This window comes from Poecilia latipinna, unplaced genomic scaffold, assembly GCF_001443285.1.
Source record: "Poecilia latipinna isolate Pla-1442-1.1 unplaced genomic scaffold, P_latipinna-1.0 Scaffold1318, whole genome shotgun sequence".
In the NCBI taxonomy this organism is placed as follows: Eukaryota; Metazoa; Chordata; class Actinopteri; order Cyprinodontiformes; family Poeciliidae; genus Poecilia; species Poecilia latipinna.
In genome coordinates this window covers 1-67,907 of record NW_015113934.1, presented here as the reverse complement: position 1 = coordinate 67,907, position 67,907 = coordinate 1, and the positions used below count along the sequence as shown (strand labels likewise).

Here is a 67,907-nt window from a genome sequence, read left to right as displayed (position 1 = left end):
CCCGCTGGGGGGGGTTTAAAAATCTTAATTTTTCACCTGGATTTGGGGAACAAAAAAACTTTTTTTTTTTTTTTTTTTTTTTTTAGCAAGTTCTCTTTTTAATTCTGGTGCTAAAAAAAGTTTGAAAACTTCTGCATTAAATTAGTAATTTAGTAAAACTTTTCGAGGTGTAGCAAAAACGGAAATTTAAGAAGATTTTGAAAAATTGCACTCAGGCGAAACTCGCAAATTACAGGTGATCAGACTTTTTCACTTTTAATACAATACCAAAATTGCAGCTCTCACTATTGGCCGATACCAATCTTGACTCAATACGATACCAGTATGGATCATATGTAATTGTGTTACTTATTTTGTAGTGTAGAGTTTTAGAAACGCCTTGATCATGTGACAGTACTCAAGCAGAAAACAATAGTCAACAACAATAGGTAATAGTACAACTAACCCATTTATTATTATCCAATGGATCTGCATGCAAGACATAAGCACTGCAGAAGAGAAATGCTGGGGCAGACTAAATGCTGGAGCGGAGAGCTTTCGTGCTTATATCGGAGATTTTGGATGCATGATCCAATACTCCTTTTTTTGGTTGACATCGGACTAATTTCCAATATCAATATCGAATTGGGACACCCCCAATGCGAACTATGTCCTGAGGGCTCTGTAATGAAATAAAACTGTTTTTCATTGTAAATTCTCAGACAGCTCACTAGCTGTTCAGTTGTCAGTTGAACCAAGAGTATACGTGTAACACTATTTTGTTTCAGTATCCAAGGATTACCTTCACGGCGTAGGAGTTCCTGGGGTCCAAGGCGCAGGCAGCAGAGTAGTACACAGCATCTCCTGCGTTGCAGCTCGGCTTGTTGGAAGTAAGCCTGAATAGCGACCAGTTGCTCTCGTCAAACCTAAGCGGATTCTTCTGGGAGCGAGTAAAGTGATCTTCACATTTCAGGGCCAAGCGTCGTAGGGACTCCGCATATAGGCCGCCCAGTTTGGAGTACACCCCTTCCCTGCTGTCAATGTTGCTCAGAAGAGTCTGGAGCTGCATGCTCGAGCTGAGGTTTGGCGCCGAGCCGGCTTCCGAGGCCGAAAAGGGCGCGCTAAGCTGTGGCGAGGACAAGCAGGTGATGCTGGTTCGGCAGTGCACGCCTAACCGCCCCTGGGTCTTTTGCTGCTCATCCAGAGTGCGGGACCTCGAGGGCCTAGCCAGAGGGAGGTGGCATCGCTCCAGGGACTCGTTGGAGGAGAAAACAGGCCGGGGGTCAACGGGGCTCGACGGCAGGCTGGTGCGGGAACCGGCATCAGCGGAGCGACACACGTTGCTCTCCGAGCCGGCGAACGGAAGGCGCGGGTAGGCTCGGATGAAGGATTTCCCATTGGCGGTGTCTGGAGCCGACACGGTGCGGTTGACCATTTTTTTCTCTGGCAGAGGAGGCGGCTGGGCGCTTAAGCTGCTGAAGGAGGACAAGTGAGGAGAACCAGGAGCTGATGCCACAGGAGTTCTGGGAAACGGCGAAGAACAAGACATCCGAGTAGCATCTCGAGACCCTAAGAAAGAGAAAAATTTACATTAGTGGCTTCTGGTATGATCTCAGTCTGATTGAGTATTTTGTTTTTTATATTGCCAAAAATTTTTTGGGAGTGTCTTTGCAATAAATAACGAAAAAAGAATTATTTGTTCTCTCATACCATCCAGGAATAGCTTGTCAACCTAGAAAACAAGCTAAATTCTAAGTGTTATTCCTATTTCTTAGAAATAGAAATACTATTTCTAGTATTTCTTAGAAATACTAGAGCCTAATCTGACTGATTCATATATTTCTTACTGTAAACATCGTTAGACCATCCAACCCCCTTATCTAACTGCTTAGCTATAAACACATACCTCGTTTCCTCAGAAGAGCTGGAAATTTCCACAACCTCTGATTCAAGTCAACACTCAAAACATCTTCCACCCGATTATGATCCATTCAATTCAATTAAAGGCTTCAGATTACACTTGAGCAGGCAGACGACAAGGTAATTGTGTTGTGCCGTCTTCAATAACTGCTTTCACAGTGAGGGGAGACGCATAAAGGAAGGAAAAAAAAAAAGACATACTCTGTAGGATGTAGCCAAACCCTTTTTTTCCCCCCTCGTTATCAGAGTCCATAATTATCTCTTCAAACAGCATTGCACGGGAAGTTGCAGCAATTACAAGCGTCTGAGAGCCACAGAGGTTTAAAGCCGATACGCCAAGGACAAATGTCACTCACTGTGCGAGCCACGTCACATGTTTGAAGACTTTAGAAAACTCAAACACACCCAGTCATAACAAAATAAGGAAGGCTAGAGAAAAGTGGGCAAACATAACCTTAAACCAAACCATCTCCTCTTTAGGTGGGCTGAATGTGAGGGAGCAGCGGTGCAACTAACCCCTACAAACACGAGACAAGGCTCTGGATTCTCTGTGCACGTCCCTGTTGGAGTAAATCTTCTTGACTGGACGTGATTTGTTGTGACCGACTTACCGGTGTCAGCTGTCAGGTTGTCAGTGGACGCAGCTGGTAGGCTAATGCTGCCCAGGCTCCGTACAGTCGACTCGGGGCTCTCTGCTGACCCTCGCTGGCTGCTGCAGTTCAACTCCACGGTGCTGCCGCTCATCTTACCACTCACCCTGTAAGAGACAACGTAGCAAATTAAAGTAACAAGAGGGGGGGAGAAAAAAAAATTGCGTGAACTAATTTCAAAATGATTGGTGAGGGGAAACAGTCAGCAAGGACAACCACTGTATTTGCACTTTTGCTGCAGAAATAGTAATGTTTTGATGTGACCGTTTGTAAATGTGGAACTGATTCGCTTCCTCTTGGCTGTTTTTTTTTCCTCAATCTGTTTTGGTGCTAATAAATCTAGGCGAAAGAGTACATTTGTTTTTACTTTAAATGGTCAGGAGTAGTTCCACTTCCTCACAGTGAGATACACTTCTTTGTTCGGAGCTGATTTATTGCTGAAACTGAAAGATCCTCATGAATATGTTGTTTACAAACTTATTAAAGCTGCAGCGTGCGACTAGTCGAAGCTCTGGAACTTCTGCTGAACTCTAACCACTGTGGCCACAAGTAGATTTAAAAACAAAAAGTGATGCTTACAATGTCCTGACATTCTAAACATGAAGCACCTCATTGCATAAGAAAAAGGAAAGGCAATTTCACAATGAATTAAAAGAAACACAAGCAAAAAGGCATTGATATACCAGAGTAAAAGTGGCTCAATGCTATTGCAAATATTTTATAGATTTTTGTTAGTGAAAAAACAAACAAACAAACAAAAAAAAAAAACAGAAAGCCAGTCACATTTTTCCATCTTCACAAAGAAGATAGCAGCTGTGGCTACTCTGTAGCTTGCCACCATCAGCGTGTGGATGTGTGTGTGTGCGTGCGTGCGTGAATGAAGCACTAAGTACAAGCCATTTACCATTTACTTTGCACATAAAATACCCATAAAAAATCCCACTGGTTTGTAACTGTTCTGTGACAAAATGTGGGAAAACATTCAACCTTGTAGGTACAGAGATTTCGCTTCATAATCCCAAGTGTGACATGAAACACGACCCAACATTAAGACTTATTCCTTTTCATATTTGAGGGAAAAGCATTTCCTTCCTCCTTTTTACTTCCTGACTGACATGATGGCCTCTCACAATGCCAACGAAAAGGCTCCATGAGCAGAGTTTTAATCCAGAAGCTGACCAATTAGGTCGACTGACAGCCATTCACTTGTCTCATTATACACCTAAATGGCTCTGAGGGGTGGAGGGCTAGAACCCGTTCCTCTCCCTTATCATAATCGTTCCTCTCTGTCATTTCAAAATGACTCCTCCACGACTTCAGTTCCTACATAAATCAGCAGAACAAACAGAAGAGGAGGACAGGAGGAGCTGAGTGCAGTGGGGGAGACAAATGGTGAGGGTATTCGCTCAGTGGTCAGTGCGCTAGCTAGGGCATCCGCTGTCGTTTTGCAGACAAAAGAGGTGTGATGAAAGGCAGGGGAAGTGCTGAGGCACGGGGACAAATGGTAATGAATGTACGGATTGCAAGTCCATGAGTGTGTGTCTGCATTTATCTCTCAAGTTGAGCAAATTTGCATTCAAAACATGCATACAAAAAAAAAAAATTGTCATTCTTTGCACATGTTTCAACAACATGGCAAAGATTGAGAAGTATTCTCAAAACGTTGCGGTTTGCCAGTGGATTTCACGTTCATTCCCACGAGTGGAATGCTCACTTTTAGCCTAAACATCCTGGCTGCCCATTTCCTCTCCGTAGATTTAATCATCCTTCCTGCCGGGCATGAAGCACTGTGATAAACTTGTCAAGCGAGGTGTCTCTGCTTATCAACCTAGAAGCCACACAGACTCCAAATATCAACAAATAGCCTTAAGGTGCATGGCAGCCTCCGACTGTTTACACACACACCGAGTCCTGACGTTGTCTTTAAAAAAAGCAGGGCAACAGGAGGCCGCCTGACTTTAAAAACAGACCGGAGTGGAGTTACATGCAGCTGGCTGCAGATAGCCCTCTGGGTTAAAGGAGACACAGACGAAAAGCTGCAGCCATGGTGTTGTTGTGACTCACTCAACTGGTTTCACTTCCTGTATTGAAATCAGAGGCCCCTGTTTGTGGTAAAACAAATGACGTGACACCATCAAAGAAGCACGTTTCTCACATTTGGTAAAGTGCGCAAAAGTTCAGCAACTCACCAGTTATTAATACACAAATTGCCTGCATGATATGTTGAATTGACTTTGCATGGCAATGACATATCCAGTCTGATGGATGGACCATGATACTAAAGACCATTGAGAGTTGGAAGCACATTTGCACCAAATATGGATTTGTCACATCATCGTTGAATCGTTTTTCTAATATCCCGCCATCCCCTAACAAACGGTAATTAACCAAAGATTTTATATTGGAATAATAATCTCAAATAAATTTATATACAGAAGAGATTTGTATGATCTATCCAAGGGCTGGCTTGAGATTCTCAAAGTAAAAATATAATGATTTCAGGGAACAACAATAGTAACACAAAAACTTAAGGTTAAAAATGTAGAGTGTGATCTGATTGCTTTCAATTAAAAATACAAACACAAATATTATTTCCACAGCTGCAAAAGAAGAGCTGTTATAATAATGTATCATCGCCCAAGATGGAATCAAAAGTACAAATGAAGGACAATGAAAAATAAAAGGTTTGGTGAATTCTAACATTGCTTTCCCTGCACCGCTGTGGTTGAGGTTTCGGCTCGACAGTTTGAAGTAAAGGTAGGCAGAAACAAAAATTACCATACGAGGCAAAGTGTTGCTTCTGCAATGATACTTAAGCACCAAGATTGTTCTGTTCAAATGCTTAATCAGTATTAAAGCTTTGTTTTGCTCTGCTATCAATTTTAATCCTGAATTACACAGTTTATCATCTTCCATGTTGGATTACGTTTTACCCTTGTTGTGGAATTCCAGTAGATTACAAAATGGTCCACAGAAGAAAGAAACCGATTGTTCCTTTGCTTTGACTGTAGTAGAGTCACCGTGGCTATCTAGTCATATAAACCAAAGACCCATTAATGTTTGACACAAATCCATGTTATCTTTTGTTTCTGGCTTGTTATCGCCCCCTCAGTCAGACGTCTACTTCTTAACTGCACTCTAAGACTTTTCTGTACATTTTCCTTTTGTCACTTCTCATCCATAAGAGCAAAAGTACATATTTTACCTTTCAGGTTTTCTCCAAACTTACAGCTACCTTAACACCCGTGCAGGTTGTGAAAACAAAAGTCAAGTTCTGCTTTGGTAACCAAGCTGTTTGATAAAGGTGTGAAAATGCAGACGCTTCTGAAAAAAAAGTGGTTTAGTGTAAAGTTTTTTTTTTTTTTTTTTTTTTTTTTTTAAAGCCAATAACTGAACCACAGGAACATCACCATTTCCCATCATGAGACTGCTCATAAAAAAAAGTCCTGTAAATTTCCATCTCCAACTGTAAAACAAAAAATCAGCTATCAGGTGCTTACCTCATGCTGCCGAAGCAGAGGTCCTTGCCGGGTCGGCAGGCACACAAATTTGGCCCCTGGATCAGACTGGTGGCTCTCTAAAGCCCTGTCATGTGTAGTAACACAACCCTGGTTCCACGCGAGTCATGAGGATATTTAAAGTGTCTCAGCAGGAAAAAGCAACTGCGTCCGTTAGATGTGTGGAATATAAGCACTTGTTTCTTATATTTAGCATTCCCTTGTTCAGCTCCACCAGTGTGGAGTAAACTCTAAGTGTGTCCGGAATCAACAAGATGCTATCTGTTGTGCTGCAGATAAAAAATAAAACATGTCAGGGTGGCTCTGTGAAGGGAGGGGCAGAGCATCTTGGAACATGTGTTTACCGAGTAGGAAGCAGCTCAAACCCGAGTTCAACTCAAGTGGACTTGAATCAGGGAGGGTGGTCTATAAATTCTACTTCTACTGGTTGTAAGCGATAGCCAAGCAGGAACAGTTTGGGAGCTGCCAGGGGCAACAATCTGCTCGCTTAAGCCCCGCCTCTTGGCAGCAATCAATGGCCAGCTGACACACCTTCTTAGTTGTGAAGACTACTTAGGACAGAGGGCACAGGTACAAACACAGTCGTCTCAGTCTGACGCACTACGCAGCACGGTGCCGGATATAATAGATAAAAAAAGACGACGATGTGCCATTTGCAACCATGATAAAACACCCTGGGAGGCAGATTCTTCAAGCCATCTGTGGCTTTTAAATGATTCAGGGAATCAAAATGTTCTCTCACAAGAGAGAATGTACATGTGACTTTGGGTGGTGGTCAAGATTTTCCATTCATTAAACAAATATTAATGCAACTTCTGCCGATACAAATCTGCAAAAAAAAATTTTAAAAGTCAAAAATTATATCCTATGACGTACTGTTCTGATAAACACCAAACTAAAGGCTGAATATCATTTCGATGTCCTAAGGCTTTTCTAACTCCTCTCTGTTTGCCTTGGCATTTAATTCAGGTAGGGGGTTAGATATCCCACTGAGAAATGGGACACTCCTTCAAGTAGCTGGTGCATCATCTGTTCTCAGTTTGCTATGTAAATGTGGTCAACTATTTATGAATCCTGCAGACTTACAAATCAAAATGTTTCATGCTTCTCAAAAATGTAACACAAGATGTATCCAAGTGAAAAATCTATGCAATTTATTTGATTTAAAAAAGCATTTAGATCTTATATAATATGCTCACCAAATTTATAAAATTACAAAATGGTAGAGAACAAGAAGAAAACTTCAAATATACTTAAACGATGTTAATAATTAGAGAGACTTCATGAATGTCAATATCTCAAAATTGAATGTACTTAGTATAATAACATTTTATGTTAGGGTAATGTATCTATTATCAGACACATTAAATAAATTGCAGTGCCTTTGTGCATTTTGGATCTTGTGACAGTTTATTTATAGTTTTTGTTTACTTGGGGGGAAAAAATGAAGAAAATATCAATTATATTGGTGTGCATCAAGCTACATAATGTAAAAGTTGTGACTATTAAATATTTCAAATTGAAATATTTAAATAGTTTTTTTTTTCTGCTGACCAATAATAATCAAGAATGATATCAAATGTATACTGGAAATCATAATGGATATTGAAACACTGAGATATAAAATAACCCAAAATACACTCCACAATCACTTTATTTGACAAAGCTGCTCAATTGCTTGTGGCAGCAACTCATGCATTTTGATACTTAGTGGTAAAGATGGGCTGCTGAAGTTAAAATCAAGCACCGGATTGAGGAAGGTGGCACATTTAAATCACTTTGAATATAGCATTAGGCAGGTCTGTACATTTCAGAAACTGCTGACCAGGTGGGATTCAGTCATTTCTCGGGGTAAATAGAAAATGATCAAAAACCGAGAGAAAATACTCAGCGAGAGGCAGTCGAGTGTGCAAAAATACCTTTGATTTCAAAGGTTGTTACACTCAAGGTTGGCAGAAAAGCACTTCTGAAAGCACATGTTGAACCCTAACGCAGATTGGTGGGAAGTTTTATGCCCTCTGTCATAAAGCTCAAATGATCTCAAACTGGGTTCTTGAACATCTTGAGGAGTTCCCTATACTTCAGCTTCACCAATCACCAGACCTCAATCGAAAAGAGCCCCACTGAGGTGTGTTGGAGCAAGAGATTTGTATCATGGATGATCCCACAAACCTGCAGCAACCATGTATTCCCATGATGTCGAGATGGGACCAAACGCTCTAAAAAAAGGTTTCCAACACCTTGTTGAGTCTATGATAAAGCAGTTCATGAAATTCAGAGAGGCTAGTAGTGTAATGGCAACAGTTCCTATTAATTTGGATCAACTTGAGGCCTTTTGTAATTGCTGCTTTAAAGGTCAAAATGATATTCCCCTCAGCCCTCCCTCTACTCCACAGAACATGATCAGTCATTTTTGACAATGGCAGACTTTTGGTGTGTCTGATTCAAGTGGACAAAATGTATCATTAAAAGAAAGTTGGTCGGAGGTGAGTTACACCTCATCTTCACCAGCCCAGACAAAGAAAAGTCTATTTTAGGGGAATCATCTGATCCTCTTTTAAACACCAAACCGAGGGCCCCTTCTCTTTTTCTGCCGTGGATTGCTGACTCAGACTGCAGAATGTATTCTTATCCACATGGTAACTGGGCAAAATTACAAACGTTAAGTGGAAAAAAAAAAAAAAAATGCAGATGTTTACTTCACGAACATGAAGTATGGCTACAGTGCAAATATGTTGGTTAATATTGAAAGGCTGCAAACAAATGTTTAAAAAATAAAATAAAAGCTTTGTCTGTGTGTGATGAACAACAACAACAACAAAAAAGAAAGAATAAAAAGCCAGTTTATTTGACAATGAGACTTATTGTTCGGAAGCCAAAACAGTTTATAGCAACATGACACAGCAGTGGACTATCCACCAGGCCCATTTTGTGCATTAATTAGAACTGAAGAAGTCACAATACCAGTAGGAACAGAACAAGGCATGCATTGAGGATTATGCCCCAATGGTTTGAATGATCACACAGCGTCAGAATGGAGGCCAATTCAAGGCTGAATAATGATGCTATGAAAGGAGAAGGCACTGGAGGTTTCACATGGAGATGACTGCAGTAAGGTGCATTTAAACGCAAGAAGTGAGCGTGTGCACTGCAGCAGCAATGCAGCTATATATATGCCAGACACGGGAGCAAATCCCATATCTGAATTTAGACCTACTGCATGGGGAAAGTGCTAAATTATCTGCCGAGACCATTTTCTAGACTTGTGCATGCCATAGTGGAATAAAAATAGGCTCAAATAGGCAATGACATCCAAATTGTGTTTAAACAGCTAGTGGATTTTCGATAACGCCGCTGTCTGAATGTAAATAATAATTTAGACTCACTGCTGCTTAAGATGTCTGAGTTTTTAATGCAATTTGCCCTCCATGTGGATAAAGATTGTTTATACTGCAACAAAAGTTTGAGGAATGGAAAACCCAAATTTTCCTAAAAGTACAGATTATTTTCGGAGAATAAACATCTAAAATTGTACATTAAACAGTGACGCCTCATTATCTTTATGGTTTTGACTCCATTCTGCCTCTGCTAACTTTGACTTGCCAATCAACATACTTTTTTTTTCCAAAGTAAATCAGTTAATTATATTGCTTTTGGATTTACGAAATTTAATTAAAAGAAAAAATAAGATGCCATGTTTGTGGGCATTCTAGTTTGAATGTTATCGACCCAGAGGATAAATCCAAACAAGAACTTTGTTATTCTTACCTGTGCAGCTTTTTAGGTGGGGGAGGTGGTGGGTTGAGGTCAAGGTTGGAAACTCCTTTGCCCCCTGCCAGCAGCTCTGTCGAGCCTCCATGCAACGGTTGCCTGGCCGGCATGCTCTCGCTATGCTTGCCCTCCTCCTCTGTGCTGGTGCCCTCGGTTTCCCGCTGACAGGCATCATTGTTGGAGGCAGCCGGGGGGGCCGTGCCTGGCTCTGTCGTCGGAGGGGGACTGCTGTGGGTCTTACAGTCATTGGCCTCCTTCCAGACAGCAGCACCATTGATGAGTCCCGTCCCCTGGGAGGTTGTTCCCAAACTAGTGGCAACTTGCTTCTTCTTCTCCATCCCTTTCCGGTCTTCCTCCTCTTCTTCTTCATCAATGCGGCAGTTCCAGCTGGGGCTGTGGTGGCTGGACTTGTGTGAGCGTTCGGATGTTGTGCACTGGTTGTCTGCGGGGCCCTTGAAGTGTCCTTCTCTTGCAGAGATGAGGAAGAGCATGGGGAGTTCTGGGAGCGGGATGGGGGAGGACAAGGATGCCGAGAGGCTAGATGTGCCGAGTTTAGGGAATTCGGGAAGGAGGATCGGAGAAGACATGGATGGTGAGAGGCTAGAGGTACCTAGTTTTGGGGAGCGAGAGCTTCTCTTGGGAGGAATGGGTGGGCTAGACTGGGGCTTTGGGTGCAGGTTAGGGGACAAAGAGGGTTCTCTGCCAAGAGAAGGTGCACTGTAGCTGGGACTGGGCCAACGAAAGGCAGGGCTACTGGGGTCTTTGCATGCTGTAGGGCTAAAGTGGCACTGGGTGCCGACACCTGAATCTGGGCTGCTTAGGAAAAAAGTTCTGTTGTTTTCCTCTGTGTGAGCAGCCATTACGGTGATGGTAGCACGTTGACTCTCTCCAGAACGTTCAGACTCCGAGGACTTGGATTGCTTAACCTGGTTTTGGGACTCAGGAGAGGAAAGCAGTCCATTTGCTAGTGGCTTAGGCTTCCTCTTGGTGCTTTCAGCGTATATGGGTTCAGAGTCTTCCTGAACATTTGGAGAGCTTGAAGTTGACTCTGGACTACCTGTGGCTGATGGACTTTGGTGCATCCCTAGCCCGTTCTGTTGTTCTACTGATCCATCAGGCCCAGGAAGGGAATCAGTACTGCTGTGATAGGAAGAAGGAGAGTCTGAGAAGCTGTTCTGTTTAGACAGAGCAGAAATGGGACTGAGGGATGTTGGACTAATGTGATTTGTAGACTCCACGCCTGAAACTGAGGTGTGGGCAGTGGAAGTGCTGGGTATTTTTGTGCTGATGCCACTACTGCATAAAGGGTTGCGATGAACTGTGGTGTGTTCAGAAGGAACACCGTCCACTGACAAAGAGATCTCCACTGTTGATTCATTGGACTCCCTAAAATTACTCCTTTCATTGTAAGTGCTCTTTGGCCCAATAGCTGGTGCATTATTCTGCTGCCAGCATGAGTCTCCATTGGCATTTTTCTTGAAACTCTTCGAACCTCTTCCTTCCTCCTGGCTGACATAAACATTACTAATGAAGAGAGAGTCTTTGGGCAGGATACTGGGGGACAAGGAGAGGCAGCTGTTGTAGTCAATCTTGGCATGAGGGCTTTGAAGACCCGCCTCTTTATGGGCCTTGTTGCAACCATTATTATCATCAATGTAGAGTGGTGACATGTTTTGGAGCTTCTTCAGACCCATTCGCTCACCTGGACTCTTTGGGTTGTCCTGCTACAAAAAAAAAAAAGAGAGACCTCATTAAAAGCCAGGAAAAAAAAAACATCAGAAAGTTAAGTACAGGCAATCATTTAAGAAGCTCACCTGTTCTATGTTCATGTTCACATCTTTCGTCTCACTTGTGTCAAAGTTCATCATGGTGGGTTTGACAGCAATGGTCGGCTTGCTGTAGGGCAAAGGTGCAGTCACTGCATCCTCCTCATCACCTCCCAAGCTGCTCTTCAAACAAGCTGGCGGGACGTTGTCATCGGAGACGCGGCCAGTCTTGTGTGCACTGAGCGGGTGGAAGCAGTTCTTGCAAGAGCCGGGTTTCCACACGTGTTCTGCAAAGTCGCCACAGGCTGACATCTTCGGTTTGCTGAGAGTCGGATTTGGTCAGAGGAGGTGGCGAAGGAATCTTCCAGACAGAGGATCAGCTCTCATGGCTGGCTAGGAGGAACATCAGAAGATGGTAGAAGAAGGAAACATAATTAACCAATTTTTATTTTGAGTGCCAGAACAAACTATTTATCAGCTCATCCTTTACATTTTGCTGCTAATAATTTTACAAAAAAGTCTAAATGTCAGGTTTAGAACAAAGAAAGAAATTCAGTGAAACCAAGCCAAGCGATAAGAACTTAAGGGTCATCCCAAGACGTAACTCAAGATGACCAAATATGTGCTCTGCTATATGTTCCCATGGCCTCCTAAATTAGAGGGCATGTGGTCTCCGTTCAAGCAAAAGGCTCGCCGAAGTGAGCCCAGCAACATGAAAGCCCTACAAAGAGTCCTCAGCAGCCCCCCGACAAGCAAGAAGAAGACAGAGGAGCCTCAAACATCCCAGAGGTCGGAATGTCAGGAATGTCTAAAGGCACAAGTCTCACCAGGGTGAATCTTACACCCAGAACAAGCTCCCTTCCCCCGCCAATGTGCAACAACACACACACCCACATCTCCAACTCCACATGCATCCTCCCTTGCTAACAAACAAAACTGAGACACACACACACACACACACGCTCCCTCCCTCTGACTGGTCATGTCCTGTTTGACTGGACTGACAGGGAGGCGAAGAACAACATTTCAGAGGGCTTGTCTCCTTGTACCTGGGGGTCTTTTAATAATCTTAACACAGTACAAGTGCTTCCCAACAAGGTGCTACTGCAACTCATGCCAACATCAGCTCATTATTCAGATGCTGAATATTTGAGAAGCAGAAGCCTTTCCGAAAGAAAGCTGTACAAATTTATTTAGTGCACATTTATGTAAAAAGCAATGCATATTAAAATAATACAGTTAAGTGTTTTGTGATTTTAAAAAAAAAAATGATATAATCTACTACACCAGCAGAACAATCTTGGGATCTACTAATCCTACCGTAGTCATAAGGAGTTTCTATGTTGGTAAAGATAATACCCGTTTACATTTTCTTTGTTCTTTCTGACTTAGTCTGAGCAGGAAAGCACCCACGAGCTCACTGTTTGTTTAACCGTTCCTGCGACAACAGAGGAAGCAGAGCGTTGCCCAACATCTCGTGGCGTTGTCCACGAGTCATGCGATGAGATATAGAGACTCGCACCTTTTCAGAGCACCATCACAAAGAGCTGATAGACCTAGAGGGGATCCTGGACTTTACAATCTATTACGAGTTGTCTGAAATGCAGCCACACAAGACTAAGACTTTATCAAATGGTGTTCCTGCTGCTTGTTGACCGTGGTCAGCGGTTCTTCTTTGAACAAAGATAGACCCCTTATTCTACATTCCCCACACCTTCTCAAGCTCAAGGTCCAGCATTTCTCACTTCCTTGTATAAAGCACACACACACACACACACACACACACACACAGGCAGAGAAAAGCAAAAATATCAGCCTTGCAGCAAGCCCTGACGGATAAAATAAATAAATAAATGTCTCGCTAGTATGTCAGGAGTCACTGGCTTGAGGGTGGATGTGGAATTTAAAGCTTTTGGTGCCACCTGAGGCAGACATCATGAACCTTGAAGTGATCGTCCTCATTCCTCATGAGGTTTTCAAGCCCTGCATTGTATGCATTGCTCTACGCTAAATGTATGCACTTTAAAAACAAGATGTGGCAAGTGAGGTGTCTTACAGCAACACTCTGAAACCAGGTAAAGTTACACCTTATCTAAATAATAAATCTGTCTGCACCAGAAGGCATGCATGCACTAGACCCTGGGGGTCATTTTTTGAGACTTGCAGTCTATGTGCTGCAGTGTCCAAGAAGCTTAATTGGACATCACCCTCTCTGGAAAAAAAAAAAAAACAAACAAAAAAAAGAAACCCGGAGTCTAGTCATTCATTCATGATCACAATAATTGGACGTCCATTTGTCTATGTTCCAGTCTGATAACCAGGTCACGGCAGTGTGTGTGCACACACTCACTTTGAACGGGCGCTGCATTCGTCACGCCTGCTCACCCACACAGCAGCCCCTTCATTCACCAAGAAAGGGGAGGGAGGGGGCGCGCAACCTGTTCTTCTGCTTATGGTCAGAGAGAGAGAGAGAGACGGGGGAGGGGGTGGGGGGTGTCCGCCAAAACTTCTCAAAAACTCCCAACTCTGAGCTATTTTTAATCTTTTCGGTATTTGACTAAACTTCTCTTAGGTATGCGACGAACACACTCCACGTGTTAAGTGGGTTGAGGCTCTGAAAAATTAGGTTTTAGATCAAATTGCTTCGTTCCAGTGAGTAAATTGGTAAAAGAGAAAAATTGTTGATACGTTCCGCCCCCCTTTTATCTTTATGACATCAAATCAAAACACAGAACAAAGAGTGTGCTTCAGTAAGCCAGGTATGTTGGAGGAAATACACGAGCAGAAACAAATAAATAAATGAATACATTTTTATAAAAATGCAGCTGCAACATAACCGAGAGCTCAAGGTTATATTGTCTGCTGCCTGCTGCTTACCTGCTCGGACTTTCTCCTCCCTGGCAACACAAAAAGCTTTTTTCCGTGAGAAAATAATAATAATAATAATAATAAAAATAAAAAGAGAAAACGTGTCCAATGATAAATGGTCCTTTGATTTTCCAGTGTCCTTACGGGTTTCCCTCCGGCTACAGAGCCGGGGTAGAGTGCATTGCTACGGGCTGGCTTGCTCTCCTGCCCTGCATGCCTCTGCTGCTGCTGCTGCTGCCGCCGCCGCCGCTAATCTGTGCAGAGGTGAAATGCTGCTGGAGAACAGCTGAAGTCCTCTGCTGCAGCGTCAGGGGGAGAGCAGAAGAAGGTGGGAGGAGCTCCTTCAACCAGCCATGCAGTCTGGCAAGCGGCCACACTCACCGATCCTCGTTTAAACCTCCTGCGTTGCTTCGCAGTCATTAATGTTCGGCACGCAAACAGGTTTCTTAAAAATATTTACTGACGGAAAATTATTTAGCCTGTTGAAGAAATCGAATACAACCATAATTCATCCGTTTAAGTTTTGTTTTTATTTCTAATGCAAAGCAAATCAATCTTGATCAGAGGGCTCTTTGAAGTGGGCAGAATTTGAAGTGGCCCTCTCTCCCCCGGGACTGCTCCTGTTTCTGGGTGACAGTGAGGGAGGGGGGTAGGAGGAGGGGGGAACCTGCCACCGCTTCAGAGCCAGTCTGGACCCCCTGCTGGTGTCCATTACGGTCAGCAAAAGGGAGAGGCAGAACTCGGGGAGGGACAGACACAGGAGAACCAGTCATCTGCAAAGATCAGCCATTTGACTTTGATTGTGTTTTCACATTCTACTATATACAAAGGACTGAGTGCCATGCAAAAGTATTTAATGCACCTTTTTTTTTGTCACTGAATTAAAATGCAATCACAGCTTCAAGTCTTTTTGAGGGTTTGTGTCTTCGCCAACTTTGCACATCCAGAGTGAGATTTCTTTCCAGAGTAGCTCTGGCTCACACAGACAGGATGGAGAGCATCATTTTCCATTTTCTGGCTACAGATCCTCAGGCTGAATTAGGCCTAGACTTTGACAAGGCTGTTCAAGCAAACAAATGAGGTTTTGTATAAACCATTCTCTTGTTGCTCTGGATGTATGTTCAGGTGTTCGGGACTGCTGTGCTGCTGTAAGGCATCTAGCAGTTTTTCCTCCAGAATTGCCCTGTGTTTTGCCCCATCCATGTTGTCATCAGCTCTGCCTAACTCCCCTGGGTTCAGGATGACGTGCATTGCATGTTTTATGTCACACAGAGAGGCCACAAAGTTTAGCTTTATATGACCATAGCACATTCTTCTACATGTTTGCTGGCTTTTTCATGATCTTCCTGATTAACTGGATGCCAGACTCTTTCTATATTCAGATGACAGACTGAGCAATTCTCCAGGAGATGTTCAAAGCTCAGATACTGTTTTGTAACCCAAATCTGCTTTAAAACTCTATATACGTTTGTCTTCCTTGGTGATCATAATACTATTTTCTGAATAAGCTTTGGAAACCCTTAGGGTTTGTTGGTGATAAAACCTGAAAAAAATAAAAATAAAAAAAAAAACTCTACCCATATGAATACTTTTACAAATCACTGTATAAAGATCCATTTTCATGATTTCGGATGGGTTAAAAGGATTAGGAAAAGAAAACAAATACCATTCAGATAAACAAATACCATTCAGATCTCCTAAACCCTACAAAATCAAAGATCCCACGCAGTCTGCTTCCTTCCGTATGGTCCGATTCAACGCGGATGAATTGATTGGACACAGTAACGCCGTTTTCCTGGACCTCGCCTAAAGATTTATAGCAGAGCTGAGACAATCAGCATAAGTAGCACAACAGAGACTGGATCAGGAAAAGTGCTAACCTTTACAAGACCACCTGTTGAATCTGGAGATGGCTGTAGTCCTCTCAAGAGGATTAGAGGCTTGTTGCGCTTCATCTATTTTTTGGCAAAGGAAAAGCTTGTCATAATTCTGCTAATGGGATGAATCAAGCAGCTCTTGCTTTGCAGATAAAAGGCAGGATGACACCTGGAAAGCTTTTAGATGCATTTTGAAGGAAGACATAACTCCAAATGCTAAATTTCTTGCCTTTTCTTTTTTTTGGGGGGAGGGGGGAGAAGGGTGTGTGCAGGGGGATGGGGGGGTCATTTTCTAATTTTATTGTTGGATATATAAGTTTCTGATTTAGGTGGTGGATGGTGTATGTGCTGAGAGAACCCCTGATCATCTATGTGTGTTTTCATTCTGTCAGGGTGGGTCTGTCAAATAAAACTGAAATGGTGTGTGCATGTTATGAATAAACTAGGTTAAGGAGACTTTTACTCTAACTCTCACATAGAGGTTTTTTTTTTTCATCAAGCAAATATGCATGAGAAAATCTAATTTGGAAACTGCTGCAGTGTACGCATAGTCCCTGCATGTTTTACATAGTTTTCCTAAATCGTCAGGAAACAAAAAAAAAAAAAAAAAAAAAAAAATGAGCCATGCAGCCTTTTGAGCTGCTCCTGCTCCTTGCTCCTAGCTCTTACCAAGCGAGCTAACACAAATGTCGCTGGCAACAAAAGCCTCTGCCAGGATGAGCACATTGATGATTTAGCAGTTTGTTTGCTGTGCTGCTGTGGGGTTGGACGTGAGGCCGAGAGGCAGACGGGGACAGGGTTAACCTCCCTGCAACATGAGGATGCTGTCTCAGAGGAGCCAATCACAAGCCGCGCTGGGCTCAGATACAGCATCGGGATGGTGAATTATGTGTCACATGTCTTTGTACTCCTCAAACATTACAGGTACTCAATGCAATTTTAATTTCATAACAAAAATAAAAAATAAAATTGTGTTGGCCAGATAGTACTGATTCATACATTCAGGTTTTCTAGACAATCATTCTGCTCCTACATGGGAACGCTGCTTTGCCAGCAGTCACCCTTCTCCTACCTGCTCCTTCTTCTTGTGAATTATTAAAAGGGGCAATCGTCTGAGATTAAATTCAGTCGGGAGATAAATGGGCTTAGATATAAACCTTGCAACGAAATGATGGGGCTTCACTTCATGACTGACGGCTCGACTGGTATCAGATAAAACCAGCAGTCATATTTATTATTTATGGAAGGGAGATTAAATGTGCAGGACACGACTAGCCCGGTGCTGTTCCCCTGTTTTTAGTGGGACTTCTCGTGCACCTGTTTTACTGTGATATCTGAAACTATTCTGTCAGGAGAATTGCTGGGATTTTCCACTAAACTGTTCTGGTGAGCTCCTTGGGATAATAAATGTAGGATCTTCCCCTGAGCCACATGGGTTTTCTTTCTGTTTTCATTTGCACCATCAATAGCAAAACCACAGTAACAGAATATATGCCTGTGGGTTTTTTTTTCACCACACAGTTGTGTCACACCATTTTACCTCATTCTGGGTAGAGCTGGGTACTTTCAGCCCTACGTGGCTTTTGACATTCACAGGAATTGCTGTCCCTTGCAATACGCAGCACTTTGTTTATGTGGCTTGCTTCTACGTAGGAAATATCTGAGTGCAAAAAACCATTTTATTTGTGTCCATTGCACTGATATATGCAGATTATAAGTTTGGCCAAAAACCTTTTTATTTATTTTTTTTTTTTTAACCAAACTGAGCCATTTCAGTTCTGTCCTCAAAAACAGAAAGAGAGCGGAAAGCCTATGAACCTCTGTAAAAATTTTTTTAAATAAACAAAGGTCTCTAATAGAAACACATTGCTTGGATATTTTGCTGCTTACTGGGGATACACAAAAAGACGTAGTGAAAAAACTCATCTCTGCTATGTGGATGAGCTCTATGGAAGCAAATGGGCAATCCAACAAAAATTGTCTTTTTGAAACAAAAAAAAAAAACAAAACTATTTTTGTACAAGATTAAGAAAGTGTTCCTAAAACTCGACTCAACGCAGAAGGTCTCCACAGCAAATGTATCAGTTTCCTTCATACCAAAAATGTCAGAAGGGAAAACAAACCATGACTCAGTTTATTTGAGCGTTTGTGTTTACAAGCCAAATCTTCGCATGACTTATCCCTTACCTTAAATTCACAGACTAATCATCCATACGAGTCCAACAAGAATTTCAAGTTCTTAAATACTTTCAGGCTTTGTTTCATGAATTTTCCTGACATAGAAACAATCATACAAAAATGAAGGGAACGCCTTGTTAGATCAGTTTGTGATGTGGGTCACACAAATCTCTGCCCAGGGCCGTGTTAATGTGAAACATCCAAAGATCCCAGGACTGTAAAGTTATGACATGGCAAAGAAACTAAATGACCAGCACCCACTTCAATTTTGTAGGTGGACAGTTCCGTTTACAAAGTCAAAAGGCATGGAAACCTTAATTTTGAATGGTCATTACTGTTTTTAACCATAGGACCTTTTTAAACTTACCAAACTCTTAGCCAAAGGGAAACTTTTGCCCTCTTTCTCTGTTTGTTTGGGCTAATTGACAAACCAGGTACTGTGTTGCTCAGGTTTCGGCCTGAGTGTAACTTCCCCCTACTACAGGAGACCATAAAGGATTTCCTGCCACAACACCAAAAGGTCTTTGTTTGAGTTTGGCCCGCATGTTAAGAATACTCTTTAGTCATCGGAGACATTAGACTTTTAATTTGAAACCGTGTGCTTATCTCAGGTTCTCCTACGCTCTGTAAGCGCACGCACACATACGCACATAAAAGAAGGGAAAAAAGTGAAACCTGAACATTTTCAACAGGTGTTTGAAATGAAAGATGAAAGAGCAGAGGAAGTGCTGTTTGCAGACAGTCTGTTTACTGCTGGTCGGAAACACTACAAAGAACGACAAGCACCGAACATTCAGCAGATCCCTCAGGACTCACTTTGGTCTCCCCAGGTTGTCCCTCTTAAAACCTGAGCATTCAAAGATAACCACCTCGTGAAACCATATGCCTCTGAGAGCCTGGCACCATGTACGCAGTTGTGTGTGTGTGTGTGCGTGTGTGTGGGTTAGAGGGAGAGTGCTAGTCTGATGTAGAGGAGTTGGTGTGGTTAGGAATGGAAAGACAAAGCAGAACAGAGCCACACCTCACATAGAAAACACAGACCCACTCTATGATTTCCAGTCCCCTTTGTTGCCTCGGATGATGCAGTTTGTCAGCTGAGTCTCCATTTTTGCATTCCTGTACCTGTCCCTGCAGGTTCGACCTGTGATTATGAAACTCAGCGTACGCTGACACATTTATGTTCTCCTTAGCATTCCTAGGGTACATCTTATGTAATGTTTACCTCGGTTAATAATAATAATAATAATAATACAAGAAGCTTTTGATCATCACTTAATGGAAAACTTCAGTATCTTTGAAGGGAGGTTCTTGTGAAAGTTTAAAAGCAGTTAATATGTTAGCTGGCGTACGAAACTCTCTCTGTATTGCCACATGGTGTAAGTTAGTTGGTTCTTTAGGCTAGTCCAATCTCAAAAAAGTTTATACAAATGCAATCTTGTGAACCTTTAAGTAACGTAAATAACTTTGTAAATAAGTGAATAACTAAGTACTTTTTGCACTGAAAATAAAGGCAGTGTGCTACCAATGGTCTTCTTGTGTGAAACGTACTGAGAATTGAATATCAGAGAGTCAGATATAAAAATAAAGGAGTGCAAACAAAAAAAATAAATAGAAGTTTAAGTGTGCTTTTATTTTAACACTGACTTGCTTTTTTTTCTTTTTTTTTTAGGTTATTCTAACCTAACCTATTTGCACATTTGTACTCGTGGATTTAAACAACACATTTTTGCTTCAAATCCAAAGTGTACTAAAAAAAAAATCTCTACAGCAAACACTACATGCTCATTTGTAGTGGCAGCTCTTCTGTGACCACAGTGCTAAATAAAAATCTCTGAAGTGGATGAGAAACAGAGTTTAATTTGTCTTTATATAAAAAAGACAATAATTCTCAAGCAATAACAAAACAACCTCATGACTCGTACACATAAAAAAAAAGGTCTTGATTTTGTGGAGCTGAAGTGTGTCATCGCAAAGCTCGTGTAGTAAAGGTGGTGCGTTTGTGGTCCAGAGATCCTACATTTGCAGCTCATTTGCTCTCACGCTTGTCTTGGTTAAACTAAGTCTACATTTAGACTTTAATGGAATGTCTTAAAGCAAGTTTTCTAGAGCTTCATTTTCAGACCAAATACACACCAACTTCTGCTTAGACATCTGAAGATGATTAAGACATTGCTTAGATGCTTTTTTTTTTTAATCACTGGCTTTCATTGACTACATAAATGGGCTTTTCTGTAAATGTATTTCTAATGCAAACATGTGAAGCATGAAAAAAAACAAAAAACAAACAAACAGTTGAATTGTTTTAAGATTTGAGTTGTTTTAAGACGTCTTTTTATCGTACCAGAAATTATCTTTAGCTTCTGGGACCGACTAATCTGGATTTAACTTATAGAAGACATCAAGGGAGTTGCCTAATGCTGGCAATACATTAAGTGCTCATCCGCTTTCAACAAAACCATCAACTGTCCCTTTGAATTTAAACCCCATCCTTACAGGATGTTGCGTATACCTTCCTCGTGGATTAAAAACCAGGTCAGTTTCCAAAACACATTTTATCTTCATTGTGTGAGCAGAAGAAGAGCTCTCCTTGTCTCTTGTTTGTCTTTCCACTTCCGACCCACGTTGGAGGTGGACGTACATCCTGCTGTGAAAACATCTTTTTAATGTGTGTTTGTGAACCCGTTGTTAGAACCACGACCCAACTCTTTAAAGGAACTTGAATTATGTTTGACGTGATGCATCAGAGCACAAATCCCCCCCACACCCCAACAAAAAAAAGACTAAATGTAAAACAAATAATTTAATGAAAGTTTTATGGGTTCTGAATTCCTGAATACAAAGAGAATAGAAGTGTTTTCCGACAAAAGCGCTGCAGTTACGATATGTTAAAATATCTCACTGGAAAGTTCACCGCGTTGGAATATGAATTGGCTTGTTTTATCATAAATGAATAAAAAAAAAGGATGTTACTCTGCTAAGTGAGAAGTTGGATTGTTACGAACAGCTGTGAAGTGCAGTAAATTCCTCTCTCAAAAGAAATTCAGGAAGTCACAACAGGCAACTCACAATAAAAGCACGCTTTCCTCTTTCTCTTCTCTTTTTATTTTACATTTCTCTCTGTGACAGAATCACATTTTTGGACCTAATAATAACATTTTCTTTTAAATCACTAATTATGTTCAAAATGTAAGAAATATTTAGCAGAAAAAAATTTATAATTTCACTATGTGGTGGTGGCATTTACTTGGATTTGGACTCCACTTCCTTCTCCTGGCATTTGCTGTATGTTGGCAGGTCTCCAACACGCCCAGCTGACCTAAAAACTATAAATAGACAAAAAGAAGACCAAATGAATGTATTTATTTAAAAAGTCACCACATGTTTTCTGGTAAATGAAACAATTGGCTAAAATATGCTGAAGATTCCTGTTGTAAAAAGCTTTATATCCCCAATTTGGTGTTCCATTTTAACTTTGACATTTAGAACTTCCCAGCTTCAGTTCAGAAACCCAACTGGAAAGTCACAAACTTTGAGTTGGACTTCTGGGATCTTTGGAAACTCAGAGGCCCAATACGGCTGCCTGGCAGTAATTAAATGTTTTCTTACATTTCCACTGCAAATCGTCAAATCACGCTCTCTCAGAATAATGTCAAAGGTGAACCAGTAAATATGTTGCTACAGTGATTAGCGGTCGAGATGCAGCGTAATGGTTACTAACGATAACCTGTCTGTTTCTTAGCGCACAAACTGAGGAAATCCGACAGGTTTTCCAACATGACTCTAGAATGCTGTCAACTTACCAGGAACAAAAAAAAAAAAAGTTTCCCATGAAAAAAAAAAAAAAAGAAATTCCCCCAAAATAACTAAACAGTAAATCACATGACAATTGGTTCAACTTGCTTGTCACTTGGTTGCTGGTACATCTATCTTTCCACCTTTTATTTAGTTTTGACTCACGTAAAAAATGAAAAAATATCACTTGTTAATTTGAAAACAAGAACAAAAAAAAATCTTCTTTTGCAGGTTGTGCAATGATTTTTAAATAACTTAAAATCATTCAGGCAGGATGTTTTATACTTGTCACAGATAAAACTTGCCTGGTAGTCCTTAAGTTTTATCCACACTCATTTAATGCGCATCAACGTATTCGCTCGCCCTCAACACATAAACTGTCCTTTTTCCATAACACTGATACTATCAGCACTCAGAGAACTACAAAGAAAACTGTGGTTAAAGCTAGCGTGAGGCTAAAATAGATCCAAAGGATACATCTGCACAAGTTTTTTGCAGCCATTTCAGTTGCCCATGGTGTTTAAACTGTTTACCCATCAAACACACCTAAATCCAACACCTGAACCACACCACTGACCTGTTTGCTCTGGGAGTGGGCTGTTGTTGCTGTTAAAGCTGATCTGTTGTCAGGGGTGGCTGTTACACACATTTGCATGCACAAATAATTGTAGGACCAGCAGACGTTTGGGCAGATTTGTCTGTTTGGGCTAAAGCAGGGCACCTGTGTTTTACTGGATTTGATACTGGCAACAGAAAAGACTTTCTTTTCAGTCAAAGAACCTACACTTAATCTCTATAGTACAGGTAAGTAGGGAAGACACACACACTGTCTATTGTCAATGAAGATTGTTAAAGTTGATGGTATTGTAGTATAGTTGAGTTTGTTAGTCTAAAAAAAAGTGGGTTTCAATTAATGTTTAGTTTATTTTTATAAAAAAAACAAACATTAATTCCACATTTTAAAAGGACATCTTTGAGACATTTTTGTGTCCCAAGGGGACGATGTGTAACTTTCCTAATGTAAAGTACGAAAGCGAGCCTGCAAACACCGTTTTTAGCCAACAAAGAGTGTTTTGAAAAGTGTTGCAAATCATTTGAATGGATGTTGTTGCTCAGACTACGCTGGTCTCTGTCATGTTCCGTGTTTCTGTGTGTTTATTTTTGAGTTTCTGTGTAGTCCTGTGAGTCTGTCTCTGTGTCTTCCCTGTTGATTGCTCCCAGCTGTATCCCGTTCCCTGATTATCTTCCCTGTGTATTTAACCCCACCTGTTGTCTTTGTCTGTGTCGGATCCTTGTCGTGTGTATCGTCGTTTGTGTCCGTCACTCGCCAGTAGAACTGTTTAAGTCCTGGAAGTGTCAGCTCTCGTGTTTAGTCCTGTGAATCAGTTGCTACCGGTACTTAGCTGTGAGCTAGTCTCTGCCGTGCTGCCTGTATGGACTGTTGAGCTTATTTTCATCATTAAATTCATTATCTTCACCATAACCTGGGTTCTCTGCGTCTCTTCTCACCATCAACAACCCTCCACTTCATGACAGTCTCAGGTGGAAGGTGTTTTATTTTTTCTCAAAAATCTACAACCACTGAAGCTGAATCCATGAATGTAACCAGAATCTTATCTAGATTTATTTATTTAAGAATGTTCAATGTAAAAATACAAACTTAAATAAAAGAACTGGCAAAAAAAAAAAAAAAGTTATCAGGTTTTGAACGGAAATGATTTTGCCAGAAAAACTCTTCGTTCGTGAATGGGATGTTTACCACTGAAACTATTTAGCTTTGTGAGGTCTGTTTTCCTAGTCAGATCCTCAACGAGATATCGAAAACCAGGGCTCTAATTGAATCTTTTGTCTGCAGCAATAACCCTTTTCAGGCTGTTACGCTTGCCAACTTTGTGTCAACTCGGGGAATAAATCAAAAAAAGTGAAACCAAACAAACTGCAAAGCAAAACCTGGAATCAAGCATCTCTAACTCCCCTCGCTAAGATCTTGAGCTGAACAAAGATCGAGTGACTAGACATTGAAGTATTTATTGGTTAGAAGGAATAAAACGTGCATTTGTTTTAAAGTTTTGGGTTTTTTTTTTTTAACTCTCACTTGCAAACACTCAGAGGAGACCAAACAAAGGCCTCCTCTCAGTGAAGTGCCCGAGGCTGAGTATAAGAACTGAGCTGGATGGGATGAACAGTGTGTGAATCACGCTTGGTTCCCAGACGCACGTTAGCTGGAGATCTCACCTCCCCCTCCTGTTTGCCTCGTTGCTTCAGTCTCTGATGACCTCAAAGAGGTCAATCTGCCTTTGTGTCACGTGAAACGCTAAAAATTCAAAAGCTGCCAGTGAAAAGGAGTCATCTGTTTGTTTTTTTGCTGGAAAATGTTTGTTTGCTCTGTCGATTTTTGGTGAATTTGGGCAGAATTAGAGGACCGTGGGTGAGAACCAGACAGCATTAGAGTGTTTTAATCCTGACTGAATCACTTTTGTCGGGAAATGACACCTCAGTCGAGAACGTCATAATAAAAGACATATAAAGTTGCTCACATGGGATACGGTTGTTGCCTATTACTTCAGCAAAAATCTGAGAACCCTGTATGTTTAAGGGTGTCACATCGCCACTTTTATGACTTTTCCTTTTCAAATGTGATTAGGCTTGTAACTTGCAGCTGTTATTTAAATTTATATTTTCAAAGTCAAGTAATTTACGCAAATAGATGAAGGGAAAAGGCGACAGCAGGGCAGTTGTGGACACACAAACGGAACGGTAAGCCGATTGACTGCTTGTGACATTATTTTATTAGAGAAACTAACATTCTGCCAGCGTTCAGGAAAATAACTTTTTTGCTTACCTGGGAAGCTTTATATTCAGAGACAAAGCTGCCAGTCGCCTGGAGAGCCTAGCAGCTTATTCACTGCTCATGCCATATGAACTGTGCCATGTTGTTGACACTCAGCCTCAGCTTGTAGCTGCCCAAGACTGAAATTATTTCATAACCCCAAGGCAAAAAGTGTCTCTCTGTTTTCTCACACAAATTTTCCAACACTTTCCCTCCAATAAGTGGTGAAATATCTGACATGTTGCAGTTATTCTCTGTTTGCGACAAACATTGAAAACATTATCATCCATATGTGATCATTCATTTTGGGCTACATTTTGTGTTAAAATTAAAATGATTTCTTTGAAAAACAATGGAAAAGCTAAATAGGATTTTTCTGTGTCATAATTTCATTACTTTTTTTTAAGGCTGTATGATAATGATCTTTTGCCCTGTAGCGTTTTACAATTTGAAAACTTAATTTATGAAGTTTAATGGGGTTTTTTGTGAGTAGAAACGACCTGTTGCATAGAATTTACTTAATGTTAATGTTGTTTTAATGTCAGTGTAAAACTTTTGCCTTATTCAGAAACCAGTTGCTGCAGAAAGCTGCAGAAGAGAAGATCTACTTGAACTAAAGAGTTATTTCAGAAAGCACTGATCCAGACACATATTTTCTGATACAACAATAACAATTGAGGCATTACTTGTCCAATGCGTTGCCTGTGTGCAACAAAAAACTAAGAGATACATGCAAGTGTAGCAGAAAGGAGGCTAGCGTGTATCAAGAAGACAGGCAATCTGAAGGTCATAAGACACAAAGAGGACGGTTTAATAGGAGCAGAAACTGTTGTAATTACAGGATCTGAAGTGGAAAAAAAACACTTCTTATTGAGCCACACTTTGGGTGGCTTTCTAATCTGTTTTGATCCTTTCTCTTTTTTTTTGTAAATCTTTGGTGTGGCAGAAAGACGAGGTGTATAAGAGATTAGAGCGTGCAGCACGGTGGGACAGAGAAACAGTAAACAAGACATTTTCAGTTTGTAAAAATAGCCAGGTCATGTTTTCAGAAATAACGTCTGCCTGTCTGGGTAACTGTGATGAAAATAGGATGATTTGATGGCTTTACTTCTCCTTTTATTTAAAGGCTGTGGTGTAGTGCTGTGTTTATCCTGTAACTTTATACCTCTATCAGAGTGCATCGAGTGCAGTGACTTTGTACTATATGCCAGGAAAACAATTGTTACGTTATCTTAATTGTTTTAACCTGGGAAGGTTTTTCAAAATGCCAGTCGTCTTGCACTGACTCTCTAAAACGTTTGAAACTTAAGACTGTGGCTCCACATATCCCCCCGTTGTGTATCTCTGAGGTCAGTTTATGCGACGTGCAACATTTCATAACTCATGAAAGTCTCCAAAGTAATTTGATCACAAAAGCTTGAAATTCCACACAGGTTCGTCAAAGTCAGGTCGAGTCGCAGAAAACCTGTCTGTCCACCGGTTCCTCATATATAATGACATTTCTGTTGAACTAGAACCAGAGACAAACGCCATCGGGTTTAGTCACGTCTGCGCGAGCTGAGAAAGTCTTTGTTTGTGTGCCTATTCTTAAGATCTGTGACGCCATCTCTGAAGACAGGTATTGTCTTCCTTTTGCACTAGAAAAGTTCTCTGAGGTCAGGCTGCGGAGAATATATTAAAAATGTCTTTTAAATGGCTTTTCAAACAAAATAATAATATAAAAAACATGCATGTTTGCAACATCTAACCATTAAAACAGACCCCACTGCCATGACCCAGAAAGATAGAGAGGCCTTGCATTCGCACTGCTCACACATGCATTGATATGAACTAAATTTACAGGAAATCAATGCGGGAGGCCCGGTACTGCTCTGCAGCGTGCTGCAATAACACAAACAGCAGCAGACACAAGCGAAAGCACGTATTATTTTTCACTTTCTTTCACAACACCAAAACAAAATTCAGGACCACATTAATATAATTTAAACTCTTGTAAAAAATATACATATAGGAACATTGATTTACTGATGTTAGCAATTATAAATATTTAGACATATCTGAGAACAATCAGATGAACAATCATCATAATACAATGATGATTGTATTATTGTATTATTTACACCAGTTGAGCATGTGATCTCTACGTCATCTGAGGGCAATTTTTTAATTATTAAATCACCATCTTCATGTTGGTTAACCTTCACTATTTACATCTAAGCACCTAAAGGTGTATTCAGCCAAAGCAAAAAAATCAAGTTATGCTCACTTATTTCATTGAAGTAGGCATGATGCATGCATTTTTTTCCCTTCATGTGCATTAATCACAATTAATTTTTCATGCCAAGGAGCCGTGGACTCCCCAAGGAGAAGGAGGAGTCTATGAAGCCCCCACCCCCCTCCCCTGCACCCAAACCATCATTATAAAGGGGAAGGACAAGAACACAATGAAAATGTATTTTAAGTTTTAAAAGTTGATCTTTCTTTCATTTGTGAAATCACATGTGAGCTTTTTGACACTTTCAGTTTAAATTGCTTGGTGTTTTGCTTTTTGTTTTATTTTTGGTTTTGACATCTAAGTGACTCACCAAAGAGAAAAGTCAAATGAGGATCATGCCACTGCAAACTAAATGCATGCTGTTGTTGTTGCTTAAATTAAACCGAGCAATATTTATTTTTTCAAATGCTGCTACTTCACATAAGGCATAATTAAGTTATCAAACGGTGCAGATTGAACTATCATGATGGAGCAGATTTTAAGTTATGTAGGAGACATCAGGTTGGGTCATTGATCTGATGACTGTATGCAGACCTTATGTTTGCCTTCCTGATCATCCATTATGTATCAGGCACATCTGGCACTCACAGCCACCGCGCTGCTAATGGACTGACCAGACATGAGCTAAGATTATCTTGCACACTTGGAGATTTCAGTGGGGGTATTATTTATTTTCCGAGATAGGAAACATTGCTGTAATTCCTGCCGTTTTGGGCCAGATAAGATCAAGAGGCTGATTGCAGTTTGTGGTTTTATGCAGCGCGTTAGCAAATCTGGGCAGGTTGAAAATGAATTCTGGAGAAAAATTCCTATGAAAAAAGGGAAAGAGAAAGAACACAAGGACGTAATAAAAACGGTTGTATTAATTTAATTAGTAATTACTAGAAAGAAAGACCCGCCAGTCATTCAGAATCTGTTACATTTTAAGAATTGAAATAAGCTTAAATTGTAGTAGAACATCACAAGAGACAATGGAGAAACCTTCACATCTGAATGGGGGTCTAAGATTAATACGTTTTTACCGTCAAATCCAGTTTTACTACTTTCACACATTCTTCAAGGCACATGGATTTTACTATGTGTGAGACTCATGTTTGTGAGCTAAGAATACGAGATATTTAACAGTCTACCACTGAAAATATCTGCAATTTCCTGAGTCATAATATAAAAACTGCATTTAATGAGCCTCCATGACCTCTACAAGTTTTGGAGGAAAAAAATAAAACAACAAATATGTAGATACTTCTCAAGACGAGGGGATTTAGTAGAAGTAATAACTCTGTGAAGGTTTTTTTCTGTGGAAGAAAAGCAGCAACAATATGTCGTTCCACAGAATCTCACTGCGGCAGGCCAATTTCTTCTAATCGTCTTAAACAAAGTTGTAAAGGGTATATGTACTGGATTTGATGAAATGCAAATATTATCTGAGACTTCACTTCAGATAATTTCAATTAAGAACAACTTAGAAAAAACTACAATGGGGACGTTGAGCAAAAAGCTTATCAAGTTGGAGCTAAACATTTCGCATTAGTTTATATGTTACATTTTCCTTTTTATTTTAGATCCCACTACTTTTACATCAGGGAGTTACTTTGTACAGATCAGCATTTTTGCATGTTAATCACAATTAACAGTGTAAGTAATTATGTAAATGCAAAAGTTTATTCAATTTGTTATGAATTTGTTTAACTTTCATTTTAGTTGACAAGTCTGACTCTTTAATATCCCCAAATGAGTATTTCTCCCAGATTTTCCACACTTGAATGCCAACTGGATTATTAAATGCACAAAGCTGTTCTACGGAGTACTACTAAAAAAACTAAAATAAAAAAAATTCCCTATTGTTGGTAAAACTGCGAACTTGAGCCAACAGAATCCCTCTTTCTTTGACTTTGCAACAAATAAAGACAGATTTCTGTCCCAACCCATTACCAGTTTCACATATAAGGACGGAAAAAAATCGGATGAGGTGAACTTCCTATCCGCACGCTGAGGAAATGCTGGCTTTGCTCCAACACAATCTCTCTGATCCATCATTCATAAAGCACCCACCATGCCCCAGCTCCACTCACCACATGAAACCCCCGGAACGCGCTCGGCCTCACATACAACATGATTTTCTTGTTAACATGGTGGAGGGAGGGGAAATGCGGAGAGCCATAACAATGGCAGGAATATTAAAAGCAAAGTTTGCTCCAAACTGCTGCACTCAGCAGGATGTAGGAGAGCACAGAGTAACATTACTGCTGAGAATGGGACACAAGCTGCTTGGTCATGAAATATAAACGTGGAACAGGCATCTTATGTGTATGGGCCGTGAAGAGAAGAAGTGAAGCAAAACAGTTTGGAGGGTTTCTTGTTTAAAAGGCTTGATATTGAAACAGATTCCCCTCTGTCTGTCTGAGAATTCAAAACCGGTTTCCCATGAAACACCGAGAGTTGAAAAAGCCCCCAACCCCACCCTTTTTTTTAAATTTTTTATCTCTGTTCATCTCACAAATAGAAAAGAAAAACACATTTACAGCTTATTTATCCTAAACAGAGGAGTATAGAGTTTGTAGTGCAAACAGCTGGCAAACAAAGAGGCGACCATGTGGCAGCATGTCTCACCTCCCCGATTGTCAATGGGGAAAGAAAACACAGACAGAGGTTGTGAGGGTGGTGGGTGGTCGGTCGGGGTGAAAAGTCCTCACCTTCTCCTGTCCTCCATCTGCCATTTTCTCTCGTTTTCGTCATCTTGACCTTCGAGCTGAGCGGGGCTTAAACGCGAGAAGAAAAGAGGGATTAGAGTTAATAAGCACCTGTCTGGGCAGAAAATCAGAAAATTCCTGTCTGGTATCTGTCTGTGTTTGTGTGCGTTGAGACCTCACGGTGACATTACTGATTACCTGACATTTGTCGTAAAACAGCTGCGGGTGCTGGTTCTTCCTCTTCAGTCATTCAGCGACGGGCGATAGCTAAAGTTAAACAAAAGACAATTGAAATAAAAGTGTTTATACTGCGGTTAAATAAGCAAATAAGGAGGATAAGACTTATATGATATTTTCTGAAACTATCCGGAGCATTGAAACAATAGCTTATTAATACCGTGGAAACCTCAGCAGTAAGCTGTTTTCTACACACACATCGTCCCTGCTGCGTCACACACTGTAACCGAGTGATGGTCTACTTTAGATCGTCTAAAAAATGATGGACCAAGTGGAGCAATAAAGTCAGACTGCTGCAGGATGTTTCTGATTGGTTTTGTGACATGTTGGAAATGCCTCTGTGCAATTACACACTCCTCCAGCAAGAAGGGATAAGGGGGGAAAAAATCTCCTTAATTGCTACAACAACTCATGGGTGAAGAAACGCATTGACATTTTTACCGTCTTTTTCTAAGATAGGTTGCTCTTTGTCAGTAGGTCTACCATGACCCTTTCAGTGACCGAACAGATGGTCTTGGAATTTCTTTTTAAAATTTATTCTCAGATCCAACTTTCACGGAGAAACAATTTTCTCTTTATTTGTTTACTCTTTTACCCCTGTGAGCGTAGGTGCTAAAACAAAACCTTTCTCTTGTTGGTGCTGACGGCGACTCTACAGTCTTACAATTACTGTAAATAGTTTAACAGGAGGAATAAGACAGCGTTTATGATCTCATTCGGACCTTTGGGTGACTCTTCTGTTTGATGTTCGGTCTCAACGCTCCACCTTAACAGTCTCATCCTCGGTCTTTACAGCCGTAAATTAATCGGCCAACTGATTATAATCGTAATACTGTAACATATTTGAGTGGCTTTTTATTGCCCATACAGACAGACTTACAGCTACATTAGAAGCTATCCGAACTATATACTATAAACATTCGGCTGCATTACAAAGTCATAAAAATGATTCATGTTCAACTTTAAATTCTTGGCTGTGAACTACCGGTGTGGTGCTTGATTGGCTTTATTGCAAAGTACAATTTGTCTTAGGTTGCCAGTGAAATACATTTTTAGTATGTGGAAGAGAGTGAACTGAAACTCAATTTTGTTTTCTTACTCAGACAAAAATTATTTAATGCTTTAGCTTTTTCTCCAGATCGGGGATCTGGTCATGGTTTTGCCTACGTTCAAATCATCAAGCTGCTGAGTGATAAATGTGACCACCGATCACTATTTTCCAACCTCGGAGATACACTGAGAACTTGGAGGCTGAATTAATCCAATTCTCAGCTTATCAGTAATCGATCATTTGAGGAAGAGGAAGCACAGAGGTGCAAGAAACTATTTGAAGGAAAGCTTGTCTGCTGGTCATTAGAAATTTGGATGTGGAAATGCTGACAGCCGTTTGGAAATCTCAGAGTTTATGTGAGAATTGAGTACCGTTTTGTGATAATAGCCCTCATTTGTAATCAATAATATAATATACCAAAGAGCACTTTGAATGCAATTATTTAAAAATAATAATAATAATAATGCAATCACAAAGCTTTACAAAAATTGGGCACTAAATTATAATCTGTGTATCTTTATTCCTTTATAATTGTTATTGGTGCATCATGTGTGGTCTTTTATCAAATCCTCTGCAAGATGTATTGACAAAAACTGAATGACTGTGAGAGGATAAATAATTAATTTTGAACTACATGAACACCAGTGCAGCTTGTATTAACGTTCAACATTAATAACACATGAATTCATAGAGTAGCAATGAAAAAAGAAGTTGTCCTATTACCCATGAAAATGTAAACATAAGCCATAAACTCAATCTTGAAGGTTTTTCTTTTCCTTTATCACAACATTGATAATAAATTCTCAGTTTTGCACCAGCCCAAAACAAAGAGACAAAGACAAGAAAATACACAACATGAAACGTAGAGTTTGGACTATAACTGGAATTTTAATATTTAAAAAGCCCCCCATCTAGAATATCCTTTAAACATGCTGTTTTGGCTGTGAGGTGGGGGATTGCAGTAGTGGTCTGATCTGGCCTTTTCATTTTTAAACTCCGTCTTTGTGTGTCTTCCAGTTCCAGTGTTCAGGTTCTCTCCCTGTGGTCCTTTCTTGTAGGTCAATTTAAAATGGCTGTAGGCCACAGCCGTTCTCTGACGCCTGCTTTCTCTGTGACGGACAGGTCACCTCTCTGTCCTTCATCCTTTCAAATTATCTACAAAATCGAAAGAGGAAAAGAAAAACAGTGAAAAACCCTGTAATGGCACAACTATGCCGAAAACTCCACATGTAGCATCTGTGGCCCAAACGGCTCATAAATCTCACTGGACCGTTTCCTGCTTGAGAGTTAACTTCTTTATTTAGCAGTGAAGAAGAACACCTGCAACATCTACTAAAATAACCACCGCGCTTCCTCTACTGTTTTCACAGATTCATGGAATGTGGATGAATTCTCCCAGTGGTGATTAAATCTGTATTGCACAATGGTGTTGCCATTTTCAAGAAGGAGGGAGACAATGAGCCAGCAACCCTCAAGGTCATAACCTTTTCCCATCAATACCCCCGTGGACCCAGGGCTTGAGAAATCCAGTTCCAGCATCCCTCCCAGATCCAAATGGAAATGGTTAAACAGTGTTACATAAAAATAAAGGGAAGTATATGAGCATGCTTGCTGAGAAGTTTTTTTCTTTCTTTCATTGATGATCTGAGCAAGGCATTGGCAAACTCATGTTGCCGTTCACAGTCAAACATCAGGGACCTACAATAAATGCTTACATTTTAATATAAGTCAAAGATTTTACATATGTTTATTGAAAAAAGAATAATGTTTAAAATTGGCAGCTCACTTTATAAAAGTGCAAAAACCAATTTTTGTTATTCGATTGTTGTGTTAACGTTGTTACAGTACAATAATAATACAATCGTTTCTTTGTGTTCAACAATACGACTCAAACAATAAGAACCAGTCAATCAATATTGCTTTTAACTTAATTAGTAATTATTATCTAATTACACCTGGCTCCTTAGATTCCAGCAAATCTGTATTGAAATATTGCCAGTGGCGGTGAACGGTTCCCAAATCAAATTCTACTTTAGACCTCAACATTTGCCAAGCGCGGTTAATAATATTGACATATTTTTAGAGAGAATGAAGCTTTATCATGAAAATGGACATTTGGGTTTGTAAATAATTGAGGTAAAAACAACTAGATACATTTCCTTGGTATGCATGTCTTTAGCACACATGTTAAAGGATTAGACAAGTTTCACCAGACATTCCACTATTTTATTGATGCCATGTTACTTTTAAAATTTTCAGATGTAAAAATGACTTACACCTTTATATTTTTGCATTTGCAGACAACCCTCCCCCTCCCCCCAACAAAATAAAACGAAACAAACAAAAAAATGAAGTGCACTCTGATTGGGCAGCTTCACTCAGATAAGCATGGACCGTCAACATGCTGAATCTGCTCAAATTAAAAACATATTTGCTTTCAAAACTTGTCATTTTGATCAAAATCACAATATAGTAAAATAAACTTGTAATGCAGTGACACAAAAGTGTAAAGAAAATGGGGTGTTTTAAAAATAATGAATACATAGAAAACACTTATGAACCCTCTAGGCTAAATCATCTTCAACATTTTTTACAACACCCTACCTGAAGCAGCAGCTCTTTCATTTTTCTCAAAATGTTCCTTCTTGCTTGGCTGCAACACAGAACCTTTAAAAATGTCAGTTGTAACACCGGGGGCTATGTCTGGCTCGTGTTGGTGGATTAGTTTCCTTTTGACTAGGCTTTGTGTTACTTTATTTGACATTTCATACTGCCAGACCCTTGTTATATTACACTGTGTAGGATCCATGTCTAAATGATTGAACAGAAGATCCCCTGAATTATAAAACATTAGATGTGTGGCTCATGCACCTCCAGGCAGAGCTCCCTTGTTCACCTGGCATGTTAATATATTAGATTAGATTATTATAATACCCTTTACATATCTGCTTTTACTCGTGGCTGTATGTCTAAAAAAGAAAAGGGCTGCTGAGGCATAAAATCACCACCTTTAGTGAATCCTGCAGTGAGCCACAGCTCAGCTCTACAGCAGGTTGCTGCAGTGGCTGTCAGAGCTGAAACGTGATAGTGAGATAGTCCATATAAAATATTAAGTGACATCTGATATCTAAGTATGCTTTTATCTTATAAAATAATAATAAAGCACACACACACACAGAAGCGGAATTGGCATGAAATGTAATTAATTATGAAATTAATTAAAAATCCTTTCAGTTTAAAGGTTTCTGTCCTTACTTTGACTCCTCTTCTGTATCTCCACTTCATTTTTTTCTACTTACTTTGTTTCCTGCCATGAAACAAGGCAGAAAACAAATTATGTCGAGTCGTTTTACATGGGTACATTAAAGTTCACTAAGCCTGTTCTGCTGTTATATTGTTTACAGATACATTTGACCTTGCGCTATTGATCCAACCGCGCCGTGTGTTTATGCATGTTTGCGTGTGCGTGTGATAGGATGAAGAAGTGCAACTCTTCTTGCTGCTAAATTATTCAGTTTTATATACAATCCTGCACAGATGAGAGGGCGATATTGATGTTTGAGCAGGGGGTGCGAGGGGATCATGATAACTCTTCATTGGTATGCATGTCCACGTGTTCTTGTATCTGCCTGTGTGCAACCATGCATATATGCATATGGCGAGTGAACACTCGCCACAGGCTGGATGCAATGCCACCAGAAACATTGGTCTGTTTACCTGACAAAAAAAAAGTGTGCAGATTTGGTGCAAAAGACGATGACAATGACAAGGGGTGTATTATAATTCTTAAGTAAAGATTTTATAGAAGAATTCACAAAAAAAAAAAATACTGAAATCAAATGGGAAAAATCCAAGACAAGTTTATCCCAGTGAGTTTTCTTGGTTTCTAAAGGACACACAGTATAGTAAATTATCATTAAGGTTCTAAATTGTTTATCTGTTGTCTGTCTGGATTATAGACACACTCTTTTTTTCTGCCTCCTTTTTCTTACCGTTTTCCCTTCATTCTCTTTTTCCACAATTATTTTTTTCAGCCTTAAAAACATTCTCTCACTCTCTCTTTCTCTCTCTCCCTCTTTTTTTGTTACTGTGAGGGATCAGTCTTTGTCCTTGCTGTTTCCTCCCTGGCTTAATCTCCATTTTCCTTTTTTCCTCCTGTACTTCTGTTTTTTCACACTCTAACACTTAATTTTCCTCCAGAGCTGCATCAGAATGTTCCTTTTCACTATTTCCCTGCTGCCTGTCTTTTAAATGAAGGGAAGTGGAAAAAAAAATCATTACAAGTCTGTCCAAATCTCTCCTTTGAATGACAAACGTAAGCCTCCGTCCTCTGAGGGTTTGATGCATATCAGTCCGCATGGCTTCGGTCTTTTAAATGATTGGTTCGCCGCGATGCAGCGTGAAAATGTAGAAAGGTGCAGCAAAAGTGTGAACCACACAAGCACATTGTTGGCGCTGTCCAAACAGTAATGTATGCATTGTTTGATTTCTTTCCCATACATTCAACCATTGTGTGTCAGTTTGGGGTAGAGATACAAAAGCCTTTTGTGCGCCTCCAGTAAACCCAAGCTTTCCTGATCATCTTGCTCAACTGACTATGCAATGTTTGGGGGTATTGAGAAGAAGAAGAGTGTGATATGTGTGTGAAAGATCAAGCAGAATGGGTGGCCATCCAGTAAGAGTTACATCTGTGAAAAACACTGGGTAGAAAATAGGAATAATTATGTCCTGATGAAATTAAACTGATTTAGTCTATTTGATTTTACCTCATTGTTTCTCTGGAAATAATTAATGAAGCTATGCACATTTTTGGTGGCTTCTTGTCAGAACACCATCTTCGTCTGCAGAAACTCAGGTTGGGACAAATTTCAATAGCACATATGAAGGGCATGAAATGGATAAAATGGACACATAAAAAGGATGAACAGATTCTCAGGGACATGCTAATCTACTAATAAGACACATGAAAGTGACCTCTCTTCTCCAAGGGTCGACTTATAATTAAACGCTAACCTCGTAATTTAGCAATAAACCTTTGCTAACAGCAGGCTGTCGTTAATTCGCTCATTTTAACCCAAAGAAAGAAAACACGGCAAATGCTCATTGTTCAAAAACACCAGCCAGCACTCTGTTTGAGATCAATGCTGTTTCTGGCTCGTTTCTTTTCACTTTTATACCAAATACTTAAAACTGAAGTTGTTTTGGCAGAGAGAGTATTTTCCCCCTTCCTTTGTTTCCTTCGAGCTCTTTTGTGAATGAATAAAATTGATAGGACGAATTTCAGGCATTCCAGAGATTCTGCTGACAGAGTAGTTTTTCGCCCTTTCAGACAACAGTGGGAAACAATAAGCCCACTCAGCATGCTGCACAAAAGGGAGAAGAGTGCAGGCATCCCTTTGTTTGGGAATCTTTTTAAATAATTACATACACAGTTACAAATTAGTCGTTCTGAGCAGCGTGCGGGAGCGTAGCTTGTGGTCTCCCTCAGTTTACACGGCTCCTCGTCTTTGGTCACTCTTGCTTATCAGTCTGACTTCCTGCCTTTCAGCTGGCAGGAGGAAATGAAACACGATTGGTCAGCGAGCTGCTTCCTGTCTGTGTGATGCTAGAAGGTGACAGCTGCTTCTCCAATGTACAGACACATCACACCCATGAGGCCAAAAAAACCATTCTTCTCATGCTATGACCAGGATTTTAGTCATGAATTTTACCAAAAATGTAGTCATAACTTTGACTCAACAGCTCTCGGATTGTAACCTTTACGGTTTGGGTCCTGGTGGTTATTTGTCTCTGTCACCTGCAGCTCCGTAAAGCCAGTATTTTTCATCAGCTTATTCATTAAACTCCACTGCAATTAATCTCGCCTGCTTCTTGTAAGCATTTTGACCCTGAACAACAAGAAAATCATTACATCACATTTCCAAATAGATTAGCGCCATAAGAAAAAGCCTAATTATTAGCATATACTTTTTTTTTTTTAAAGAAGCATTATGAGCTCATCTAAAAAAAAAAAAAAAAAAAAAAACATTAGCGAGAAAAGGCATTCCTGAACCCGGCAATCAGGTAAGCCAGGAGTCATTATCGCCTGAATGTTTCTCATGTGGGCAGGATTTTTAAATGCATCCTTTATTTCTGTCTAAATCTGTTGATCTCTCTGCCTCAGAGAGACTTCCTGGGCAAACACACAATTGGGAAAAACGATACCTTTCCTTTGTTTAATCTAGGTGTCGACTGCGTTTTGGCATGAGAAGAATGTGCACATGAAAGCTGCTTCAGCTTTAAGTAAATTCTCTTTGTCTCACCCCGTGGCAGCCGCTTTGGGGCGCAGCATGACACATCAGTTGCTCTGAAGGAGGCAGGACATGACATGTATACTTGTAAAAGTGTTGTGGAACTGAAACCGTTGCCACGACGGCACACGCACTCAGGAAAGACATCGGTTTCCCCTCAGATGGGTTGGAGTGCCCGGTGCCTCCCTTGGAGGAGCCCAGGAGGCAACACCTGGGAAGGGTCTGCGTCAAACCTGCATGACAGCTCCAGCTGTCTAAGAGGGAAAGACACAGATGCACTTCCTGCCATCTGTCTCCCTGGTTTGACTAACAACCACCAAAGTTTTGTTAGCTGTCTCTTTTTAGTTCTGGGCCACACTGTGGCTTTAAGTGTGCACATGTTTATTTATGTATTTATTTTTTTACACTTAGCAGCGATGTGACAAATCTTTGTGGTAGCACATGCTGGAAAGAAAACAATGGCTTTAACGGTGCACAGAAACTTGTTAATGAAATATTTGCCCAAAGGCTAAAGTGCATGTTGTCAAGTGACCTACAGAGCAATTTCAGATATTAAATAGTAACAGGAATCAGAAGAATAAGAAATAATCTCACATCAATAAATATTAAGTCCTATGTACACGATATCTACTCTCACTGAAAATTTTTTTAAAAATTTCTGCAAGAGCACTAACATATTTGGTTGGACAGCTATTTGCCTGCAAAGCTACTTTTAGGTTTTAGGACATGAATAAACCCTCTCTGAAACATTTATTAGACTTCAGAACATTTTGACTTGTTGACATGATGCAGCTGGTGCAGATTTGTTGGCCACACATTCATGAACCAAGTCTACAAACTGTGGCCTCATCATATGTTACAAACCCTGGCTGTAACAAGAAAATGTAGAGCTGTTAATTACCTCTGACGTCAGCAAGGCAATTTCATGCACACAGTCAACCCTCATTCGGTATTTCATCTCTATTCGGATCATTATCTGTAAACCAGAGAGCTTATCCGGTAGATTATCGGTTTTCAAAATACAAAAGACCCGGCATCTGGTACCAAAAAATCCATTCCTAGTTCAAAGTCAATTACCTTGCCCCCCCTCTTTTTTTTTCACCCATCCAGATGCTTGGTTTGAACTTCAGCAAGTCATCACATCTAGAGGTCCAGCTACATTGAATGGCTGCCACATGGCAGTCTTTGCACATGTGGTAACTTGGTGGCTCAGGATGATAAGAATCTAAATGGGTCATTCACTATATGTTTTAAAAAATATCTAAAAATGACTTACCTTTATTTACATTTATTTAATGTGTACATGCATTAGTTGTGAACTTCTGACCTCACAGCTCATGAATGTCATTCTTTTACAACAGAACTTTTTTTGGCAGTTTTTGCTCTTAATTTTGAGCTAGTTTATGTCTAAGTTTAATGAGAAAACAGCCATTGGGATGTTCTTTCTATAAAGTGATGGAAAGTCTCATAACAACAGACACAGATATGCGCAAAACCTGCAATGCTTACCTTCCCCTGCTGCAGACTGGTATGTCTGAGCAGCCTGCAACCTTGATCTGAATAATCCAATGATGTGTAAAGTTGTTAATGCATTAGATGTTTGGTCCCTCACTTTTAAAGGGGGGCAGAATCGATCCTCCAGTTGCTGCAATGGTCAGGTGGCTATGGTTGGAATGCGACATCTCTGTGAGATCAGGAAATTCAGAAAAGTGCATGGATTCAACTCAATGAGAAACACGGTTTAAAGGTAAGCTTGATCTGCTCATCGAGGTGCCAAGATTTAAATGTATTTGTTTGATAATGGTGTTAGTATTAGTGTCCATGAATAGGTGTTTCTGTGTTAATCCTACAGTAAACCAGGCACTTATACAGTAGCAATTCTATAATAATTATAGTATTATAGAATACTATAATTCAAATCTCCCATAATCCTCACAAAGACAAGGCTGGAGCAAAAAAAAAAAAAATATATGAGATTATTTTTTTAATCCTTGAACATCTACAGGGAACTTTACAGAAAAAACAACCACTTATTTATGTTTCAGTGAATAATGCAGCAGGTTTAATTAACAGCTGGTGTAATAGCAGTCACTAAAAACCTAAATATTGAATCTGGTGAGAATGCACTATAGAAAAGATTTTTACTTTTTTTATTTTTTATTTTATTTTTTTTACAATTATTAAGCTCTAAGCAATGTCAGTGTGACCAGAATATATCAGCTCAACGCGATGAACTATTTCCCCGTTATTGACTCACACTGCTGATAAGGTTAGCTTGTCTATCGCAGGTAACTGTCACAGTACTCAGATATAAATAAGCCTATTGTAGCTCTGCATACATATGAGATGACCTTTTCTGGAGGAAGGGGCAAACTTTGCAGTGAAGGGCAGATAAAAGTTCCCCAGTGATTAAACTTAATCACTGTTGCTAAGAAACGGCATACAGGCTGAAGCAGACTCAGGAAATTTTTGGACATTTCATGCAACTAGCAAGCAAGGCCATGGCGGGCGCTTGGTCTTGTCAGTGAACCTTGTTTCCTTGTATTCATGTTGCTTCCTTCCTGTCAACCAATTAGACATCTATGTTTAAGTTCCTAGGCCACACTGCAGCTTCAGCTGGCTGATCCGTGATACCCATGACATCTCTGACCTGCCAGACATATTTCCCTATTGTGTCGCTATCAGAAGCATTGCGTGGGCCGAATCATGGGACAGCGTGAGGGGAAAAAGAAACGAGGACCAGCAGTGCTGTTTTGACAGATGTGGAGGGACACTCCATTGTTTTTAGGTTTATATAACTTTTTTTAAATACATTTCCAGTGGGACGAATGAAAGGGACACTATTTAATGACACTAAAAACAAGCAGCCATTCTCATTCATAAAGCTAAGGCTTTGAGTTTTATAACTTGGACCTATTGTTGTAAGCTGTTTTGTAAGCCGTTTCGCCACATATTGCCTCACACTAGTAATTTGAACTTCATAACAAAGTGCTGGCTGGCTGATGACTGTTCCCGTTATATAGAGAGCAGCCATGAGAACATGAGTGATCCCTCAGGAAATTCTAGAATAGATTGTGCAAAGGGTGCAGGAAAGCGCTAAATCAGCATTAACCTGACCCCCCTCCCCACCTCAACACTCCACTGCCCATCCTGCAGTCTATCTTTCTTATAACCCCATACTTTTCCTCTTCATCTCCATTGATAGCATACCTTCAGTCATGTGTGGGGAATATTAAAAAAAGAGAAGCATATGAGGTCTTTAAGGTACCAACCAGGAAGGAACCAGTGAAGATTTTGTATTTTTTAATTAAAATTTTTCAGATCAGGATTTTTTTTTTTTTTTGTCTGTGGTGCAATCAAAGTTATTTAAAACTGGGCATTTAAACTCAACTAAGGAAGCACTTATAATATTTTGAAAACATGCATAACATATGCAACTTGCTTCTAGACTTATATTTGACTCAACACAGATAGCTGATCAACTCATGTCTTGCACCTGCTGATGTTTTCTTGTTGAGCAGAATCCTGAAGTGCTAATGCTAGCATGTTTGTGTTGCTATAACTTGTTTGTAGTTGCTGCACATTTCAATGCTGCTCCAGTTAATGGTGTCGATAAAACTTGCAGAGAGGAATATTTTCCATCGTCCTGAACGTTGAACTTCACAAAATTCAGTGACCGGTGTTTAGACTCACGCACGTTTTGTTTCTGTCACCGTGACCTGTGTTGGCCCAGTAAGTTGGATGTATAGTTGGTTCCCCAGTTTGGATTTGAACCAGCTATACATTATTATTTTCGATGACACAAAAATAATAATTAAAAAATCTTGCACAACCTTAAACAAAGGTGAAATAAACGTTGATAGGTATATGATCAAACCAAAGCACATATTGCAAACAAAGCTTGTTGGGTTGATCACACAGCTCTTAGACCTGGTCAGGCAAAATGGAATATTAGTTCTGTACATTTTTGTGAGAACCATGATTGTGGATATAAAAAAATCACATTCATAGTTTAACACATTAATCCAATCACAAATCATACCTCATTCTAAGAGGTGTTCTACATTTCTAAATTAGCTAAGTAAGACCATATATAATTGATGACCTTTGAGACTTACCGACAGGCATATTGAAAAGAAAAACCTTTCTGAGCATAAAACATCTTGAGGCCATGAAAAGATTAACATTTTGAAGATTTGAAATGCAGTCAGCGTGGCAGAAGAGGTTGTTGTGACTAGTCTTAAAACGTCCAGCATAGACATTTTGAAGCGTTCCAGAGAAGAACAGTTCTTATAAATAGTAACAAATGAACTTTTAACATGAAACTGGTTGTACGTTTGCCTCCTGCATAAACAGCCCAACAGCACTCAGTCTGTACATTTGGGGGGCTTAACAGAAAACACAGGCTGACAAGTACAGACTCAGTGTCTGTCAGGTTCCAGTAGATACGAGTGAGGAGCAAAATATATTTTCTTTAAAGGAGTATGCACAAAAAGATTTAGGGTGAACCTTCAAAAACAAACAAAAAAAAGGGCTTATTACTATCTTTCACAAAGCTAAGAGCAAGGAACGTGCCATACATATTTGTGGCTTTGGAAAACCTGTTGCACACATCTTAGATTTAAAGGTTTTTAAGTAAACATTTTTGGAAGTACTATTAGAACAATCTTAATGTTTGATATCCTTCCAGTGTATGTCTCTATCTATAAGAATCCTTCACAGGCAGAAAGCAGACACAGAATCTGCTTGTTATTACCCATCAGAAAGAGGTTTTTTGAAGGAAGTGTTTAACCATGCAGAATTAATGACAGAGTCTGAAGCATTCATCTCTTTGTTTCACTTCACAACCTTAACTAAAAGCCTATACACTGTGAAGGGAGCCATTGCACGTGCGTGAACTTATGCATGCATGCATGCACATGAACATGCAAAACACCTGCGGGGTGTAAATCAGTTACGGGGGGCACACAGACTTGCCCCTTGGTGGCAGCTGGTTGAGAGGGAGAAAAGGGATGGGAGCACCCCCTCCTGTCCCCTCCTCTGTACCCTGTTTCTGTGTCCCTCCAAAATCCAGCGGACTCCGGTTTCACCAAATACGTTGCTGATTCATGCTGACAGTGGGAGCTTTAGGGATGCAGCATTAGACCTTCACAGTGGAGAGTGTGTTTTGGTGTGTGATATAACTTTTTTGTTTTTTAAAATAGAGCAAACTGTTGTATTTCAACACTCCTTATCTGGAAGCAGCAGCCACTCTGATAAGATCTATCTTGGAGCCATACAGTTCAGGGTAATTCCATGGCTGTGTTACTATCTGCAGTTTTAAATCTGCAGCTAATGATGGAACAGACCGAGGTATGATTTCAGAGCTTAGCTGTTGCTGTACTCTGTAAACCAAGTCGTTATGTTTTTAATAGCAGGACTGTGTTGACTTCAACACCAAAAACGAAGGCCAAGAATAATCCTGCACCGTTTATACCGCCTTCGTCCAAAGATACACATACACATGCTCAACCCATCTTTCCTTTACTCAGTAGTTGCTGTCTTACCGACTTAATTCATAACACTTTATCTTGCGTGTAAAACAGCACAAACAAACTTCAGCATGTTTCAATGGGATTTGTGTGATGAACCAACACCAGATACTTCAAAATTGTGAAGCAGGGAGAAAAAAAAAAAAAAAAAAAAAAAAAAATATATATATATATATATATATATTTACAAATAAAAGATGTTAATTTCCAAAATAAAATCTACTTTCAACAAAACTTTCCGGGGTACCTACATGCAGAACAAGGTGATTCTACGAGGCATTGACGGATGCATGCCACACTTTTTAGATTTGTACTTGTAAGAAAATGCGTTCATTTCCATCCTCTTGACTATTATTTGCTATCTCATGTCGATCTGCCGCAAAAATTTCAATAAAATCAATTGAAGATTGGAGATGTAGTGTGACAAATAGAATAAAAGTTCAACGGTTTGAATATTTTTTATTTTTTTTTGCAAGGCACTGTAACTGTACGAGAATTTGCCTTGGACCTCAATTGGTCTCTAACGTGCCTGGACTTGTCTCAGAGGTGTGGTATGTTTCAGTAGTTCATGGTCCAACTATCAACACAAAGCCCAAAAGGTCTTCAGCCTTAAGCCCATTCACCTCCGCCCTCAGCTACCAGCACTACCCTCAGCGTGGGAAAGCCTCTGTGGAATGTCTCTAAGAGACATAGCAGCTCAAATAAACAAGCTTCCTCCTCTACAGGTACAAACTGCTGCCGATAATGAGGGAATCGCTGTGTATCTGCACGCACAAGTCGTTGTCTTGCCCTGGAATTTTGAGCTCACAAAAGCACGCTTGCGAGCATCTTTGCTCGTGAGCCAATTTCCTCGTCAGCGAGCAGTGAATACACACAGTAAGAGGTGGTAATCAGCACCAATTATCCTCAAAAATGAAGGGAGTTGAGAGGAGCATTCCTCCCTCAGCATGACAACTGCTCAAGTCAGCCTTGATTAATCCAAATGTAAGTATGAAGCACCGTGGAGAATTAGGGAGAACACCAAAAACTGCAATTAAGTGATTTTTAAAGGGCTTGACTTGAAATTATGCTGAATCCCAACTCGCTTTTCATTATGAACAAGTGCAGCATGTTTTCTGCTATTTCATAGCAGACACGGATTCATCATAAACATGCTTGTGTCTCTCACGTAGGAGCAGATGTAATTAAGCCGGAGTGCACTTTGAGAGCATCAGAAAGAACTTGGCTGTGGCATCAACCCAGAGGGCTCTATCTTTTCACTAATATGCAAAACACTGCCGGTTTTCCCACTGTGGATTGTTGCAAACACTGAATGATGAACCCAGCACCTCTTTTTGGCTGCCACTTAAGAACAAATGAAGACCAGGTTCATTCTTTGGTCTGGAATTTGACTACAGGCTGGTTATACAAACATTTATGAAAAAGTAGGTCCCTTCAGGAGCTCAGTACATTCCAACATGTTAGTGTGGTAAAATGCCACATGTGCAATAAGTCCTTTCATTAATTTTCCTCACAGCTAAAAATCCCACAGACAACAGATAATGGTATTACAAGAAAGTGGAAGTGATTGAGTTTGACAGCATCTCATTCATGGAGTGCTAGGCTGGGTAAAATCTCAGAGTGGGGTCATCAGCAGATGAAGAATATAATGCACAAAGAATGACAATTTTCTACAGAATCAATATCTACTGATATTCCATGTTCAGATTTGCTCTGTGTCAAGAGCTTTGGTTTCCATGACCAAGCAACTGCATCTAAGCCTTACATCATCAAGTAAAATACAAATGATTGGATGCAGTGGCATAAAGTACTGGACTGTGTAAATTGTAATGTTTGGTCCAGAGAGAGAATTAGGGTTTGAAGTTAGTTTTCTGTATTTGGACTCAACACCTCAGTTTTCATGAAAGACTACTGAAGGAATTTGGACAATTTCAATGTCCCAAATTAGTAACAGTTTGAAGATGGCCACTTACTGTTCCAACATGGCTGAGCACTAATGGATACAATGCAGGGTCCATAAAAAAATGCACGAGCAAGTTTGGTGTTGAAGAACTTGACAGGTCACCTCATCCAACAGCAGTGTCTGATCTCGTAAATGTGGTGCTGGAAGAATGATAAAAATTTGCCACATTCACAATCCCAAAGTTGTATAACTGCATTCCTTCCTTGTTCATAATGGGGCAATATCATAACACAATAAACTGGTTTAAAGTTTATATGTGTGGGAAAGCAGTTGAGAAAGTATTTATTTACTTTTTTTACAGAGGTTGGGAAGATTACAAGGATCTTCTAAGCTCCCTTCACTTTCTTCTGCATGACTGCTTGACTACCAAATTGCATATGCAAACCAACATTTAATGTTGCATGAATGCTGGTAGGCTATTGAGAGCGCAGTCTCTACTGAGCTCATTTCACAGTCCTAATCCTGTTCTTTGCCAGGTTGAGGCGATCTGACACCTGAACTCTGAAAAAATGAATACTCTCCATGTTCTGTGCTCCAAAATTGTTGATGCAGAGGGGTGCAAACTTAGAATGTGGCCTTTGGAAGCCGATAAGCATCTCCTTTATTTTGTATGCATTAAGGACCAGATTAATGGATTTGCATCAGCCCTCCCCCCCACCACCCCACAAAAAATTACTAAATTGATATCTGGTATTAAATTTGGCATGCGAAGTGTGGAGGCGCTACAGGAACACATCTACAAAGGTGTAAACAGATACTGAAGAGAAGAAACCACATCGCATTTTTTGTTCAAGAATTTTTGCCAAAAGTCATGTGTGTTTCCACCCAGCTGTTACTGAAAAACTTCAAGTTTCAATTAAGGTATTTCCTCCCTATGCCCTCTAATTCTCCACTGCATGGGCATGATTTCACCAGAGAAAAGGCGACACCCAGTTTTGGCTGAACTGAAATTACATGGTTGATTCTGGTAGAGAGAGGCAAACCTGCGGAAACTTCTGCGTATTTATCAAAAACAGATAGACGGCTTGGAGTTTAAACTTGTTGCAGTTCGGCCTCCGCCCTTTCCCCTGCTATCTCTTATAAACATGGTTTATTTTGATATTCCGGTGAATGCCTCACAACAGTTGTGTTGAAAAATGTTTATTGTACGTTGTTACATGAAGCACAGCTTTTTTACCCACCTAATTTCCAAGCAACATGAAACAGACAGCTGCATCTGGTGGAAAATGAGGAAGGAAATTGAGATTAAATCTTGAGAATAATAATTAATGCAGTTTGTCATGTTCAGAGAACTTCAGCTGAAGAGCAAAGAAAGATCCTTGGTACCTAAAGCCGTGCGTGCACAAAGTCATTTTACCTTACCTTGCTAATATCTTTATCCACTCGCCATACCGAGCCACTTCAGAGTAATAATTACTGGCAAAAGAGCTCCAATCAAATAAGGAGGGTTTGGGCAGAGTCCTTGTTGTTTGGGCTAAGCCATCATTTGGTACACATGTAATGAGAGTCTAAAGGAATCTGTTTATGCCACAACTTCTAATTTACCACAGGGTGACGCACTCCCCTGCATAGCTGTGTGGTCAGGCTGACACTGAGGCCCACACCCCAGCTCACACGCGGAGACGGAGATACCATAGACAGAGTTTAGTGGATTTTTGTGTTTAATTGTGCGTGTGCATTTGGAAGTTGAGAGCTCTATGGAAATATCTGGCGGGTGAGAGGCTTTTCCAGCCCGACCCGAAGGCAGTCAGTGTCCCACATACGCAGAGCCCCGTGAGGAAGGAAGCTAGAAGCTGACTCACTGACTGACCTTCTGTGGACATTTAATAGGCTGCCGTCCACGTTGCCCCGTCGGTCACGCTTTTAAGTTGTTCGATTAGCTTTTAAGTTGTTCGATTAATTTCAAGCCCTATCCGGTGAAAAGTAAAAGAAGTCAATAGTCTGTCACTTTTGTAGGCATTTCGAAAATACTACTGTGGAGAAGGTGCTAAAGTACATGGATTAAGTGAAGAGCTTCTGTCATGAGAACAAAAATTCAAGTCTTTGTACTTTGAAAACATCAACACAAACACACTTAGTTCTGTCTGCTAAAACGTTTGCGAATGCTACGATTACTGCCTGGTCAAACATTCAGCCTTCACACAAATACTTATGCAGAATAGCAGACTAACAGGTTTTCACAGGTCAGGTTTGTTGTCAGTCGCCTGCAACAAACACCTTAATAACTTCTTTGTAGGTCTAACAAAAGCTATTGAGATTTTTATAAAAACAATAAATAAATAAATACATGATTTGGGATAAAGACAATGTGTCCTTTTTCAATTATAGACACAGACAGAAAGAAAAACAACAACAAACAAACTAAAAAAAAAAACATTCCTTTGACAGGTATGGATTATCTGGGTCAAACCTAAACCATTTTAGCACTGGGTTGATTTAACACAATGTGGTTAGCTAATGAGTTTGACCCAGAATGCTAAGATAAGTTTTTAACCAAAAATTGGGTTAAATGATTTACGTCCTCTGTGAAGGCTATACTGAACAGAGACCTGAATAGAATAACCTGTAACCTGAATTTTTAATACTAGAAATATCTAGATTATTTAATGAATGTTTTTGTTATTTCAAGTTTAATTCTGCATTGAAATGTATTCAATTAAATTATATTAAAGGCAACAAGTGAAACTGGACCAACAGAGTCATTCTGCATAATCATTCCCTGTCTATGGTGACTTTATGACCAACTATTTATGCTCAACCATGCTAGCATTATGGCATTAACCTGAGTTAACCAGTGAGCAGGAATATGGCTACTACTATTCTAAGTGAATTCACAGAACTCAAGAAAACTGAAGGCATTAGGACAACCCATCGACTTGAGAATCACTTTCTAGCATAACTGAATACAAGTATGATTCCTTTACCCTGGATGGGGTTCAGTGAAGGGTGATCACTGATCTTTGAGGAGTAATGAGGGTTTTTCTCATCTTCCTTCTAACTCAAGAAGCTGAGTGCAATTTTTGGTCTAATCTTTGGTTAAAAGTGCTCAACTTCTTTCCCAGCAGCTGACTTTAGCCTAACTTAATAATCCAAAAACTAATAAAGTTGGGACTTATATCGTCCATTTTGATGAAGTAAATACCAGAACCAGACTCTTCAGGGCTTCTGGTTTCATTTGCGCAGCTGATGAGTAAAAATGGCTTTCATTTCCTCTGTGTCATACACTGCTCAAGAAACTCCAGCATTTACTGTCTTGCTTTTACTTTGTTTTGTTTAGTTTCTGAGGGACTGGCTTGTTTTAATGATACTCACGGACTTTCCCTTCTCAGAGGTTTGTGCCCTTGGAGGCAACCATCTTAATCCCATCTGACAGTTAGTCGATGAACTGTAATATTGTGCACATGTGACTTGCTGGTGAAACTGTTGTCACACATGCAGCTTTACATCAATTATTAAAGGCGCTAAGTAGTTTTGGCTTGTAAGTGAACTAACTATTTGCTTAATCTGTGAAAAAAAGGCACTCAGTTTTCAGTCTGTAGTTTTTTGACCATTCTTATAAGAAACGGTCATTTTTTTTAGTTCACACACTCCCAGTGACCTATTTTCCTCTGTATCAAATGCTTACATACTATAGCAACCATACAAATTTGCTAAGAGCAAATGATGTTGAATCTTAATCAAATCATGCATATTCCTAACATTAAACTAAAATTTATCATTCTCATACTAAGTGAGCTCACAGAATTCAAGAAAACTGAAGACATAAGCACAACATTAGCCTGATGTATACTGTAGGATATTTGTGTTGAAAAACTCCTATTGTATGTTGTTTCACCAAGAACAGCAGTATTACCCATCATTGGGTTTGTTTTGCTAACAAACCCAATGGTTTGTTAGTAGCTCTTTGTTGTTTGCAGACCATATAAAGGATTTTAGATCACTGCAGCACTCATGGATACAACATCTGCTTGTGGGATTGAAACTAATTGCAGGGATTGTGTGCTGCTGGTTGTTGTGCTGTCCTACCTTTTTAGTTGTTCTCATGTGAACAGTACAGATGAAGACAGACAGATCGTTGTGCCAGCTAGGGAATCTCAGCTGTGAGACTTCAAAAGTTGGAAGAAAATAATCTAGTTTTTCAGAAAAAAAATGACATTAAGCATAATTTATTTGTGCATGATATTATTTTTAAAAGTTTTGGATTGATCGTTGTTTCTGATCTTTGCTGGAATGTTCTTATAAACATTTCCAATGAAAACAAATGGCCAGGTAAATGCCTACTGAACTTCCCCGCTCATGTTCCCTTTAATGTTGAAACCCCATGAGACTGGGTTCATGTTTCTATCACTTGACGTACTTAGTAAACCACAAAATGCCACCAGTTATTTCAGAGCGTTGTGGTCTAAGTTTCACTTTTAGGCGGTGTTGCTAGGGATTCTCAAGAGACGGTGTGATGTCACTGTGCCTCAGATAGATACTGATGCTAGCAGATGTCATTGTTTAGATGGTGAAGGCTGCTTAAGTGCAAAACTGAAAATGCTTTATCAAAAATGCAGGTATGTAAAGAGTCACTGGGAAGTTTTTCATATATACTCCAAGTAATCACATAAAGCTTAATAAGCTGGCGTTGAAGCTTTAGTAACAGTCAGAATGAGCAAGTGTAAGTAACGCTTGCAATCGTTAGCATACCTTACATTTTTATTTTTCCTCACCAACCTTATCTCAAAAGAGTAAAGGAATTTTACTCTTTAAAAATGTTCATTGTTCCATCAGAAACAACAAATCAGGGTCCGGAGGAGGGTCTTAGTGCTGTCAATCAAACTTGTGTATGTGCTGCTCAACCTCTTCCACCTTTCTCTCTGCGACAGCTGGTTCAATACAACCAAGTATGACATGAATGCTCGGGCTAGGAAGAACGGTTACTGATAATGGTGGATAAATGGTTTTCCTGGAACGGTAACTTGTTTCTCTACCATTAACATATTTAGCAGCATGCACATGAGCTTGATTGACAGCGCTAAGATCTTCTTCCTGGCTCTGATTGGTTGTTTTTGACTGGGTGCATCGCATTTCTGCAGATGCAAATAATAGCACTGGGGGGAGGTGTATGAGCTCAATCTTATCACAGATTATGTGTCTCGTCACAACATGGTGACATTTAACCAAATATGTCTAAAAACATATTTTTGTAAAAGTTACATGCTGCAGTTTTAAGCTGAATCCTTTGTCACAAACAGCACAATTCATTAACTGGTGTTGTCTGTCTCCCTCTGCCTAACCGACCGACTGATCGACTAAAAGAAGATGAAATAGAGTTTGACAAAGCTGTGCTAAAATGAATGATTCCAGTGGCACATTTTAACTTGTTTATAATGCTCTTGAGTGAATAGGATGTGAGTACACCAATCAAAACACACTAGTTTACATTCCTGCACATGCACAAAGTTATTTTTTTAGAACATCCAAGCAAATAGTTTTCTTTGACCTTCAATTGTTTGAGAAATGTGAAATGAGCTGTTCTATAATACCAGGAATGACGAGCCCAATCCCTGCCCAGCTTCCTCAAGGAAGGCAGCATTCAGCCTAGAAACAAAGGGAGTAACGACTGATCGACAGGCCTAGCTGCCACAGAATGAAATGAACAAATACTCAACCTTCGCTGAAAAGTCCAAATGAATCGGTGGCAGGACATGTGCTGTGGTGGAGATAGCTTTATTCAGACAATACGGATCAGAATCCCTGGATTTAATGGAAATGGATTGTGTGTGCGTGTGTGTGTGTGTGTGTAAAGGTGTTGAAAGGACTTACAGGAACTGAGCCTCTGGTCTGACAAACGCATGGTCTTATAAAATATTACTAGAAGGTGTCTGGCTTGATTTGTATGCCATCTGTAATGCTTCCGGTGACGACATTGTGTGAGACTTAACAAGATGATACAAATCTCTGAGTTGTGTTGGTTCCAAACACAGGAGTGGTTTCGGGTGGAGTTTCTCTCTTCAAGATAATCTTAAGCATGAGATTACTTCATCACCAGGTCATGTTAGCACACTCTCTTTTTTCCATTGTGTGTCAGTAATATTTCCATTAGTCCCTGTTAGCCTAATTTTCAGTTTGGAAGCACTTTTTAGTATCCACAGGGAAAGCTTCATTACATCCTTTAATAAGATGGCACTGGTACAAGATAGAAACCAAAATGACCACCTGCTTCTGCCTTGGGTTCAGAACTCGGGGAAGATCAAAGTTCCAAAACTACAACTTATCAATTAGGTTTTTTTTTTTTTTTTTTTTTTTTCTAATTTCCTGTGTGCAATATTTTCTCTCTTGATTTATCTTTGTAATAAGAGAGCATGAGATAGGAAATTACTCCCTCGTTGACAGCTGCTGGTGATGGATGGATATTTTTCAGTGTAATTATCTACAGCAAAAGAGGACAGCAACAGTAAGTGACACAAAGGATTGTGCAGTGCTGCCCTCTTCTGGAGTATTACTCAAATTGCAGATTGCACTAAAAATATCTAACCCCTTTTAATTGTTACAGTTTATATTAAAAAATAAAGTATTTTTTTAAATGCTTAATAAAAAAACATAAAATGTTTCTGATGATTAATAATTAACTGTCAATAAAGATACACACAGATAAGCCTATATCATCTGGTGTAAATGTGTTCAGTTGGATGCTTTAATGATACATTTTAAAATGCTAAATGTTTAAGTGTAAGGTTTTTCTAAATAATTATAATATCATGCAGCTCATCGGCAATAAACTCAAGGAATCATGTGAAATATTGGAAAACAAAATGTTTAAAGTTTGCAAGCAGTGAATGAGATTACACTGAGGGATCATAGTAATTTATTGCTCCATTGAACAATAAGTTAATTATTGTTCTTCTTCCTGTAAAAATGTACCTCGAATTACAGGATGTCAAATATTTTGCAGATTTCAAAATGTGCTTCCAGGCAGATTCACCAGTAGGTGTCATGCTCGCTCACAAAGTAAACTAGAGTGCAGCTTATACAGTAATAGTGCAGTTCCATAATAGCTCTGTAGCATTTAACCCATGGCTATAGCACGACGTCAGAGTGACGACAGATGTATGCATGTAGTATGTCACGTCTCCAATTTCACCATTCTGCCTATTACGATTCTCATCCTGCATCTTCTATTTGTTTGATTATGAGGTGAAGGTTTGGTGCTGCAGTAAATCCCAACTGCATCCACTATGATTGTGCAGAAATGCACAAGAAAGTACTTTCTTTAGAGCTGAAGCCGCAAAACAACTGGGTCAGTTTGGTTTCAGAAATGCTACATCAGCTCTTATTTTCTCTGCACTGTTAAATGAAGCAAACTGATGTGAATCCACAGAGTAAAACCTATTTTTAAAGGCCTTGTTATGTTTCCAATTTTCATTTGCTTTCAAGATTAATACAAATTTAACATAAACATTTGAGAGTTTGAGGTAGCATAGTTTCGATTTGTCAAAATTAGTCATCCAAGAAGATTGAGCTACAGCTGCACCTAAGACATGTTATATCCTGCTTTGTTCTTTTATGTGGACTATCCAAAGCTGCCCAGCAAGGGCCAAAAGGCTGCTAATTTTTATTCATATGTAGGCTGATCTAACTCAATATGCTTTTAGTGAAGCCATTCCATAGAATGTTTATGGTTTCAGCTTTATTGTAATGCCACCACTTGGTGGACATGGTGTGTTCATGGTGTTAGTTTTCCCACCACACTTAGAACCTTACATATGCATACAAGGAAAAGTCAAGAAAACTGCAATCCAATTTGCCCCTTTTGTGAAGCAAAGCTAACATAAAACTGTAAAGCAATCTGTCCCGCCTGACAGTACAAACTAAAATTATTAGGATGCTAATGCTACTAATAAAAGAACACTATCTAAACTATTGATTATATAATAGCTAAATATAAGTAAATCCTTAATTTCTCAACTGAAGGACATCAAATGCTATGTCTTCTCAATGCATTTTTATTGCATTAACTACATGTTTCATCCACAGTTTTCATTCGCCTGAAAAGTTATTTTTCAAGGTTTGCCGAAAGTTTTAAAACCATCGTCTTGTAATGGTCTTGCCGTAAATAAAGCAGTTTTGTATCATTAGTAGAAATCATGCCACATTGGTTATAGTTTAAATACGATTATCGTAATGCCAAGCACCTGCAGGTGGGAATAAACACAACAGCACATAAGACTTTCATATCCTGTTCCATCACCTCTCAAAGCCACCCTCTGGCAGCTGATTGGCTGTAATCCTCCAATGACAATCCGCCCTGGCTCCGCCCGCCACATCACTGGCATGGCGGAGAACGAAACAGGAATTCCGTCTATGCGCGGATGACAGCGTCGCAGATGACCGTCCCGTGGCAACGCAAAGCTGTTGCCCAGCGACCAGCGGTGATCCCATAGCTTTGCTAGCCAGCTGTGAGCCACTCGGCAGAAGCGTATCATCAACACACAGCTGTTGTGTCCCACCTGGCTTGTGTCAGACCTCTTAGACCGTGGATGGAGTGTTAATACCTTGATGCTCACAGTTGGACCTGTGCCTTTTCTCCACCCAAGGGTCAGACTAACGAACTAGCATAAAGTAGTGCTCTCGACCAGCCAACAAAGATGAGTTTCTTCGAAATGTCGTCCTTGGACGAACTGTCAGATGGACTGGCAAACTTACCCATGTTTCCTTATTTTGAGATTGCGCACTATATCGTGTCAGTGTTGGCTTTGAGGGAGCAGCAAGGTGAGTGAAAAGTTCGAGCGTCTGCATAATTTATAAGTTTTGCGGGTGGAAACTATGGTCGTCTCCTTGTTTTGCAACAGTTGTAACATGTTAACGTTGAACGTTCAGTGCTGCAACAACGTATGCAAACACAGTGGGTGTTGTGGCAGTTAGAAGTACATCACATACAGACTATTGTTATGCAATTTAGTCACCCTCGGGCAGTTTGCCGAACACTTTTAAGAAGTATTTAATATTTGTTTTCATGTTTATGTCTTGTTGGTTTTATCTTATGAAGCTTATAGAAGAAACGAAGAATATTTTAACTTTTTTTGTTTTTTTTCAATCTTAAATTGGGAAAGAACTTCCGCTCTCTCTTACAATGTTTATTATTCCAGCTACTGGAATGACTAAATATTTGTTCCATTTATGTCCCATAGATTTCTAGGATATTTTTAATTTAATTTAATTAATTTATTTTTTTGATTGCATCTTTATGATGAAGGCCTTTGCTAGCAGAAAATGTGTGTGGGCTGGAGATACATTTATGTTACCAAAATGTTCAAATGATCTGGAAAAACATATGACTTGCTCTGAAAGAGGATAAATATAACTTTTCAGAGATGCCAATGATAAATAATGTATGTGCGGTTTAGAAATAATATTGCAGTAATGTTTATAAGCTGAAATAATATTGTGATTTATGTTCCTTTGTTTTATATTACAACTTGTAAAATATGTAATTGCGAAATCATAAAAAAACATATTTAGTTTGTGAAATATTTTAACATGTTGATATTAATAGTTCAAATTCAATAATTGTGTTTGTTAGGTGTTTTGTTTAGTGGTTAGAAATAATGCAAATTAAGTGACTTGTAATACTGCTTTTATTGAGCCAGAAAGTAACTTTGTTGCTCCAAACATGTTTTTGAATATTGCGATTACAATATCTGCATTGACAATAACTCTTACCCATGATTATAAGCATAAAAGGAAAGTACATTATATTTGGTATAAGTTACCAGGTATGACTTTGGTAAGTTATATTTGGTAACATAACTTGCCAAATATGTTATTGACATGCACAGGTTGAATATACGGCACTTACGATTTTAAAGCTTGCACAATATTTCATCTTTTGCAGAATTTGCTACATTGCACACATTGATGTTGCGCTGACGTCAGCAGTTCAATATATTTTGCAGCTTGACTTTAATTTTAAAAACACTGAAGAATTATACACTACCAAAAGAAACAAGTATTCTGTTTTCTTTTTAAAATGCAATCATATTGCTAAATTATTTTCTTATCTATTATTTCTAGTTTATTTTTGTGATGGAATCCAGGTGGTACGCGAGCTAATTCGCAATCTCCCTGATATCAGATCAGTAGATCTATTTGTATATTTCTAGTTAAAATAAAAACATCACTTATCAAGCCATAAAGCTGACAAAAAAATTCCCCTTGTCTTCAGGTAAATTATATAGCATTTTGGTAGATCTAAACTTTAGCAGTTAGCACCAGCTAAATAATAATCTGGTAATGTTCGTGTTAGCATCAGATATTTTCGGAATGGTAACAGGTATAGCAATTTTTTTTTTTCTCCAAGGAGATGGTGCAGTGAGTAACGTAATCACCAGAGAAGTGTTTGAATCAAAATGATAATGGCAGGCTCTAGTGACAAACCTAATTTCATCCAGTAATTGAGTATTATTTTATTTTGTAATGACGACTGTGAGATTGTAATAAGATTACCAAATGCATTTACAAGTTGTAAATTCAGCTACATATTTCTGCATTTATGTGTTTATAATGGCCACTTGTAGAGCTGTAGATGTGATAGAAACTGTGCCTCTCATTCAGATTCTTTAGTGTAAGTACAACAGTATTGTTTTGATCAGGTTAATGCAATAACTCTACTACTCTATAAGACACCACGTTTCCCTTATTAAACATAATTTTTGGTCCAAGGTGAAGACGCCTTTCTGGATTATCTCCAGGAATCATCTGGGTTTTATTTTTTGTAATTCAATGGTTGCTTTAGTCATGTGTTTAACATCACAGCAGCTGGGGTATGTCAGATAAGACTGGCCTGCTCCAAATTCATGAACCCACCCAGCTGGTTTGTCAACTTTATAGTTTCTTCCTTTGGTCTCTATGCTGAGGCATGGCTGCGCTTTTGTTCATTTAAGGTTTGGATTCTTACAGTTCTGCTGGACAGTGTGCCAGTCCAGAAAGATAAATAAAACATAATTTTTATGAGGACCGTATGCACACATCAAACAGCCTCCACAGAACCATCGTTCTGCACTGACAGGTTTAAATCCCGTTGAAATCCAACATGACCATCTTGAAGTAGTCGTTGCACGTTTTAGACTTTTAAGGAACATTCAAGCAGTCTTGCTTTTTAAATATATTTATCTGTGATATTAAATATATTTTGAACCAAGCTTTAGAGACCACCTAACATCTATAAGGCCTATTTGGACTAGATATAGGTAATTTCTAACAATAAACTACTAACTACTACTTATCCTCTAACAATTATATAGTTTTTTTTTTTTTTTTAAGTGACTGATTGACAACAGTAACAGATTGGTCTCATAGAAAGTAGTAACAAACACATGTTGATGTTTGGGAAAATAAGAGAGTTGCTGCTTCTCCTCAAGTGTTTGAATAAGGCTTGGTGTTTTGCCGAGCTCAAAACAGAAAACTCTCTAAGTTGACTTTAATATTAACCTTGTGCCAGTCAGACCATATTATAGCAGCAGAGAGCAAAGTCAGGCCCCGTGCCAGTGTTTGTTTCTGTCATGGATTTAGTGACAGGTGGGCTTCTAATTGCCCCACCGTTTGACTTTCAGCACAAGAACATAGACGCAGGCCATTGTAGGACAATGCAGATCTATTTCTGAACTTGCCTTGCGAAGAATCTGAGCCCCTGTGACATTTTAACCCATTGTCCTCATCTCCTGGCATCAGGCCGTCTCAAAGGCCTTCTGCCTTTGAGACTCTGGGATGACTCTTATATCTCTACACTGTAGAGACATAAGCAAACGATTCATAAGAGGCGCCTCTGGGAAATGCGCTCGTACATCTGTGTTCTGTGATTTCTAGTGGAAAAAAGTTCTGAAAATAGTAAGCTGGTTTAAACAGCATCTCCTAAAAGTTTGATTTGGTTTTCAGGTTCTATTGCTCCTAAGTCCCATAAAAGGAATGGAATGCTATAAACTATTCCAGCCCTTCATGCCTGTCCTCTTTCCTGCCTTAAATCACTTTCTTTTTTTCTTGTTTAAGCTTCTATTTAGGGTCCAATATGTCTAATTCAGACTATAAGTAACAGTAAAAGGAAGAAAGTCGACATTTTCTAGACACGGACGCACACAGGCTTTCTCTAAAAGAGCACAAAAGTTTCATCATAAGACTCTATCTCATTATGGAGTTATTGTAAACTCAAAAGCTACACTCACTGCCACATGTGGATTTAGGAAGCAGGAGGCAGAGACATGGAGGACCAACAGTGGTCATTTGTCTGTCAGCAATTTCTGCTTCAAGCCAGAAATAGAAACAAGATCTTTTTTTTTATCAATCCAGTAATGGCTGTAAAGACAGACCACTTAGGCCATGGAAGTCATGAGTTCAGGATCCGTCTAATCATGTGAGTGAAGAACGGTAGATGGATGAAGAGAAATCAGTTTAGATGGATGTCACGGGTGGAGGAGAAAGCTCTTGTCTGGGTGCAGATCGGGCATGTTTAGTTTAGAGGTGCCTTCCTGTTAGTTGATGCATTGTAGTGCCTTTAGTTGAGTGGTTTGGATGATATCTATATGACATGACAAGAGTGAAAAAGCACACATATTAACATTTATTTGTATGTGTTAGACCAACACCAAGTCCTACATAATTGTAAAGAGGAAAGAAAGAAAAAAAAAAGATCTTCTCAGATGGAAGAAATTATTTACTTACAAATAAAAACAACCAGTAGTGAATGAAGAAAAGGGACAATTCTGTCTCTTCTTTCCAGCCAGGGAAAAGGATAAACAAACTAGGGGAAGCATATCATGGTAGCAGCAGTGTGGCTGGCCTGATAACTCATTTGCCTTGGAAATGTGTTTCCTACTAAGCAAAAGAGAGGATCTCGTTGAGTTGAACCTGCTGATCAGAGCTCTTTAAGTTAACATCAGCTGAAAATATAAACAGCAATTGCATTGTGGGTGTTTGTATTGAGTTGATCTTGCCACACCCAGCAGTTTTAGAGCTAAACACGATTTTCTGATTGTCTGCTCAAGTCAGGCTCTGGCACTGACAGCATAATTTACATTTGCTTCACATCTAAAGGTGGTGACAAAGCGTCATGGCTGCTTACTGTGTAAACACAATGCTGCACTCTGCACCAGGACTCCCCATCAGGCCAAGCACACCCGCTGTTTAGTGTTTGCTGTGAGGGATGTCAGAGTAAACAGATGTAAATGCTAGTTATCTAGCTATGATTTTATTCGTTAAAAGAAACAAAGCTATCCAAACTACTCTGACCCTGTGTGAAACACTTTTTAAATCCTGAATTACCTGCGATTACCCACCTTTTCTCACAAAGTTCAGTTCTTCCATCCAAACAAAATGTTGAACTCTGTCTGACTTGTAGGTTCAAGAAATAACTTAAATGGTTCTCTGACCACATGACGTAGGCTTGAAGATCTCTAAACGCAACAAATTATGTCAAAATAAAAAGAAATTCAAGAGCAGATGAGAAAGTAAGTCGATAACCCCTATCGGCCTGGACAGGGTTGCAAGCCAGTGATCCCCTGTGAACCATTATTGACCTGCAGAGAAAACATTAGCAGTAATATGCTGGTGTGAGTTCTCAGTCCTCCAGGACATTCCTGAGTACTTGGCTAGAAGGCAACTGGACTTCTTCTCTAAAAGCCTCTAAAAGCCTCTAAACGTTCTTGAAAACATTTTGCCTCTGAGAGTCAAAATATCGTCAGAAATAAGAAGATTAAAAAAAAAAGGTCCAGTTGTCTTCCACTTAACCACAGCAAAGAATCTTCCTGGGAATGGCCTGCCTAAAATAATTACTGCAACTGAGCTGAAACAACTCATTCAAAAGATCACAAAACAACATCTAGAGAAGTGTGAGCCTCATTTGCTTCAGTAAATGTCGGTGTCCATGATTAAACAATTAGAGACAGACTAAAAAATGGGAGATTTCCAAGGACAAAAAACAATGCCTGACTAAAAAGATCACAAATGCCCCTTTCCTGTTCCCTTAAAAACATCTTGATGGAAATCCAGACTTACTGAGTCTATTCTGTTGACTAATGAGGAACAACAGTGGAACTCTGTGGATGCTATGAACTCTGTTACATCTAGCACAAAGCTAAAACGGCTCTCATGAAAAAGAACATAACACACAGAGTCAAACATGGTGGTAGTGTGATGGTCTGGAGCTACTTCGCTACTTCTAGACCTTGGAAACTTGCCGTAATAGGTGGAACCATGCTCCCTAACGGAAAACCCTGAGGAAGAATGTCTGGCCATCAATTTATGACCTGGAACTCAAACAAAGTTGTCCTATTGCACCTCTGGAAAGGCCTCTCTTGATTGATAATTGTTAGTAGAGGGCTAAAAAGCAATCGTGCCGAGTCCAAAGTAGTCTTCAGGTAAGACAAACAGAGATTTAAATTCTCCAGATCCCTCCAGGAGTCTATAGTCGGTCTCTAATCCTCAGATTAACGTCGTAAAGCTGTATGGTTGTAGAGACTCTGGACAGGGCTACCTGTCTGAGGTCTAAATGTGTTGATTTCTGGGCTTGATTTGGTCTCATTAAACTAAATAGGTCAGTCTTAGGTTGAATGTATTATACGAGTCATATTATTATAATGATATCGGCATATTGTAAATGTAAGGCATCCTGCACAATATCTTACTTTTCTTGAACACTGTGATTATGGAGATCAGAATGTGTTGTGGCATGATGTAGAGCAGTTCCCAGGCTTCTACGTTTGCATGCATTAATCTTGAGTTTATTGCTAGTCTTGTCAAGCAGGTATTGTGTGAATGATTGCAGGTGGGAAAAAAAAAAAAAAAAAAAAAAAAAACCTACATGGTTCTGTCTAATCAGGCTGGAATTACTCAGAAAGCTGACGGTTTTTTATCTTTGAGGAAGTGCTCTGATCAGTGTCATTATCTATATAGGTCGTTTCTCTGCTCTGCACTTTGAACTGTGAGCTGCAGAGCAAAGTCTGCGGATGTGTTTGACAAACCTTTCCCTTCCTCTGTTCTCTGTGCCTGTGGAATATAAGCTAGTTAATATTTATACAGCTAAGACGTTTGAGGCACAGATATCTGGCCGCGAACAGGCCAAAGTATTACATTGCTCCAAACTTGATGTTTTGCAAATGATTTTTACAACATGATGTCCTCAGCCATTTACATGTTTGCAAATGTTATTGAAGGTGCTGAAATATTTAACCAACATGGACACTAATCACTCTAATGCTCATGTTTCTTACACAGGAGCTATAGGTCTGTCCAGAATCAGCCCCCTGGCCTGTTGGGTCAGCTCCATGCTCCACTGCTTCGGGGGAGCAGTGCTGTCAGGGTTCATGCTGGCTGAGCCACCAATAGCACCTTTGTCCAACAGCAACAATATTCTGCTCGCATCAATCATCTGGTAAATGACAGAGGCTCGAACAGTGCATAGAACGGTCTTTTGTCTGTCTAGATGTGTCCAAAGCAAGTTCAGAGAGAAGAACAAGGAGGAATAAAATAAAAATAAAAAAGTTTATGTTGTCAGATAAAGGTGACACACAAATATAACTATTCCTGAACTTGCTTTTTTTAAAATAAATAAATAAATAAATAAATAAATTAGGGAGAGCCTGACAAGTGGAAGACACAGCAGGTCTCCTGACTTTGAAAACAAAGCCTTTGGTTCCCTCTGCTGGTTTGCTTTAAAATTACACCTTAACACGCATCTCTAGCACTCTGCTGGTAAAGAGAGGTACTTCACTCACACAGCAGCGTAAAAACACTGCAGTTTACACAGACTTTTATGGTCATCGTGACCATAAAAGTCATATAAATTTTGGGCTTTTGACGATGCATTTTAAATTTCTTTTTATAACTTATATAATTATATAGCATGCTACACCTTGGTTATTTGTTTTAATCTTACAGTCATCGTGTAAGTTGGAATTTATTGTGCGTTTTTACTTGCCTGCATATGCTCTAAATTGAACATGATGCCTCAAATATGCATTGAGAGTGAAGATGTTGAGACATGGCAAGCTTTGAAGAAGTTATCTTGACTTGAATTATTGGATGGTGATTGTACCGTATATGTTTTTAAAATAAAATCAGCACACTTAATTGAGGCACAAATAATTAATTATATATTTAATAAACTATTTCTGCACTTATTTTCATTTTTTTAAGAATACAGATAATTATTTCATGCGTTATCTACTTAATGCAATTTGGCACTCTTCACTCTCCATTAACATTTGCATACATAGACCCAAACTAATACGACAAATATTTTTTTTAACAAATTGCATTTTTGTCCTCATGTTTTTCTAAAAGTTTAAGAGGCCAAATTTAATAAGACATTCATTGCCGTGGTGAGTGTATGTAATGTTTTGACCAGAACTGGATGTCTGTGCCAAGTTATCAGAGCTTTATTGTCTCTGCAGGTACCTTGTATTTTATTGCCCCATGGACTTGGTCTACAGCTTCACGACTCTGCTGCCCGTCAGGGTGGTGCTGTCAGCAATGAAGGAGGTGACCAGGACCTGGAAGATCCTTGGAGGCGTTACTCTGGCACAAGACAAGTACCAGGACAACCTGCTGATTATGATCGCCATCGGGTGGGCGAGAGGTCAGTAAATGATCTGAGTTCTGCATAGTTTTCATGTGATACATGTGAATACATCAGTTAGCTTTTAAACCACTATAAATCAGGTAAAATTTGGTTTTTTTTTTTTTTTTTTTGTGTTTTCATGGCGTGTCTGTTCTTTGCAGGTGCTGGAGGTGGCCTCATCAGTAATTTTGAGCAGCTTGTCCGGGGTATATGGAGGCCAGAAACCAACGAGCTAATTAGGATGTCCTAGTAAGTCTTCTCTGGCAGTTTTGCATTGCGGTCGGTGTTCGCGTGTTTTCTGAGCGGAGAAAAAAAACAAAAAACAACAGCTTTGTTTTTCTACCATACACTGGAGTTCTGACAAGAATGTAGCTCACATAGCTATGACCACTACAGGTGAATAACATGGATTATCTGTTCATCTGTTAGTAGGTGGAGTAAACAAAGCTGGTGTTTTACGGCACCAGACGCATTTAAGCCGCCTTTGACAAGGGTATTTGTGGTAATAGGTTAGGGCGTCTCCAAAACTGCAGTCGGGTTATGGGTTGTAGGCTCTCTCCAGTGGTCAATATCTGTCAAAAGTTATCCAACCTATTTGAGCTGATGCATGTGGGGATCAAGTAGTGCAATCTAACACATTCACATGCGAGTAGTAGATAAATTGCTGAGGTTTATGCTCAGCAATTTATGTTAAAATCCATAGTGCATCTTTGTAGAATAACACGTCCTGCTAAAATGCAAAATATCTTCATTCAAGTTGGAAAACTAATCCTAAATTCATTACCATAGTTAAACTGGTTCATTAAAGGAAGCAAGTACTAAGATGATGATGAGAGCAGTCAGTCAACATTAATAACAATATGCTAGCAGCATGATGTGCAAATCAGTGATAGTTTCCACGCATAGCTAACTCGGAGTGTTTTCATACCCGATAGTCCGGTAGACTTCTTTCGATTGGAAAGGAAAATTGCAATGTTTGTTACATTTTCAGCTTGTTGTGGTTCGCTTTCACACTGCACTGTGTCAAACAATCCAAACCATTTGAAAAACTGGTTTACTTCCTCACATGTGGTGGTGCAGCATTAAGAACCTGTGAAGCAAGCGACATGAAAGCGTCTGAAGAAGACATGAACGCAACTTCCTTCTTCGCAAAACGCGAACAAAAGTGGAGTGGTGTCATATATTAGCGGTTGCAGGGTTACTTTTTTGCCTTTGGTAAAAGACTACAAGCCATTTCTCCCTCTGGCGCTTGACACGCACGTTTGTTTTGGGTGTATTTGCACAGATTGCCCTGCGCTTTAGTTTGCTTCCTGATTTCGCAACAGTGTCCGGAACGATTGGCGTTCACCTGTACGTTCAAACCACACCAGAGATCACTTCAACTGAACCGAGATCTAGGTTTTCAGTTGGGTCACAGAGAAAGGATCTGCTGCTGACATCTGGCTGCCAGACACCAACAGCACACCTTCCAGGGGTTCTAGTTTTTGAGAAGCACAGCTTGGACTTCTTTGAGCCAATTAATTACACAATCTTATAAAAAGTTATGGCTGATTTCTGTTCTGGATCAGCTTAAGATTTTTGCTAAATACTCATCTGGTTTCCACGGAGGGCATTATATGTGAGCCATGTTTTTTAAAGTTTCCCTCTGTCTACAGCACATTATGATGTTTATCTCTGAAACTTGTTACTTGTATAAAATGCCATGTCTCAAAGCTTTCGGGCAAAGCAGGACCAACAGACAACATCAGGCAGGTGATCATGATGTTATGCCTGAATGTTGTGGCTAAAACCTTTACCAATCGTCTCATTTGAGGAATGAGTGGAAATGGAAATGATCATTTTTCCAATACGGTGCTGTAATTTATTTGAAAGTGTTTTACAGCAATCAAGCTAAGAGAGGTAATGCACATTAGCGCTTATGTGTCTTAATGAGCTCTAATTACGCTCACAGGTTTATGATTTTGTGAGAGGGCTCTGTTCAGTGTTTAATATGTCCTTTCTCATCATTCATGCTGCAGCACCAGCTTTTGCCGCTCTCTAGTTACAGATAATGTGCTGCATGATGACGCGGAGCCAAGAGGCAGCCTGTAAACAAAAGTGTTTGATTTGGACTTTTGTAATTTTGCAGCTATTTTGCATGCGGAACGTCTCGCGTGTCTCCAGATATTGTTTATTAGAATATTCTGTCTGATGTTTTGTCAATTTCAGCCCTACAAAGATCACCCTGATGGGGGCGGTGCTGTTTGCTCTGCAGGAGACTCAGTACCTGTCTGTGGAGAAACGCCACCTGATGCTCTTCTACACCGTCTTTACTGTTGTCAACAAGGTCAGTGTCTTTGACCGTGTTCACACTATTGGAATCCAACCCCGAGGGTCATATGCAGAACAGGGAGACGTGTCTAATAACAGCTATTTGACGGTGTCCTCTTTTATTAATTGAAGCGAACCTTTGATATAGCAAATGTTTTGTTGCTACATCTCCAGCCAGATCTTTGATGTTTTGTCTTTTAAATGACCTTTCTCCCTTTGCTGTTTTTTTTTTTTTTTTTTTGAAGTTTTTACTGCGGTGACTCACATTAGCTGCGTATTACCCCAGGGCTGGAGCTTTTGCATCATTTTCATCAGCTTGCATCACCCACTTTTCTCTTCTCTGGGAAACTTGTGCTCATGACTCAGACACAGATAAATCTATCACATCTTCTTTCAACTTTTGCTCCAGTTAGCTCCCACCGACTGATCCGTCAAATTACCAGCAGCCCGTTTCGTCAGATTTAAGAGCTGTGTCCAGGCCTGATGTTTATTATTTTGTTTCTAATGGCACATGCTTTACACAGTCATTCACTAATGGAAATTAACCAGTAATATGTGCTTTTATGCTTATTATGCAGCCGTCATGTTCTTGCTGGAAAAGCAGCCATTGATCAATTATAAGGTTGTAATACTTAACACAGACATATGTTTAACGTCTACCTTTCTGCTGTTTGAATGTAATGATAATTTGTGCATTTTCTAAAGTTAGTTTGTTTAGTACTTGCATGTAGAAGAGGTAGCAGTCTGCTTTATTATAAATTGACATCATTTTATGAGACCGCCATGTGATCTGCAGTGTTTAGTTAAAATAAAACCGAATCATATTCTAAATACATCGATTTGTGAGAGGTGCCTGCAGTTTAGATGTTTCTATTCTCAATCTTTCCAGGTATGTAGTGTAACTGAAATCAACAGACTGTTAAATAACTTTTACCTGCCAGTTGGGTCTTTTGGACCCACTTTGTCAACCAGTCATTTACACTCATTTTCTAAGGTCTATGTATAGTTAGCTGTTAGAAAATGTAGCTATGTCTCCAAATAATAATAATTGCCTATCCTATGAACAAGAGGTCATTTTATAGTTGTTTTTGTGCAATCACGCACAAATCACACCTGATAGATTCTCATATTAATAAGAGCCTCCTGAACCAAACGTGGATCAAAACCACAGTAAATGGAAATTGCATTTATTAATTATGAGACTTGATATATATACATTTTATTTTTATTAATCTTCATAACATAATAGATGTTCTTAACTTACAAATAAGTTGGAACACAGTGGTTTGGGATCTTGCCTACAAAATGGTTGATTTTACAGGGATCAAACGGGGACACAAAAGCAAACACCATTCGCAACAACAACATCCTATTTACTGATATTATTGTTCAAATTCCTGCTTCGACTGGTCAACTTTATAAATAAACCCAAGAAAAGCCCTGGCGTGTCAAGGCGGGTACCAAACGTTCACAGTCTTCGTTCAAATCAAACCCAGATTGTGGTCAGAACAAAAAGATCCAAATTGTTAAAATAAACTTGCTATTGTTGACAGAACTTCCAAGCAATTTCTATTCTAATGAGCTTTTCCTGGATCATGTGGTATCTGAAATTTTCCTGTGTTTTCTTTTCATCTCCTTAGAAATTAGAATTTCAGTAATTTTGCGTTTACAAATTTTCTTTCGGTCCGGTTGAGCAGCAGTGTACCGTTTGGGCAACTTCTCTCATCTGATTTCTCTTTTTCTTTGCTTTTCTTCAGACCCGGATGATGCTGACGGGCTCCTCCTCCTTCCCCTTCTCCCCCATCGAGTGGTTCTTGTTTGAGATCCTCTTTATGGGACGTTTCCCCTCCTACACTCTCTCCCTGAGACAGATATGTGGAAACTTCATCATAGGTAACGGCACATCAAACAGAGGCAGAGCCGCCACTCGTACAGCAACCAAAGAGTGCAAGGACAACAGACACAACTGCCCTTCTTCGCCTGTTAGGGGTGACAGAGGCACGCGCAGAGCCAAAGACGACGACACTAAAGACTCCAAAAAATACAAATAAACAGCTTTTGCCTTGTAGCACCTTTTTTTTTTTTTTTATCTGAATCCTTTACGGTTCAGATTTGTCACATTGAATGTTGACCTAGACTTTATGTTCCGTTTTTCTCCGTTTGAGAAAAAAACTTTTTAGTTGTCATGCTTGAAAAGATATATTTTTCCTAAAGTGTTTCTTATGTATTTCTCAGGATTTTGGCTATAAAAGAAAGAAGACATTCAAAAAGAGATGAGTTAAGCAACCTCTGGATGTTTCTCTGGGTTAATTACCCCCTTCTTACAGAACGGTGACATGCATGCTGTTGGAGGTGAAGGGGACGCCACCCTCTGGCTGACTTCACACTTGCAGTACAGAGTATAGCTTCTTTATTTTCAAATATTTATTTTAGAAATGAAAAGTTTATATATTCGAAAGCTTTGGGACCAATGCTGTACACCTGTTGAGAATTTCTGTATATTTTGCTCCATCTAGAGGCTAATATTTTTGTTTTTATTTTTTTAAACTTTTACAGGTTTTACAGGTTTTTAAAAGAAATTATATTTGATTACACTCAGATGTTGTATTATATTTATAAAAATCAACGGCACTATTGAATGTAATATATATATATATTTGAGAAATGCAATGCGTTCACACCTTTCTGCCTCAAATGTGAACTAAGCGCATGAGAATAAATGGGTTGATTTGAGCTAATTATTTCTATGATTTGATTTCTTGGTTCTGCCCGACATTTTAGATGCCATCTCCTGTTTTGTTTTTTTTTGTTTTTAAACCCAGAAGACTTCAAGTTCTCTTAAATACTTTTACAAGACGTCTCATTAATGCAACATCAGACATTCTCCTAACCGCTCCATGCATGTGTCAGCAAACAACTTATAGCGACTTTTTAACTGCTCGTAAGTTGATACAAATCCTCAGAAGTAACTTTTCTTAGTAGACTGAAACCTTGCATCATCGTAACATCAGCACCTGATTGATACCTCACCCTCTCTGAAAAGCTGCTGGAGAGAAATCCCCCAAATCCTCCTCCACTCCCCCCCCCCCACCAATTCTCGTCTGCGTAACCTCAAACGTTGGAGCGGCCCACCCCCCTACCCTCTCCCCTCTGCGAATGCAAATTAAAAACCGAGGGTGGGTGTTGAGAAGAAAAGAGAAGAAGATCAAAAGCGATACTGGTGGAGGTGATGTACCTGCTTTTAAAATGTCCAAATATGTCATGTGTTTGCGTGTATGTGTGTGTGTGTAAGTTAGAGACTTGGATTTTACTGTTGGCTGCTGGGCTTTTGTTGTGGTGTCCTTCCTTAATCTTTCTTAATGTTGAGCTAATTGAATAAAAGGACACATATTTTTATCCACTGCCTTTTACAACCAGAACAATTATGTCATTACACAGCTCAGAGCCTAAATGCTATGATGCAGTTGTCTTAATGAAGTCCTGACTTGCATAAAACCCTCACACAGCCCCCCCCCCCAACACACATCAATTACTCAATGAACAAAGCAGCCCACCCATCAGCCTCTTGTTTTTTCTTTTTTATTCTCGTCAGCTCTTTGTTTCTTGTTTTCCATTCTGAGCTGAAACATAGATGTGCCTAGGTTTAGGGATGTTCGTTGTTTGTTCACATACCCTCTTCCTTTAGCACTTCTAGGTCTTTCTTAAAAGTTGATGCTTTTACATGAAGGTTTAATGAGTGCTGAGTGCAATGTTTGCTTTTTATCTGGAGTTCTTCTGGAGTCAGTAATATATATATATATATATATATATATATATATAT

General features: G+C 39.6%; 2 protein-coding genes across 4 annotated transcripts in view; one reads left to right on the top strand and one right to left on the bottom strand.

Moving 5' to 3' along the window:
- Nucleotides 1-14,861, bottom strand: part of prag1 (PEAK1 related, kinase-activating pseudokinase 1) — a 24,797-nt gene extending 9,936 nt beyond the window's left edge. Inside the window, exons 1-5 of one of the 3 annotated variants that reach the window (XM_015055497.1) lie at nt 14,482-14,861; nt 11,653-11,997; nt 9,836-11,559; nt 2,511-2,656; nt 782-1,548 (exon numbers count right to left, since the gene is read on the bottom strand). In XM_015055497.1, the coding sequence (XP_014910983.1) occupies nt 782-1,548; nt 2,511-2,656; nt 9,836-11,559; nt 11,653-11,916 (2,901 nt within the window). In that variant the 5' untranslated portion in view covers nt 11,917-11,997; nt 14,482-14,861. Of the gene's footprint in view, nt 1-781; nt 1,549-2,510; nt 2,657-9,835; nt 11,563-11,652; nt 11,998-14,481 lie in introns of all 3 variants that reach the window. The other 2 variants (XM_015055494.1, XM_015055495.1) reach the window with 2 other exon arrangements.
- A 38,633-nt stretch (nt 14,862-53,494) lies between these two features.
- tmem38b (transmembrane protein 38B) lies at nt 53,495-66,155 on the top strand. The gene is made up of 6 exons (XM_015055518.1): nt 53,495-53,940; nt 60,433-60,589; nt 61,611-61,795; nt 61,939-62,026; nt 63,986-64,103; nt 65,845-66,155. Exons 1-6 carry the CDS (start codon nt 53,817-53,819, stop codon nt 66,136-66,138), a joined length of 966 nt encoding a protein of 321 aa, XP_014911004.1. The 5' UTR covers nt 53,495-53,816; the 3' UTR covers nt 66,139-66,155.
- The last annotated feature ends 1,752 nt before the right edge of the window (nt 66,156-67,907 follow it).

Coding starts and splice junctions, on each gene's coding strand:
- tmem38b (XM_015055518.1), top strand. CDS start 53,817: ATGAGTTTCTTCGAAATGTCGTCCTTGGACGAACTGTCAGATGGACTG. Junction 60,590..61,610: donor CTGCTCGCATCAATCATCTG/GTAAATGACAGA, acceptor TTGTCTCTGCAG/GTACCTTGTATTTTATTGCC. Junction 62,027..63,985: donor GAGCTAATTAGGATGTCCTA/GTAAGTCTTCTC, acceptor TGTCAATTTCAG/CCCTACAAAGATCACCCTGA.